Below are 67901 nucleotides of genomic sequence, written 5' to 3' on the forward strand. Positions count from 1 at the left end.
TTTTTTCGATCAGAATACACGCTTCCTTAATCCTAGAGACTTTCTATTTTGTGTGTTCACGGATACCTAATATAAGTCTATAAATACACAACACTATCAAGAATTTGGTTATGGTTCTCGCCTACAACAACAATTCGTCATGACTGCTGCGGGTTATTATTGGTTAATACTGTCTATTTGCTGTTACTTCTTCTACTCATACGCAACACCAACACCAGCCTCTAATGAAGCCAGTCATAAACGCGTAGTTTTCTTTCCACTGGGATCTGAACATCCTCATTATGGCCATGAAGAAAAGTCTAAAGAGTTTTGGAAGCAAAGAAGGGAACAGATAGACCAAGCTATACGTCGTGATTATGCTAGGGCATGCAATCGTAATTTCCAGTTTTACCTACGTAGTTTAAGATCTCAGTATCCTTCAAATCCTCTTGCAGAACTGGTGGATCCAAACTGGGGATACAACGACAACGGCTTCCCTTGTTCAGCACGTAAATATGTAGATCGGTTGCGCGGTCGGCAGGCTTGACGGTCTTCTGGGCTCGTGCCCGTATCAAATTAAACCACATCAATTGTTGTTCGATCTGTCTATGATATTTATTTGTATCTTTTTTCTTTTGTTTGTTTTATTGAATATGATAGAGAAGGGCACGCTTCCTATGAATTTTTCAACGGACAGCATTGCCAATTTGCCACAAGGAAAGGTATTAGTTGGTCTCTTTTTCATCGCCTTGTTGAAGAAGCAAGACAAGATAACATGTCGTAGTGCAAAACTGCAAATAGGTTCTGATCTATAACTGCGCGCAGAGGCGAAATGCGATGCTTTGTAACCAATCACCTTACACATATACTTCGAGTCTTACACTCGGATGAATTTAGTAATGAATTTAACTTTTTGGATTAGTACGATGTATCATACTGATACGACTTTCGGACAATAAATTTGTGCACTATCGTGTGTGTATACGCGCGTGTAACAACTACATATAATAACCAGTCTTACGAAGGAAAGCCTGGCTAGTGTAGCGTCCTGAGAGGGAAACAAGTTGTTCTGCAAAACCCTTCAATGAGACGAGTCTCGTGTATTTGATCCTTTGACCTTTACAATCTTCAGCCATACCAAAGTTTTGGAGTTAACAAAGTCCAAACTGCAACTAGTATAATCTCATAACGAGTTACTTTCCTGTGTTTAAGGAAAAAAAATCAACAAAAAACAGCATTTTCCATAAAGAAGCATTCTGGCTGGAGTCTGGACGTTAATTCTGTAGTAAGCTTCTAACAATCGTAGAGACTTGGTTACCGATCTAATGATGTTGACTTAGTTACAGAGGTTTACTTGAGGCCATTGTTAGTTTACCACTGCCAGTATATTGTCTTCAGAAAATGCCAATGCCACATTGTAACCTGAAATTGCAAGGATGGGCATATGATTAATATAAGAAACAACATATGCATTCAATAATAGCTTTACCAAAGATCAGAGCCTGACAGTATTTTACAAGCAAACCAAATACTAGATAACTGCAAGGCAGTGGGGGCGTGAGCGGAGGTGGAGAAGAGAGAGGGAGAGATGAGTTTGTGGTGGGGAGAGAGAGAGTTGGGTTTGGTTGAGAAGAAGGGAGAGTGAGAGGAAGAGTGAAGGAGGGAGATTGAGGTTGTGTAAATCACTCTTAGATTGTGATAACAGTTTGGAGGAGAGATTGGGAGAGGTTGGAGGCGAAACAGGAAAATGAGAGAAGAGGGGGGTACGGTCAGACACAAAATAAGGGTTATTTAGGGGTACGGACAAACACATGGGAGAGTGACACGTATAAAGTGGTTTTTTGTGAGAGTGTTAAACAGTGACCTCAAGAGTTCGCTCACGCTCACGGATTAGATCAACATAAGAACAATTTGTTAGATCTTATGAAAAGACAATTAATAAATATAAAATCCAAAATCAACTGTTACAAAAGTAGAGCCTATAATACTTCATCACGTGTATATAATTTCCAAAAGAGTAGTTGTCCATCTTCTGGTTAGAGAATTGTCATTAAGGTCTGAGGGCACTTACTTGACTGAATAAGGAAATGGATGGAAGGTCCTTCCTTGCTCCAGTTTCAATAGGCTATGGATAAGTTGTTCCCCATTATGCACTTGAAACGTTCAGAATTCTAAAGAAGTTGTATAAAAGAATTGAGGCTCCCCTTCAAGGCCATCTCTACTTCTGAGGTTGCTACCTGTAAGATTGTTTCATGTGCAGATGTGCTACCCCCAACAACTAAATCAGATCCACCAAGGGACATAGTTTCTCCAGCTTATCTGCACTCAACTGTTGCACATCATGTTCAACAAGGTCACTCGACTCGTTCGTTTGTTCCCACCAGCTACGAAAAATGCTTCTCTTGCACTTCAGCGGAATACCAAGTTGCTGCAGTGGAAAGTCAGCACCTCCAATCCCAGAAAAGAGAACCTAGTGATGCCACTAGGAAACATGTTCTTTAAAAGAGAGAAATGGCAAGCCACTGTCTCAACCTGCGACAGATATATTGGTAGCTAAGTAATGAGAAATAGTAAGAGACGGTAGAAACTGGAAAGAGTACGAGAGTGCAAACCTGATATGAAGTACCAAGGACTTATATCTCTCAGCTCCACTGAATCCCATAGTATGGTTCTCTGGATATACCAGAATCATCTCTATTTCTTCAGGCTCATCAGGTGCTGCTCTATTATTGCCAGTCCACACCAAAATTCCAGATCATACACTCACAAAGGACATAATTCTGAGTCTCTAAAAGGAGGTGTTGGTCCCAAGCATCTACGCATTTTAATCCTCTGTAAAGTTTGCAATACCAATACAAGTATGCACAGTTGAACATATCTCTACTGTCCCATTAAGGCCACTTTTTTGAGTCTCTAAAGGAGGGTCATCGTCAGTGGTAAGGCTCTCTGAATCGTAAATCGAGGAATCAATTTGAGAGGGTATCTGTTGCCGATTGGAAGGTTGTGAAGATAACGTCTTTTCCTTGCAAGCGAGTCAACAGACTCAGGTTTAACTTTGTACACAAAGCGACAAATTGTGCTCTAAACCCTTAATGGAGTACAATCCACTTTTTCAAAGTAACATGTGTCCTGATTGCTGCCTCAGGGAGCTTTCGCTGGAACGTTGGTCTGTGCTCATTCAGAACTCCACCCAATCATAAGATTAGGGATATTAACTCCATCTTCCTCTCGCATAGTCTCTTACAATTTGTTCTAGATTCCTGTTGCCGCTTCCTTCCATATCCAGTTTTCTTCCCAATCTTTCCTCTGCATCAAAGAGTTTTTTCCTCTCCTGAATGTAGGAGGAATCAGAAAGTGTCTATAACAGAGCAGTAAAAAGCAAACGTTATGAATAACAAAATAACTCCATGCATCATTTAGCAGAAAGAATATGAGATTAGGATTGTACTGAGCTTTCAGTTATGAAAGAGAAGCATTTATTCTTATTTCTTAGTTTTTATAAAAAGCAGATACATCATATTATACACAACCACAACTCTAAAAAAAGCAACGCAACAACATCAGGAATCAGATGATGACCTGGAAGGTATAACAGACGAATAAAAAAAAAACTAGAAAATAAAACGTTATGAAGAAGAAAATCCCTGCACCAAGGACGGAAATTATGAATACAGTGAGCTTTCAGTTACGAATGAAAAAGAAAAACTGAAAGATTACTACTAAGTAAGCATGCATATCATGTCATACACAGGCATTGAGTCATAACAACCGCACCTCATCATGACCGGAGCAGGTGAGGTGGCTTTCTAGCCTGTCTAAGAGAAAAATCACCTCTCTTTGGCATTCGAGCAGCATATATAAAATCTACCAGATCTGTAATTAAGGTCTCACAATCTGCAAAACACAAAAAATTGTGACAGTATGAGAAATAGAAAAGAAATCGGCAATATAGCTGCAGTGCTGCACTAGTTACTATTAAAACTTGGTTAAGTGACAGTCAAATAATCAAACTACATCGCACAGTTCACAGATTTGGGAAATATCATAACTATGTTGAGTAGATTTATTCAGTCCAAAACACGGGGAGCTGACAGAAAGAGCATGTCAAAAATGCAATTCATCAAGCTAACATGAACATTCCATGTTTTTAGCAAACTGATTTCACATGAATGCACGGGTGGAGGGGAATGATTATACGGTAGACATGTTATTGATGTGTAAACAATAGGTCTTGATGAATCCTTGTAAGGCTAAATATAATTGCTGTTACTGCTTTTGAGTCCAAATCCAGGACGACTCAAGACTTCTAAAAAGTTTCCATGGAAGAGACTGGATTTGGACCTTAAGAATTAGTTAATACTTGAAACGTAGACACATTGGTCTTTTTGCATCTAAGACAAGGCACGCACAGAAATAATGCTATGACTGAAAAGAGACTTAGCATATCACTTAAAAATGACTGAAAACCAAAAATGTCTATACTGAAAACCAAGAAGGGCCATACCATGAAGATAGTTTGAGTTATTAATTGTGGGAGAAACTAAAAAAAAAAAAAAAAAAAAAGAGTAGATAATTCAAGTACTCCCCGAAAGAACACTTCAAATTCGAACCAGTTTTGAATATGGAAATGACCATCTTAAGATTTGGGTCATGAAAAAGGACAACATAACAAACCATACAAGCAAAGTATATGTGTTTTGGACCTCTAGAAGCCTTTAATGTCAGGAAGCTGGAATCTACATCATCTCAATTAAGTATACATGAGCTCTCACATTTGTCTGGACATAAAAATCATAAATGGCTCATATACAAAATAATAAACTAACAGCATCTAAAATGGCCATTACTATGACATAAGTTCTGGATACACAATGCATCCCAGGCCGTTATACAGTGCAAAACCAAACTTTCCTTTTTCTCCAAGTATGCATAGAGTCAAAGGCGTACGGAGATACATATTACAAAGTATGAGAGTACCTTATATGCACCCACCACAATCACATGCAAAAGCAGCGACCACACGCACAAACACCCACCATATCTACAGACAGTTTAGAACTAATACTTGAAGCTGTTTAATCTTTCGAGATAGCATTTATCAGTACTAGTTCCACAGCTTAAGTACATAAGATTAAACATATTTTACAAAAATATATTAATATAATTAAAATGTTGCCAACTTTTTCAAAATTATGTGCTATATGCCATGCTCTATATTATTTTCATGGAATGCTTTTTGAATATGGTTGTTATATGATTATCATAAAAAAAAAATATATGGCTGTTATCGAAAATGGCATACATAAGGTGGCTTGATTTACCTGGATACAGAATCCAAACCAAAGAAACTATATTAGTCGCAAAGTGGGTGGGGATTGACTGGCCCAGATTGTCCCAAAGTTTAGATCGGCAAGGGGTAAGGGACTAAGGGCAGATTGAACGTTCAGAAGAAACAATCTCTTTTTCGGGGGCAGTTGAACCGAAACGTACAGGAAGTCCGACCCACTTTGTAAGGACAATCTGACCGTGTAGATTGAAACGATTTCCGTATTAACATGTTTCTACATTTTAGAGTTCCCTACTGGTCATTTGCAGGGGACTGCCAACTTTCAGTCTCCAGACTTGTTTTTTTACCTGTATGAATTACACAGCCAACTAGGTGAAAACTGAAAAGCTGGGCCTTGTGCTTTTAGGCACTATGGGCAAGTTCATTACTGCGATCTTGGATATTACTGTTGTATCTCAGCTAAAAGACAAAGGCCACTTATCAAAGTACACCATTAGACCCAAATAGGGTATGCAGGATTGCTTGCACTGGTGCCTGCCTGGGATTCCTGATACTTGGAACGAACTCCTAAGTGCACAACTGTAGGCTATCTAACACCCAGTCTTGCTAGTCCCTGATCAAACAAAAGCACTAAACAATTTAGTCACACCCAACCAATTATTCAATACAGCTTCTAGTCCTTCCAGATTGACAGACAGGAGCCACACCGATATTCTATAATCTCACAGAGGGAAACTTTTTCTCGCAATTTCAACTCTAGAATTTAATAAGATGCATGGAAGATAAACTTGAAGGCAGGGAATTCTCACGTCTTGGATTATGCATTATTTGTTGCTGCCAATCGGTTGTTGCATTCCCCAATCGGTTGTTGCATATCATCTTTAGTGTTCGAGTCCCTCATTGTTGCCCACTGCCTATACCTACTTATATAACAAAAGTAATGATAAGAAACGGATATGCTCTTAGGGATTCAAAGATAGTGTCTACCATTATTGGTTAAACTAACAAATTAGCGAATGGAAGATTGTAGGTTGTAAATATAGAAGCCTATGATTGTATATTCGGTGAAACTAACAAAAGTAGAATGAGGGAGGTTAGCTTTAGGACTCTTATTCTACTTACGCCCTTGTTTATTTCCTATTTTTTAAGATGTTTCCTACTTTATCTGCGATTTTATAGTGTTTTTTTTTAAAGTAAAACAAAAAATTCTTTTTCACTCCTACTTTTTCGTAATTAGTTATCACACGTGACACTCTAGAACGCTTCCTCAATTGGAGAGGGGAGATTTGGTAATAATATATGAGGCCAGATCTTCTCCGCCCGGGTGGAAAAGATCACATTTTACACCTTACAAAGAATTATTGACACCTGTACACTCATTTAACCCCAAAAGTTTACCCAACTAACAGTGTTAGATAAAATCCAAAAACAAAATAAAAAAAAAAAAAAAAAAAAAAAAAACGGCTACAAACTAGAGAGATTCTGTGCGTGGTTTGGTTTATCACTTTATCTCCACATTCTCGCCCTCTCTCTCTCTACTTCAAAGGAAAATGGAGAAACAAAAAGAAAAGAAGGTGTGGTAACCTCCACAAAAAATGCTTCCAGATTTGATACATTCATTTTTTCCTCACTACTCATCACAAATTTTAGATAAAAATAATTGTAGAAGAAGGTTCAAATGACACATAAATTTTACAACTTAGTACATTGTAACTTTGTAAGGCCTAACTTCAGCAATGAAATTAAGAACATTGTTTTCCTTAAATTATTTGGTTTTACATGGATTTGAAGCAAAAATAGGCTAAACTAGCTTGCTTGACAGAAACTTTTGCCTTGCATATATCCCACAACAGGGATGATTTTATGCATGTCTCATTGAGTGTTATTTGTAGCTTGAGTGTATGGCATGACTGATAACACCCATGGGCTTCACCAAAGTGCTGATGACTAATAGTGCTGATCTATTACTCATTCAATTCACTTTGTCTTCACCAAAGTACTGACTAATAGTGTTGATCTATTACTGCATTCACTTTGTCTGTAACAAGCTAGGCATGTAAAGGAGTGATAATAATCATTCAAACTAGTCAGCTCGTTACCACTCTTGGTTGAGTGATACCTGAGCAATTCAGCAAGCTTGGTTCTATTTTAGGAGCCCTCATGGATACCAAGTTTTAGGTTCTTTTTGAAAGCCTCATAGAACTTGTTATAGTCTTCTTTGTTCTCAGCAATCTCAAAGAAGAGCTCGAATCTTGTTTTGGATATTTGGCAACATCTTTCCTTATTTTTAGTGATTTGTAGCGTTTTTTTTTTTTTAGCTTTATCTAACACCGTTACTTCCTTTTGTTTTGGGTGTGAAATATGTGGACAGGTGTCAATTTACTTTTGTAAGGTGTAAAATGTGATCTTTTACACCCGGGTGGAGAAGATCCGGCCTCATAATATATATAGAGACAATTAAGACTCCTAATCTAATCTAATTAAGTAATGGACTAATCTCTCGATCTCACACTGTGGTCGAGGCGTTACAGACCCTTGATTTATCGACCGTTAGATTGAATCCTAGCCAGGAGATCCATATTTAGAAACAGACTCGAATCCAAGACCTTATTGGAGACGGGCTGGACTCCTATAACGCATTGTATTTGGTCTACGACTTGTCTATATATATTCTGGACTCTGGAGATCTGTCATTATTCACTAACATCTGTCTTTATCTGCGCTCAGGAAGAATATATTAATAAGAAGTCCTTTGGAAAGAAGAAAAGAAGAGACAAGGAATCAACAATGATACATATATTCGTGAGGAGCCTAGAACCGAAAACCATTACTCTCCAAGTCGAGAGCAGTGACACCATTTACGAAGTCAAGGTTAAGATTGAAACCGAGAGAGGTATTCCCCCTTCTATCCAAAAACTGATTTTTGTTGATGAACAATTGGAAGATGGGCGTAAACTATTAGAAGATTGGCGTACCCTTGCAGAGTGCAACATTCAAAACGGGTCGACGGTTTACATGGTTTTGAATTTTGGACAGGGCTCAATTTTGGACAGGACTCAGCGACAGGGAATTGAAATTGATAGAAGAATAATCGGTGTGAGGGCCAAGGAATCAACGATGATACAGATATTCGTGAGGAGCCTAGAACGGAAAACCACTACTCTCCAAGTCGAGAGCAGTGACACCATTTACGAAGTCAAGGCTAAAATTGAAACCGAGAGAGGTATTCCCCCTTCTATGCAAAAACTGATTTTTGTTGATGAACAATTGGAAGATGGGCGTAAACTATTAGAAGATGGGCGTACCCTTGCAGAGTGCAACATTCAAAACGGGTCGACCGTTCACCTGGTTTTGAATCTTGGACAGGACTCAATTTGGAACAGGACTCAGCGACAGGGAACTGAAATTGATAGAAGAGTAATCGGTGTGAGGGTGGATGAGTACTCTGCCAAGGAATGCAACAGTGACGGGTGCTTCTGTTCTCCATCTTGAGAGGTGGTCTTTGAATATTACTTAGTGTTCTGAACGCTTAATTTTCGCATCGTTTTGTTTCTTTGGAATTCAAGTTTGGACGAAGTGTGGTGTCATATGTTCAAGTTTGGTTTTGTTTCTTTTCTTTTTTTGCTTTATTAGAAATCCTTTTATTTGCCTAATTGCCTTCATATATATTCTTATTCATGTTGTTGTCCTCTTTTAGTTGGTTGTTGCTTCATGTGAATCTATACACATGTAATTTAAAACAAGGCCCAAAATATCGATATCGATGAATATATTGGTGTCCCCAAAAACCGATATATATTGGATATATCTATTTTTTTGTGACCAGTCCAAACTATTTAAAATATTAGAAATATAATATCGGAAATATATTGAAAATATCGAATTTATATTAAAAAATATCAAAAAGTCAACCAATATATATATCATAAATATCAGATATATCAATTATATCAGTGATATAAAATTTTATATTTTTTCCAATATACATCAGAAAAAAAAATCTATAATCGGTAGATATATATCAAAAATATCGATATTAATATATTAAAATACCAATATATATCAACAATATATCAAATATATCGGTGATATTTTGGTCCATGCTATATACCAACCTTACTAAACTACAATATCTCTATCGGGAAATTCATATTGATAGCGATAGTGATAATGGTATGGAACTCGTCTATATTCAAATTCGATCCATCGACACCATTGTAAATTTGTAAGTGAAAACAGGGCAGCAATAGCCCGTACCCGCACAAGAGCAAACACCAATTATTACAAAAATGCATGTGCTATGGTGTACCATGTGAATGATCATTAATATGTTCCAAACTCGGTGGTCCTTCACAGACAAGCAGTAATAGAATTTTAGACAATGCCACATGCTTCCTAGATCTAAAGTAGGGGGTGAGCCACAAGCAGAGTGTAGTGTAACTGTGTAAGTTTGCAAGTGGTTGAACACAATTTCAATTATAGTTCATGGGATGCAGAATCACTCCTAACGCTACAATAGTTAAATGTTTAATCCTCTTACTACCCTGTTACTAACACCGTCCGCCCCCTCTTTTACTGGTTCATATATATTTATTTTTCCTGAAAATAGACCGTTAATTTTCTGAAGGAGTAAGAACAAACAGAGCGTTAGTACTGTTACAAAGACGAGCTGTAATCCTCAATTAACCCTGATGCTAAGTGCCTAAGCCAACATCGAAAATTTAAACTGTGTTGTTTTCACATATAAAGAATATACAATACCAGCGCCACCAACCTTAATTACCGAACTTCCCAACTCAGAGGCGCTCAAAAGTACTCCGGATCCAACTTTGTAATGCTGACAAATAACTTAATCAATCTCGCTCTGGGGCATCTCCACTATCTCTTCTAGCACTCAAGTTTCCAGCATAAGACCACATCCTCTCCACTTCAGCAGAAATCAATTTTTTACCATCCTGCATGCCCAGATGACTGATCTTCTTTTGCGACGGATGTGTTCTTCTGGGGCTTCCACCTACTGGTGTAGACGAACAGAAGGTAGGAGTCGCAAATGGCGACGCATAAGGAGTATGACGTATTGAGAAGGGGCTAGGTGAAATCTTTTTCTGTATGGGAAATCCTCCTCTCCCAAACATGGACATCGACTCTGCTGCCACGCATTGCCTAATTGCGTCATCCACATAGAGTAGATCATCAATCCTTGCCATTATATTGAATGCCAAACTCTCCATCACCCTTGAGTAACTCTCAAGGATAGACTGCCCTACATCCTGGGAAGGGGAAGAGCAAAATTAAAATTTATAGATTATATTCATGAACAAATTATTAAAGTAGTGTAGAAACAAACAAGCTATTATAACGATAATTTACCAAGGCTGGCAAAGGACCTTCTTTAGGTAAGTTAACAGTGTTGTCTAACACCTTTAACCTTGTGTTTAACATGGAGAAATTTTCGCACAAAGTAATTTCACCATTGCGGTGGGATCCACCAACTTTCTGACTGTAAAAGATGGCATTTGAAAACACCTTTTCGTGAAATATGAACAATTTACATTCGGCTAGAGAGTGGAAATAACAAGAACAAATAAATTAGCAAAATAAGAATTAGTATGACTTTTTTTATCCTGGTGGCTGGGGTCTTCTCAATGGCCTGATTCTGGACAACGTATAAGCAAAAAAGATGTGATGAGTTCAGCATCCCAGTTTAAGGTTAGCATGTTTGAACCCTGAGACCTCACGCACCAGAATGTTTGAGTAACATTATACCACTACAACATGCCTAGTAGTTCAAATTAACTATCAACTATAAGAACTACACTTTCTTCAATATTTTATAGATGTTAAAAAGAAAACCATACCTTGTTGTATTGTATCTTGTTCATGTCCAGAGCAGTCTGCGGGAGACCAGGGAACCGGAGCCTTAGGCTGTGTAAGAGAGTTTCTGTCCTATCTGCTAAAACTGACTCTTTTTCTACATCACCTACTAGACCCTTAACCTTGCCGCCCCAAGATGACCGCAGATAGTTTTTGTGTGATTTGAGCGCTTTTTCTGGTCTTTTCGCTTCCAAACATGCACAGCAGCCTCAATCCTGTTTGCTATTTCCAATGTGTGGTGCTCTGAAGACAAATCTAAGCAATCAAGGAGACATTCTGGCGAGAATTTCTCAGCAGTGACGTAGCGGTAGATAATGTCACCCAAACAAGCTTTTCCTGTCTGCAAAAACAAAATAAATGAAAAAATAAATCAACATGGAATTACCAATGAGATAAACATATACGACGAATTGTAAGGTAGTCAAGACAATTATATAGTACGTGGTAAAATAGTCAGAATAGCAAATAATTTCACATCCAGACAAAATTTCAATTAACCATCATACTCCTATTCAAAACCACAATTCGGTATGCACTCAAATCTTTTTAGAAAGTTCAGTGTCAGACTTGATCCATAAAATTAGGTTTCCAGTATGATTTTGATGATTCCCATCAAGAAAAAAACCATTAGAGTCCAGAAAACATTCGTTTTTATTGTTTTTATTCTTTAAAACAAGAAATTTCATTAATAAAGCGAGTAGCACATTCAGTCCCCAAGCTATTATCCACACATTTCCTTAAATACCTAGCCACAGTCGTCCAGGTGGTGCTACATCTCGAGAGTTATGAAGGAGGACAACAAACAAGTGATTCCTAGTTAAAATTACTAATGACTCAGTTCCACGAGAAGCAATCACCTGTTCCTAAACCTATAATGGTTAACTTCAAATGAAAATTTATATTAGACTGATCTCTTCTCTACTATACTGAATGGCTAAAATTCACATCAAAACAGAGCAATATTTGAATGCAAGACACTAATGTTCGTGGCATAGTAATTTTAAGATGTTTATGCTCCTCGATTATAACCAGTGGAACACAATATACAGATAACCATTAACTAAAAGGAACAGATGATTACCTTTGGCAAAGTCTCAAGAAAAGCACTCGGTATCTCCATCTCCGCAAGCACATTACTATTAATAGCCATAGCCGCTTTAAGAATCTGATTTGTACAATCCCTACATTGCTGCAATCTCTTCCTGGCATCTTCCGATAACCCATTAGGAGGTACTCTAGGACAAGGAAGCCACCACTTCTCTTCCTGTCTAACCGAAGGCCTACCGTTGGACGAAGGCGAAGGATACACATCACCATCTTCACCATCACCCATAACTATCCCCCTATCGACATACCAAAACTCCGTATCACGAAACCCATCAAGCATACTTAACAACATAGCATCTAGCTTCTTAAGTGCTGGTAAATTCATGTAAAGATCCGAACGAGGTCGAGGTACCATAACCTCAAATGTCCCTCCACCTGGAAACTCTTGAACAGATGGAATAAGTTCTACTATCGAATCGCTTACACATAATAACCATTCCATTTCTCTACACCACATTGACTTCTTCTGTATTGCTAATGGCTCTAACCTCCATAACTCCCCAAACACAGTTGCTGCCATTTTTTTTCCCCAAATACATAAATAAATCAAAAAATGTCACATTAAAAAATAATAGAGACAAAAAAATATATAACTAACCAGATAAATTAGTAATGGCATTAGAAACAGCAAGGGCAGTACAAACACCCTTCCCTCCACCTGACATATCTTCTCCAAGTAAAAGTTTAGCAAATCTCTCCTTCATCATTTCCAGCTCTGTACCCAAAACTCAAAATATAATTAGTTTAATTACTCAAATTAAAACAAAGCAGTAAAAAAATAATAGATAATATTATTACCAGATAAATCAGAGTCGAGTTTTTCACTCTTTTCTTCCCAAATAACAACATCTTTACCACCAATAACAGGTAACATAAACGGTTGAACCGGGAAACTGGAAGTACCAGTAGTAGTAGTAACAACTAATGGGGAAGAAGTTAAAGAGCTTGAACAAGCCCCTTCATGCTCATTATTATATCTTGTACAATAAAAACTACTTGAACTTTCTGACTCACTCACATCTGCACTTAAATTATAACTCTCTCCAAATCTCTCACTCTCTTCAGATGAAGATGATACACTCGCCATTGTAAAAAACAAAAACCAAAAACAAGTCAAGTCTAGTGATGAAATATGACTAAAATGAGATCTCAACCGTTCATTTTTCTTTTGATGAAACGGTGATAATGACCCACGTGATCCAAGAAGTGCAGTGAAGAGAGAGAGAATGAATGAGATAGAGGACAATAATAAAGCATAAAAATAAAGCACGCCTCAAAACCTCAGCTTACACTTCTGCTCTACTGATTACTGCCGCAAAAGTAAAACTATAAAAAAAAAAAAACAAAGTCACGTCCGTTTGTAACGACGTTTAATTAAAACAACGGTACATTGAAAACGACAAATTTTATCAGCTAACCTACTCCACGTTAGCTGACACGTCTCATGGGCCTATCATCAGTCTATGCCGTAATAACCGAGTGGGACCTGTGTTCGAATTTGATGTGATTTCTATGGATAATGGACGCTCTTGATTTCGGGAGAGTTTTGTACGTTGTAAAAGAGCCGAAATTAGCGGTTTGTTGTTTGATTTTTAGTGAGTGTAGGCGGTGTAGCAAGCTGTGTAGATGAAATGACTGTTATGGACTTCGGTCGTGTGTGTGTTTTGTTGGCATTTGGCAAAATATTCGGTCTTCGATACGGTTACGTAGAATGTTGGTACTCAAAACTGCACTTTATGGCTGTTGGATTGGGGAAAGCGGAGAGTGGGGGTGTGATTTTCATGTATAGAAGTTGTACAGTCAGAAAATGTGTATGGGTTTACGTGTAAGAAAATTATTTAGTGCATCATTAACGAGATAGATATCTTGCGTCAAGAAATCAATTCATTTTGGTGATTCTGACCATCTGATCCATATGGTAGATCTTATGTAGATGGACCTCTATATTTTAGCAGTCACTTATTATCTCGTAAGAGCCAGTCCAATAGGGATTATACGGGCTGTTAAAGACAAATATAACACCCCAATCATAAAAATATCATTTTAATGGGACTGCTAAAATGGTCTTAAATTTAGAACGAGTCAAAACCCTAGCCAAAGTTAAAACCTTTGCTAACAGCTGCCATAATAAATTATGGGAGACATACGACATAGTTTCTGCTGTCTGTTGGTTATTTATGTACAGACGACAGAAATTATATTGTCTGTCTTCTATTTTAATTAAATTGACGGACGGCAAACACTATACCGTCCATACCTTCCAGACACTCAACCTGATTTAGACTTAGCCAAATTCAACCAATTTTTCACTCATATACATTTACTTGTCATCAAAGCTTCAACCCTTAACTCCTAAATCATCAACTCTTCAATCACCAACCTCATTTCTTATGTCAACTTTATAGGCTACAAATTTCTCAATTTTACTTTCACTCACACTTTTCACATTCATCCTCAACTTTACAACCTTTTTTCTCACATTCAAAATAATTTCTTTTTCTCGCTATGGGCTTTTTTCACATTCATTCTCAACTTTGCAACCTTTTTTCTCACATTCAAAATAACTTCTTCTTCTCGCTATGTTGAATCAAACTCATCATCCGAAAATGAGAACATGATGAATGACGATGAGAACATGTTCGCATCTATTTTCTCATTATTGCAAGACATGTACGAAGCAACTCGTGATCATCGAGGCTCGGTCCCCAGTAGAAAGTACATTTATCGTAATCGAATCGACGCTCATAATAATATTATGAGGGATTATTTTATGCAATACTCGAAGTATCCTCTTGATATCTTTCGTATGAGGTTTAGGATTCACCTCCACCTCCACCTCCACTTTTATCCCCAACTTGTGTAGGAAATGAATCAATTGGAACGTCACCAAGAGTTGTCGACGGCGTTGTGGGCGTTGAAGGCATGACTTCGTCATCTACATCGAGAATGACATTGGTTCATCTCCTTGATGTAGTTATCACTACACCAAAACTAGAAATCAGTAACGCTTACTTTTTTTAATTAGTAACAGTTTTTTACCGTGAGAGAGTTCCTCACACTTTATTACCGTGTGGAATGATGATAAACTGTTACAATGATATTTTATTAAAATTGAATTAATTTGTAACGGTCTTCAGTTATTTTCTTACAAAATATATGCGCTGCTAAAGTGTGAACGATTTAAAAAAAAAAAAAAAAAAAAAAAAAAGGAGAAATTTGGGAATTTAGGAAACTGGAAAAAACTCGCGCTCTAGTGAAGTTTTTAGCTAATTCACAACACTCCTTAAGGAAAGAAACTCTCTTTCATTGATTCTCTCTCGAATAAATCTCCATCAAAGGCCTCTCAAATCTCTTTCAATCTCTCACTGATGTTTGCTGCCGCCGTTGTAAGTACGCCTTCCTCTTCCGTTCAATTACCTAGGGTTTTCTAATTGGTCAGTCACACTTACTTCTCTCTCGCGATTTTAATCCACTATGATGTAGGGTTTGCTTGGTCTGATTCAGTCCAAGTTCGGTTCGAGTTGCTACAAAAGGTACGATTTTTACTTTTGGTTTGTGTTTTTCGACTGAAGCTACCATCTTATGGTCTGATTATTGTTCTTGTTTGTACATGTTTTTTATTGATTAATGACTTGTACCTGTGTTCATGTCTGAAATTCTCAACATGCTTCTCTGAAAACTTTGTTTTTTCATTAAAAGCTTAATGACTTATAATTGTGTTCTTGTTTGCACATGCTTTTAATTAATTAACTATCAGTATTCAGTCATAGTCACGCCTTAATCCTAAAGTAATGAGAAATTAATTCTTTGAACCAAACAACCCCAACATTGAAACCAGTTTTAGATTCCCTTGAATCTTTACATGCTACAGTTAGTCAGACTTGTTAATCAATGAGATTGGTGCAATAGCCTTTCTCATTTGTCGGAAAACAATACGTTCAGAATGTTCATCAGACCAAACTGCCATGAAGTGTCCTTTACATGATCTACGACGATGAGGCCATGTTGCTAAGAGGTCTTTCACCTTTAGGGTGTGATGAGATAGAAAGCTCCTTTTATCCTTTCTATTTTAAACTAGACGAACACATCAAAGTTGTGTATCTAGTATTGTTTTGTCAAGTATGTATTATTGTTTAACGGGTGGCGTTTCTATTTAACAAAGCAAACAATCGCTTTTGGCGTCCTTTTGAACCATCCAAAGTTCATTTGCATTATCGGCTATCAATCTTTTTAGTATCTAGTATTGTTTTGTCAAGTATGTATTATTGTTTAACGGGTGGCGTTTCATGAAGTGTTCCAAGAAAAATGGATTGGCACGGCGTCTACAGAACGAGGGATTGGCATTGATTTACCAAATTTTAACATGTAATGGGATGGTGGCAGTCTGCTAGAGAAGCTCTAAGGCGTGCTTGATGTGTGACTTATCCACTAATATGAAATCAAGCATGGACCATTCAGTAAATACAGGAGATGACCTGAGACTTTGAAGGACAACAAAAACTGTACTGTGTTTACTTTTTACCCTATCTTGAATGTTCCTGACTTTCATGCCTGTCCCAGATTTAGCATTAATTTCTTGTATATAAATCAGTGAAGACTGACTGCAGTCACAACTCACAAACCTCTGCACCAAAAGCGCACAAACTTTCTCACGATTATACTGTTTTTCTCGTTCCAGTCTTGCAGATTCCAGATTCTATAACAAGATCTTCTATATTTCCTCTTCTCTTTTATGCGCTAATTACTTTCTTCAACAGTCCTTAAGATTGTTCCCATCCCGTGAAACCAGGTATTTCCTTACTTTGTTCAGAAGACTATTATATTACTACTATCTTCAACTACTTTATTTACCAGGACTCTAATATGTATATTTCAAATTCTTAGTTCGATTTGTGTAAACACTTGAATAGCAATGAAGAATTCAGTTTCGGATCAGAAGTTTTACATAGAAAGTGAAGAAGATGAAGAGAAAGTGTCGTCGGATAAAGGAGACGATGTGAATGGATACAATTCTGATTCATCTTCTACGGTTTCTTCGATTGAAAGCGAACAACATAATAGACCTGGTTCTTACAACACTTCATGGCCACAGAGTTACAGGTCTTTTATCTCTCTTCTTTGTTATGTTTTTGGTTCTTCTTAACTGTTTGTATGGTCCATGATTTACTGTTTATTCTCTAGGCTTATTGTCGTTGCATGTGGCTGGATAACTCACTGCCCATGTTCTGATCACTTGTTCCAACCTCTCCAAGGATGATATCATTACTTCTTTAGATGATGTTACCTGAAAATAAATTAAATGAGAGCTTTTTATTTGGAGGAAAAAAAAAAAAAGTATTACTAAGATTATAAATTGTTTTTGAGAGCCATTACATTATAAAATTTTAAAAAGAGACGGATGGGGAAAATGGAAAAGATTTTGACAAGCTTTCATTTTCGTCATATTCTTCTTATGTGTTCTTTTGCAATGAATGCATTGATTATCCTAAAACAATCCCCACACTATGAAGTATGAAAGCATTGTTTTCTTTCATCATTTGTTCCTATGTGGTGGCCCTAGTAGTGTCTAGAGATGACATGAATTCGAGAGTCGAGACAACAGATGTCCTCCGCCCAGTTGGACGAAAATCAGATCTACTCCTTCAACAAAACAATCGCCTAGCTAACTCAGCGAAATGGCGAGATACAATGTTGGGTCGCTTGTTTTTTGTGTGGCGAGTGTGTCTAAATTTTAGACCATTCTTTGCAACACTGACCACGTAAAATTAGCTATAATACAAAATTGATCAAGCATGTGGGGTATGGTGTTTATTCAAAGGACAGATCCAAAACATCAGACATCTAATCCAATTAATGTAATTGACATGTCCATCTTGTCACCATTCATTATGTATGCCCAAATAGGGTGCATTCTGATATTTCAAAAATTCAAAGTATTGGGTGCTATCTGTAGTCCTGTAGATCCATCGATTATATATTTATATGACAGCTTATCAGAAAAATGCTAGTAAGTAAGTTTCTGATGTAGGTGCTTATATTGTACAAGTATATCCCCTTTTTTATGAGAATCCGTCTTCGTGAAGCAATAAGTCTTATGTTGGGCTAGCTGTTGGATCTCCATATGATTGCATATTTGCATGACATTAGTCTGACTTAATGTTTAATGAACTCTTGATCCAGTGTAAATCTAAGCCAAAAATGTGTTTCTTAACTTTCTATATTACATCTAAACAGAAAGTTTAAAAACCGTGTAGCCTGTTAATTTTTCAGGCAGTCTATAGATATGTATAGTAGCGTACAATCTCCGAGTATTGGGTTTTTGGGCAGTCCGTCCCTGTCCAAAATCAGCAGTTCTTTCCTCTCTTCTTCCCTGACAAGGCGGCATACCCCTGAAATACTGTCATCCTTGATTAAGCCATTGTTACCAGTAAGCAATGAGCAACAAGAAGAGCAACAACATCAACGTCGCAGTTCTCATTCTTTGCTTCCACCACTTCCAACAAAAAGGTCTTTCATTAAGAAGGCAGGCCCTGAGCAGCAGACTCATTCCAAGGTCACGACGAGGTAGCAGGTCCTCGCCAGTGCTCTTATGGACAAAGCGGTTTTAAATGGTAAGTAAACTTCCTAACCTAGCTAATTACTAACTGAATAGATTTCTGCTCACCAACATTTTACTGCAAGCAAAAAAAAAACATTTAACTGCAAGCGCTTGCGTTGGGCTGTGAGTGATTGGATACAATGTGTAGGATCTCAAAACCTACAACATGGTAGTGGGCAGTGGCCTAGTTTTATTGAGAATTAAACATTTAAACCTGCATATATATATCCAACCACTTACTAATTAACACCATGAGCGCTGAGCAGAACTGGGGACCAGTATTCCACAAGTCCCCAATGACATAATGCATTACTAATATAATGGAGCAGGGAATAGTGAAATGAAAGTTGTTGCGAATACATATCATCTACTAATGTGCTAAAATCGACAAAAATGTTATTGTGGCGTGTATTATTTCAGTAAAATACATGAGAGTCCGAGTTCCAATACTTATTACCATCGGTGGACATCACACAAGAACCCAATAATTGCAAATCCAAATGTTAAAAGGGCATGATTTGAAATGTGCTAATATTCACCTTTCTAAGACAAAATGCATTGTCAATTTAGTACATCAAGACTTTCACGGCCTCAACGCACAAAAAAATAGTAAATTATATTGGAAGGCCATGGAAAACAAAAACTTATCCAACTGAAAAAAAAACTTATATTTCCTTGAAAGTCCAGACGACACATATATTTCCCATAAAGATATTCTAATGGTGTCAAATATCAACTTACCTTTGTTTATCGTATTCTTCAAATATCGAGGCCGCTATTGATTTATATGGATGTCACAAAAATGGATTTTGGCTTATGTTTTTTGTCATTCTCAAGAACTTCATTTATCCGAGGTGGTCCAACTTCATCGGATAGTGGTGTTCACTTTACCCCGCAGTTATTATAGCCTACTTCTCTTCCAATTCGTTATCAACTCAATTACATTCATCTTTAATTGCAAAAACACAATCCTTTCATTTTTTATTTTTTTTCTCCTTGTCTCTGTCCATGTTGTCACAGTATCATCTTTCTTCCAGAATGCTAGGTGTTCCATTGACATAATATGGTTGCTGGGCATTATTAAGATAGGTTCTTTCTTTTAAATTCTCCACAAATGTATTGTGACAATGAAACTGGTGGCGTGTGGAAAATCGTTAGGTATGAATATGTTACTTTAACTCGCCTAGGAGATGCCAAGGCAAATGAATGAAAAAAAAGGTTGGGAAAGGAATGACCATCGGTCAAGCTATGTATGAAAACATAAAAATCGTTGAAACCTAAGTAAGATGGACATTTCATATCTAAAAAAATCTTCTCCACTCCGCTCATGCCCCCATTGCAATGTAGTATACTAGTGTATTTGAGTTACGATGCCGCAAAACAATCTACTCAAAACTAACACTGCTACAATTTTCTTTCTTATTTTCTTTCATGCCTTTGTCTAGTGGAACATGGAAAGTAGAATCTACTCTTTTTGTTGGGCATGCCGGAAGTGTTGAGGATCTCCAGGTACACTCTAACTTAATTAACGAAACTTCTTCGTTTTTTTGTGTGGGTGTTTTAATGCGGTAAACCTTCAATTTGTAGTCTATTCTGTTCTAAAAGTTGTCTAAATTCCTTCATATTGTCTATTAATGAGTTTTGTTTTGGAAGATAGGTTCTTACATGTGAGTAGTGTGAATGTATGGTGTGTATATATTCGAAGTGTTGTATCTCGGGTTGGAACTAATAGAAGTGTATAACACTGATATAAGTGGAAGTGATGTATACGTTGTTTTCATTTTAATTTTGGTATATAATTTATAGTGTTCTTTTGATTCGAGGATTGGTTATTTGACTTAACTGGCATTAGTCGAGATGGTTAAGTAGCTGGTTCTACGAATCAATATATATTTGAGTAGCTAGTTCTACAAATTAATATATTATTTGATTTTCAGTTATGACAGATTTATGTATATGAAATGTTGAAAATCTGAGATGAGACTCTAGAAATTTACGTCTTTCGTCAAGGTGTCCGACAAGGTTATAGGGTTTTGGAAGTTATATAAACTTTCATGTCTATACTATGCTTCTATTGCTACTAGCCTGTGAATTACGTAGTTTGAGTATAAGGAGCTACTACTTAAAAATAGGATATAAGTATATATCTATACATATTTGTTTTCTACTGCCTGACTCATTTTTATATATTTCTATTGGTGTATAGGATGAAAGGGACTTTTCTGATGATACCATCCCAAAATCATTCCCTGATGCTTCCAACTACTGAAGGTGCTAGTTCTATACAAATGACGTGAGAGTTTGAGTTTAAAGACAAGTCCCATTGATTTGGAAAACAGTGTGTATTTCATTCGTGACAAGTCCTATTTATGAAAGATGTTTTGGTGATGTTATTTTAATAAAAGATTATATGATTGGATGTACTTGTGAGATTAATTTCTTGTTTATGTTATAGACGATTGTAGAATACCCAATAAGTGGGGGCATCTTTATGCAGGTTCAGTAGTCTCCCAAAAAGGGTGGTTTTGGGAGAAATTATTTTTTTTACATATGAAATAATTTTGTAATGGTGGAAAACCGTAACTAAGCTTTGAAATGAGTAACACTTTACGGCAAACAAAACCGTTACCAAAAGAAAATTAATCGTTATAAATTTTATAAATCAAGAAACAAAAAAAGCGTTCATCGAGGTTAGAAAAGAGTAACACAAAAAAGCGTTACTAATTTTATAAAACCGTTACTAATGTTAGAAAAGAGTAACACAAAAAAAACGTTACTAACTTTATAAAACCGTTACTAAAGAGTAATACAATTGAGCAAAAAAAACCGTTAGCAAATATTTTAAGTTACGGAAAAAACCGTTAGCAAAATAATACTTTGTAACGCTTTTAAACCGTTACAAATATTTGTAACAGATTACCCACGCCCAAACTGTTACGGATAAAAAGCGTTACAAATATTTTTTGTAACGGTTTTTGACTGTTAGTAATAGCCTATTATGGTATAGTGTATGGACCGACTATCCAATTCTTCATTCCATTTTGGGCTATCTTTGGGGATGACCCAACAATACTCAAATTGAAAGTGTGTGTTATGAGCCAACATATATGTTGTTTTTGTCTTGGCCAACCGATCTTTGATCGTTGTGCCACTTCTTGCGGTCCTCTCTGAAGATGAGATAATTCCTACCCACCAGTTACAAGCTTTTTGGATATGTCCAAATTGAGTGGACACCAAATTCTTGTTTCTCTTGTTGTTTTTGTCAACTTTCTCTTAAAATTTATCTAATATTCTCTCCCAATAGTGTGTAACTCATTGCCCTGCACCAACAATTGGATCTTCATTAACATATATCTACGCTTTGTAAAGAACTTCGTCTTTTTGAATTGAAAAATTGACGAGCCTTGTAGATTTATTTTCTTTTGATGTAGTTGCATGTTCATTTGGATCCATTGTTGTACTTGGAGTAGTGATTGTTGTAGTTGGAGTAAATAGAAATTGTATGAGAATTGGGAGCAAATGGTGGGAGAGTTGTGTAAAGTAGTTGCTATAAATTTGCAATTTCAGAAAAACTAACCGTTTCTAGCCGTTCGGATGTCTGGACTAGACAGACATCAGAGTTTATGTTGTCCATTGCAATTTAATGTACATACGGTAGAAACTTTGTCGTCTGTATCCCGAACTTAACAGCTGCTTAAAAGTATCCATTGGACTGATTTTTCGAATTTGGGGTGCCAAATTTAATGGGGCTACTAAAGGGCATATGTGGCACCGTTTTAGCAACCCATTATAGCTGCTCCCCATTGGACTTGCTCTCATGAAGCAAAAAAAAAGGTATTTGTTATTGACAGACCCCATATTGTGTTGGGCAGACTCCAACAAAAAAAACAATTATTACAAGTGTGTCATTGGTCTCAAAAAATCCAAAAAATAAATAAATATTACAAGTGTGCCATTAGTCCCAAAAAATTGAATTCGAAAACCCCAAGCTTAAACGGCCCGGCTAAGCCGTTCATTGTGCAAACCCAACGATGTGGTCACACCGTTTGGATTGAGTCCCCAACGTTGTGGCCACACCTTAGCTATAAAGTTATGTTTTGAAAGTTGGGGACTTAGTCTAAACGGTGTAGTCACATCGTTGGAGACTCAGTCCAAACGGTGTGGCCACATCGTTGGGTTTGCACAACGAATGACCTAGCCGGGTCGTTTAAACTTGGAGTTTTCGAATTCAATTTTTTGAGACCAATGGCACACTTGTAATATATATATATATATATATATATATATATATATATATATATATATATTTTATTTTATTTTTTGGACTTTTTAAGACCAATGGCAGACTTGTAATAATTGTTTTTTTTTAGAGTATGCCGAACACAATATGGGTCGTCATTAATATGACTCAAAAAAAATCATATGTAGATGTGCATCTAGTTTTTAACAGTCACTTACTATCTCATGACGCACCAGAATTCAAAGTCTTGACCTAGCCCAAGGGTCAAAGGTTGTTGAATGTTTGCGCGTACTTTGGTCTACCAAGGTTTTCAAAGTTGAAATTTGAATGCATTTGTTGATTTTTATTTTTTCCCAAAAATATATAGTAACCAGCTAACGGCAAATATGTATGCTGGAATCAGCCCTCCATCTGGGTGGACAAATGAGCTTGTAGAACCTCTGTTTAAAATTTAAATAAAGAGAAAAGTTTCTAATAAAGCTCCTTTTATATTAATTAAACCAAACCTTAGCTACAAACACTCGCAGCGTCTATACAAAGTAGATTACATATTAAAGATAGAGGTGTGGTCGTGTGGACTGTGGTATGTGGAGAACCAAAGTTTTTTTTTTTTTTTTTTTTTTGGTCAAAGAACCAAAGCTCAATATTAACACGAAGAATGGGAAAATCTTTATTGTGATGCTGCCTGAAGTAAATTTTGTAGAGATGACGACCAATTTGTTCAATGGAGCGGGACATGCATCTTGCCATATGTGAAGCGGGTCTAGTAGCAATACCGATATGGCTGAAATGGAAAGTAATGTGGAACACCGTCAACATGTAAAATTGGGATTTAAACCTTGAGTACTCTTAAACCCTGGTGTTTAAAAAATCAGAATTCCAACCAGAATTTGGATAGATTCTGACTAAATCTTGATATTTACAATGCCATTTTTTATATTATTTTGATTTTTTTTTAAACCCGAAATATTAGGTAGAATTATGAGATTCCATTTGAAATCACAAATGTGTTTGGCATTGAAAATAGAAACTATTTAAGAATATAATAGAGTTGGAATCTATTAAAATGGAATCTACTATAATGGAATTTGATTCCAACTTATAAAATGTGTGTTTGGTAAACTTTCATAAATTATTAGAATTCAATTCATATTTTATTTTTTGTATTTGATAGTTACGTAGTCTATGTACAATTTTGTTGGATTAACAAGAGTCTCTCAAACAGTGTCGGAATTTATTCCAGGGTGAGCCGATTAGCACTACAAGTTTTCAACTCAATTCAATTAGAGTGTACATGTATTTATTACTTTTCTATTTACTTTTCTATTTGTCAATCTATCGTATTTTTTTATGCAAACATACAATTGTTAGTTTAGTTTGCAAAAAAATTCAAAATCAAAACATATTCAAGTTTATGTAACGAATTTTTTTAATTTGAAAGAACAATTAACTTACTGAGGAGTAAACAAAGTCATTAATTGCATAGGTTAGTTAATTAAACTGTTTGTTTTCTTAATTGATAATTGGGAGGGATTCTAATAACATATTTTATCTTGACACGTAAACAAACTCAAAATCTTTAGGACATTTGTAAATTTTGGATTAGGCAAATTTTTTTGTAGATATGATCTCCTAACTATTATAAACATTGTCACAAATAATCAAAAAAATTAAAAAATTTCAAACTTGTCAAATGTAGTTAACAATTTATAAAATTTGACTATTTGAAGACCGTTCATTTTCACAATTTTTTATATTATATTTGGCGAGTTTAGATATTTTTTATTTTTTTGATTATTTGTGACAATGTTTATAATATTTATGAGATTTTATATACGAATAATTAGCCTAATCCAAAACTTATAAATGTCCTGACGATTTTGAATTTGTTTACGTGTCAATATAAAATATGTCCCTAAAACCCCTCCCTTGATAATTTAATTTATATAGAAAAGATGCATTTAAATGTCTATACTCTTTTACTTTTTTGTTGCTCTCATTTTTTGTTTTTCTTTTGTCAAACTATGGATTGTTATGGATTGATGGTTAGAAGAGCACACAAACATTCATGTGACAAACTTATAGTAGGTTCAGTAGCACTACCATATTTATCTTTTCAGTTGAAGTGTACGTGGAAGCCATGTGCAATTGTTGTTTCAAATGCAGTCGTGTTCAAGTCAAACCAACTAATAAATTCCAAAATTACTTTCAGAACCTTGGCAAATCTAACTAGATGTAGGAAATTTATTCCCAAAATATACTTATTGTTAAGTAAACAATAAATCAATTTGATATGAACAAACTTTTAATATCAACAAACAAACAAATCTTTTAGTTCAACTAATGAACTTAATTTACCAATAATTAAATCTGAGCCTAGTGAATATTCACTATGTCTTTAAGATAGATTTTCCCCCTCATAGTGCTTGAAGGTTGATGGGAAACTGTCTCTCAAGATAGAACGGATTTCCTTCTATAGAAAGATATCACTTCAATTCTATAGAATCAGTAAACACAACATAGTATTTGACTAAGAACATAGGGAGAAGAGAAAGATCATAACTCTGTGTGATATGATGTATTTTTTTCTCTCAAAATTTATCCACTATTTATAGGTGAGTTGTGCCTCTTTGAAATAATACAGTGACTCTTGGAAAAAAGTAAATAACTTTTTGAAAAGTCACATGTTTCAAAAAGACACACCATTTCAGCATAAATCACTGTTTCGAACCAGTGCCTATTTCTAAATGTCACACCTTTTTCGGCATGATGCATTGTTTCGAACTAGTGCACATTTCGAAAGGTCGCACATTTTCGGCATAATGCACTGTTTCGAACCAGTGCACTATTTTGAAAAGGTTTTTCTCACTTTATATACTGTTTCAAGAGAAATTCATTTCATCTCAATGTAGGATAACTTGGAAGACAAATTACTCATTCATATCTTAATGGATATGTGCAAATCCATTTTTCTAACACTAGAGACACTTGCTTGGTCTTTAATTTTTATAGCAGTTCTAGAGTACACCCTCAATATGGGATGCGCTGGCATCTCATCCCTTGGTTATAAATTTTGCCATGCAATACACCCTCACCTCTTGCTTATTAGAGGGCCCATATGTGATAGCGCAAGTACAACCTGCGTACTCTAGATTTTAGGTAATTTTTATAGACATAATTGACAATTCAAAGCATAATGGGTATGCTGAAGACCTTAAGGAAAGTGAAATTTATAGTTTTACCAAGACTAAATGATTTTTATAACAACACCCATGTGAGCCAGTCAGCCAGGCGGGCATCCCTTGTCACTCCGCCAATGCTGTTAAAGACGTTGGAGTATGTTTAGAATTCAATTCTATTGGTCCCAATTAGGCCAAAAGTGAGTGGTTCACTAAGAATCCTATTTAATTCTATTCCTAAAATCCTTATTCCTGATAAACAAACACATCATACATATACTCAATATGTTGGACTTGTATTCTTTGGTCGTGAAAATGATAAACGTTATCCTTTTTGTGAAAGTTCAATTATTTAATCTAAAAAATAAATAATCGTGTTCGATTATTGCAAAAATATATTTTTATATTTTATATATTTCATACCAGGTGTTGACTACTAAAATTGGTAAAACTTTTAGGTGATGATATAAGAGGTTTGAGTTCGAACCCGCCAACATCAAAGAGTTATTGATCTTATTTAAAATAGACTTGCCAATCATATATATATATATACCCTGGCTCACCCTGAGTTTTGGTACAAAAAGAAATTAGTCAGTACTCACACACTCTTGAATAACTAACCAATTGTTGGACAACAAGTGACAATAAATGACAATACAAGAAATTGAATAACCACACCCTTCCCACTCGACTCTTGGTAAAACTGAAAATTTTCCCATTCCCTGAGGGCTTAAGCATATCATTATTTTTTGTATTGTCAATTTTGCCTATAAAAAGAAAAATAGAGCAAATGTCTCTCTTCTCTAGTTAGATTTGCTAAGGGTCAAAAAGTAATTTTGTACTTTAATTTATTAGTTAGCTTTGAAAACACAAGTGCACATGGGGTTATGATTGCACACACGTGCGCTTCACCTGAGAACATGATGTAATTCTGTAAGTTTGTTCAGAATATGGTCTATAGCTGACAAAAGAAAAACAAAAATGATAAAAAAATATAAAGAGTTTAGACAATTAGATGCACCTTAACTACGAAAATTATCAATTAACAAAACAAACAAATTAATGAACTAACCTTTGCAATTTATGATCTTGTTTACTCCTATGAATTACAAATAGGTGTGAGTTATATATGATCGTTCTTTCAAATTAAAAAAATTTCGTTACCTAAACTATAATATGATTTGATTTTAAAAATTGACAAAATAAACTAGCAATTGTTTGTTTGCATTTAAAAAAAGCGAGAGACTATCAAATATTAAACTAAAGAGAAAAACAAGAAAAACACGTGTACCCTCTAATTGAGCTGCGTTGAAAATTTATAGTGTTAATCGGCTCACCTTGAAATAAATTCCTTACTCCACCACTGTATATATATATACACACGCACAGGGTTCTAGGTGGTTTCTTAAACGTCATACCTAAACTTAAGCTTGAAGCTGAAAGCTTCTGGGTGGTTTCTTAAACTTCATACCCAAGCAAGCAACGTGGTGGGAAAATGCGACAAAATCCAAAAGTAGAGTCAAATAATACAATGGTCGAATTGTGATTCTGATATTGTGTGCCAACTGCCAAATGAAAGTTTAGGTATGAAGTTTAAGAAACCACTTCAGCTTCAAGTTTCAAACCGATGTGTATTCCCAAACGATTGTGTATACTTCGTAAGAAAATAAGTTACATGGGTGCAACTCTTTATGTGTGGTTTATAAAAAGGTCCTAATAACCCGAAAACGATAATACCTTGAGAAAGTGAAAGAAGTATCAAATGTAGAGAGCATGGCGACATTCTGAATCTAAATGTTATCACTTTTACCACTAAAATCCTCTAATCTTTCCCGCTATATTGTCTCAAAATCGTCCAACCATAGAACTCGCCCAACCATGTCCACATTCACCCGCCATGCGCGATATATAGTGACCCCTCGAATTAGCCTTAAATCTTGCTTCTTGCCTACTAAACTTTACCGCCCACCACAACAGCACACCTTCTTCCCTCTTAATATAAAAAAAACAAATACCAAAACACTTATTCCCTCACCTAGTTTTCTCTCCAACTTTTCTTCTCATTCCTCAAAATCTAAAACCATGGGCTCTCTCTCCGTCGCAGATGAATCTCGACTACAGTATCCATTACCCCGAAGAGATGAATCTGTGGTTGAGGATTACCACGGTGTCAAAATCTCTGACCCCTATCGCTGGTAAGAGAATGATTTTTTTTTTTTTTTTTTTTTTGGAAAATTTAGCAGCAGAAATTTGATTTATTTGTTTTATGTAAGGCTTGAAGACCCTGATGCGGAAGAAGTTAAAGAGTTTGTTGAAAAGCAAGTGAATTTAACTGCATCCGTACTTGAAACTTGTGATACAAGAGGGAAGCTTAGAGAACAGATTACTAAATTATTTGATCACCCTCGATTCGATACTCCGTTTAAACGAGGGGATAAGTATTTTTATTTCCATAACACTGGGCTTCAAGCACAGGATATTCTATTTGTGCAGGTAAAAAATTATGAAATTTGTGAATTGAGAGAAATTTTGGTTTTCTGAGAGGTATAATGGCGTATTGTTATTGTGGTTTTATTATTATAGGATAGTTTGGATGCGAAAGCAGAAGTTTTGCTTGATCCAAATGGGCTTAGTGAGGATGGAACCGTTGCTTTGAACATTGCTTCAATAAGTGAAGATGGGAAGTACTTTGCGTATGGACTTAGTTCGAGCGGAAGTGATTGGGTGAAGATTAATGTAATGCGCGTTGAGGATAAAGTTGTTGAGCCTGATATGTTGTCTTGGGTAAGTTCATTTTGAGCTTTATACTTGTACTAATAGTTTTTGAGAAGAACCATAATTTTTTTTTGAGGTATTGCTTTTTTTTTTACTGATATTATTGTATGAGATTGTGCTTATATCTACTATATTGTGGCAGGTTAAATTTTCTTCAATCAGTTGGACTCACGATAGTAAAGGTTTCTTTTATGGTCGCTATCCTGCTCCCAAGTTAGTACCCGATTCTAGTAATATTGCGCTTGATGTATTTGGGCTGAATTGACTTCTATAATATTTTGAGTTCATTATGATTGGTGTGTTTTTATAGGGAAGGAGAGCAACTAGACGCAGGGACAGAGACAAATTCTAACCTTAATCATGAGCTGTACTATCATTTCCTGGGTACGGATCAAAGCCAAGACATATTGTGCTGGAAAGACCGAACAATCCTAAATACATGTTCGGAGCTCAAGTAATGGATGATGGAAAGGTAATCGATACTCTCCTCACCACTTTAACTACAATAATTACATGGACTGATGAGCACGCATTAGATCATTTGCTTAGACTTTCACATAGAATTATCAGTTAACTAATACACCTCATGGCTTACATATTTTTTTTCCTCCCAATGTTGTCATCGTGACTTGTGTTTGGTTTATTTCTCTTCCTTATATGTACAGTATGTTCTTCTTTACATCGGGGAGGGTTGTGATCCAGTTAACAAGCTGTACTACTGTGACTTATCAGAACTTCCACATGGGATTGAAGGTTTTAGTGGGAAAGAAGACATGCTTCCTTTTACTAAGCTCATTGACAATTTTGATGCAAGTTATCAAGCTATTGCAAATGATGGTACAGAATTCACCTTTTTAACTAATAAAGATGCTCCAAAATATAAGGTGGTGCATGTAGATCTCAAGGAGCCGACTGTTTGGACTGATGTTATCCGAGAAGCGGAAAAAGACGTTCTTGAATCAGCTGATGCTGTGAACAGTAACCAAATTCTGGTCAGTTATTTGAGTGATGTTAAGTATGTTCTTCAATTAAGGGACTTAAAGACGGGTATCTTGCTACATGTTTTGCCTGTGGACATCGGCACAGTCAATGGGATTTCTGGAAGGCGCAAAGACAGTGAGATTTTTATTGGGTTCACTGGGTTTCTCACTCCTGGTATTATCTATCAGTGCAATTTAAAAACTGAGAATCCACAATTGAAAATATTCAAAGAAATTGTTGTTCCTGGATTTGATCGCAGCGAGTTCCAAGTTGATCAGGTAAACTGTGTACTTTTCTGACATACTTAATACTTCTGTTTTACTTTGGGGGGGGATTCAAACATTTCTTACACTTCTTACAACATTTTAATGAATTCTACAATATAATAAATTTGTTTAAAAAAAAAAATTGCGCCCCCTTGACACGCAGATCCCGTGAAATTAATTTTTATGATTGATTTGTGACCAAGTCAACAAATTTTTATGATTGAGTGGGGACTTCCTGGGTGAGGCGCCTGACTGTTATGGATTGTAATCCTAAAAATACATTCTCAAGCTTCAGTGAGCAGTATCCTGATCCTTGTGTTCCTTGTTCATTATGCTCGGAATTCTGCAAATACAAAGCAACACATTTTGTCTTTTACCCTTTCAATAAGTTCCATAAGTTGAACACTTTGTTGTGGTCCTATATATTTATTCTAATTTTCCCCCCTTATGATTGGACTTTTTTGTCTACAGGTTTTTGTACCTAGCAAAGATGGAACCAAAGTACCTATGTTCATTGTTTCAAAGAAGAATATACTTTTGGATGGATCACATCCATGCTTATTATATGGTTATGGGGGTTTTAACATTAGCCTCACACCTTCTTTTAGCATCAGCCGCATTACTCTCACGAGGAATTTAGGTGCCGTTGTCTGCATAGCGAACATTCGTGGTGGTGGTGAATATGGAGAAGAATGGCATAAAGCTGGATCACTTGCAAAAAAGCAGAATTGTTTTGATGACTTCATTTCCGCTGGGGAATATCTTGTTTCTTCTGGTTATACGCAACCAAAAAAGCTGTGCATTGAAGGTGGAAGTAATGGTGGACTTCTTGTTGCAGCTTGCGTAAATCAGGTGTGTAATTTAGAGATACGGCTATTTCTTCTTCTCTAGCCTCCCTGTTCTAATGAATAGTCTGTAACGAACTTGTTTTTTTGCGAGTAGCGACCTGATCTTTTTGGCTGTGCATTGGCTCACGTTGGGGTCATGGACATGCTGCGTTTCCACAAATTTACTATAGGTAAGCCTCAACCATTTGTCTGATCAGGTTGGATAATTTCATGTACAGCTTAGTGATTGAACCATACTTTTCCAGGCCATGCATGGGCGTCGGATTATGGGTGCTCAGACAAAGAGGAAGAGTTCCACTGGCTTATCAAGTAAGAAAGTTTTTTGGTTTTTGAGATAATTTTATTGCTCAGATAGAACATGACTTTGAGAGAGAGAGCAGGTATTTTGTGGCAATTTTAAATAAACACTGCTTTGGTCAATCTAGTGATATGGAAGCTGTATATTTTTTTTCTTTTCAGTAATAAATGGAGATGAAATTAGTTTCATTCTTATATGTATATATGGCCTCTAGCTTCTTTACTATGGCCTCTATCATCTTTACTATGGCTCTACTTTCTTTGTACCTAGTTGCTACATCTGTTCCCCCGAAGTCCTGAAGGATAAATTTGACACCTATTACTGTAACATGTATATGAATGGGAATTGAATTCACGTTTTTGAGTTATTGACATGGGTATGAGCACCCAGCAGAATTGCTCAAGCAGCTTTACTTTAAAAGAATATAAAACAGTAAAAATCTAATGATACTTCATATATTGGTTTGGTCCTTGAATTGCAAATTGTGATTTGGTATTTACCTTGAATATGTTCCTTGAATTGTAAGTCGAGATCAAGGAAGTACTTTTCAAGTTTCCACAGCTACTTTTTGGGGGCCAGGTTCTTAATTCGTCCCTGGTACAAAGAGAAGGTGTATTGCCTGAAAAATGAAACCTATAATTCTCTATAGCGTCAAACAAATGATTGTTTCTAATTCTGTTATGGTGTAATTGCCTCATTACCAGCTTCATGCTTTTGGGATGTGAAATTTGATGTAATTGTTCGTGTTTCCAGGTATTCGCCACTTCATAATGTGAAAAGACCGTGGGATAAACAACATGACAAACAATGCCAGTACCCCTCCACTATGCTGTTAACTGCTGATCATGACGACAGGGTTGTGCCATTACACTCACTGAAGTTATTGGCGGTATGTTATATTATCATTCTTCGTAAATGTAGTTTGTACAATTTTACATGCTGAAAAGACTTCTATGCTACTTTCATTATGATCAGTGTTTGAATCATGATCATAGCTCGTTTTGTTTCTTGAAATCTAATGTTTTGTTATATTGTTTTTTGAACACGATTCTTTCGTTCTTCCTCAGACTATGCAGTATGTTCTGTGTACGAGTTTGGATAATAGTCCACAAACCAATCCAATTATCGGTCGCATTGACCGAAAAGCTGGACATGGAGCTGGCCGTCCTACGCAGAAGTTGGTAAGTGTCTTTTTGTTACAGGCAATCAGTAGACTTGTAGTCTTGTATAGTGTTGGTATCTGATTTTGCTGCCCCTTGTCACAGATTGATGAAGCTGCTGATAGGTACAGTTTCATGGCTAAGAGCTTGGATGTTTGCTGGACCAACTAACCTAGTGCTATTGTTTTTGCTTGTTCCGAAGGTAATTTATCTTAGGTATGAAGGCATATCCTTGGGCACGTTAAAGATCGAGCTGGGAAACAATATAGGGTCATTAGGAACTTGCCCCCAAATTCTTTTTGTCTTGTTACCGTCCTCATTTATATAAAATGAAAGTTTTTTTAATTTATTTTTTTGAGGGAAAGTTCAGCCTGAGAAAGGAACAAAAGGAAGAATAATTTAAGCACCTCTTCATAACTCTGATTATTGTGGTTTGGTACATGTTATGATGCAGACAGGAAATGCACATAACAAATAAAGATTTAAGTTTGATGAAAATGTGCATTATAAATTGTTAAAAACAGCTGACGTTCCTGTATATGTGCATATTTTTACACTTGAAACTTCGCCTGTGAACTGTGATAGACTGATACTAGAATGGTCATTGTGATGCTCCTCTACATGCTCAATCTTTGATTTCCATCTGTTGTGTACAAGTGTACTGCAGGTTGTATTTTGCAGTGTAATTCGTTGTGTCATAAATCATAATTACTTGGCTTATAAGTACACAACTTCGTGTAATGTTTGTTGGCGGATCATGGATGTGATGGACTTCTGAACTAGCAGCATGATTGAATTGGCTTTTACGGGAATTGAAGGGGCAATTTTACAAGTACATTAGCATTCAAAGTTAGAATTATGCAAGAATAGTTGAGAGCTCATAAGTTTGCATGTCAACGCCTCAAGCGGATATTGTCACTTTGTCAGATCCTCTTTAGACTCGAGTGAAATTCTCCAGTTCGAGGTTCCAATTATCTGGGTGGATATGTCTTAAATTCTCCAGTGGCATTTTACCAAGTTAATTGGGGCACCTCAGTTTGTGTTGGAAAGGGGAAGGGGATGCTTTTGCAGAGATGAGCTCGTACAAGGAACACTTGAACCCCCTTAGAATAGCATGAATTAGGAATTGGGAATTCAGATATTGAACTTTATTTGTGACAATCTGAAGCTGTAAGCCAGTAATGCACTTAATGTAATGCGTGTGTAGTTTTGCAAATTTGAGAGGAGCTTCATATTTAGCTTGAAGGGTGCTATATTCCTAATTTCCTATTTCTTGGGTTCTTATTATGACAAAATTTTAATTACCATTGAAATGGGGCATCATCAAAAAGTTCAAATCATTCAGACACCTTTCAGCAGTGAGTGCAAGTGAGGTGAACTCGTGAAGATACCACCTTCGGTCCAAAACGCCAATGCAACAATTGACGCAGTATATAGGAAATAACAAGGTGCCAAAATTTATAACAAATACTTTCCCAAATTTAGGCACCAATAATCGTGGCAACATGCCTTTGGAATTTCGGTCATCTCTCGGCTTCATAAAATTCGGTTACAATTTACCAGCGACTCTGTATGTACTGGTGACTGGATGCAGCAGTCCCCCGGTCTCTATTTCATAGACAGTATTTTTTATCTTTTCTACTGTTTTAGTGAAAAGTAATGTGAGGCTGCCCAATGCAAAGGTGAAAAATAATCTCTGACGGAATGTTGGATTCCATCTAAATGTAAAAATCGAAAAAACGCGCCGGACAAAATGAAACATCCCGTCTGAAGTTAAAAAAAAAAACCGAAAAAAGTCGAAAACACGATAGACAGCTAACATTCCGTCCGAAAAAAAAACCGATTTTTTTTAAAAAAAACACACGAGACGAAATCCAACGTCCTATCCGAAGTTCACAACTCAACCACTATCTCGGTTGAAGATTTCACTCTCGCTTTCACTTGGAAAAATAGTCACCAATATATTCACTTTTGCATTTGTCAAATGTTTTCAACGATAAATAAGTGAATAAAGTCACGTTCCCACCTTATCTACCTGCATGGGAAATGCTTTGATTGTTTCTTTCATTCCCGCTTAAATACCGCACTAATTTTCTCACAAATGGCAAAACCAGTAGACCTCGCTGCACCATGTACTAACTTCACATTCTCTCCCATCCCCTTTAAATTCGCCACTTGCCTCATCTCATTCTTCCTTCTTACTTACTATTATAATAATATAAACCAAAACTCACAAACCGTTTTCTCTCCAACTGTTATTCTTCTTCAAACAAAACATGACCCGTTTACAGTACCCGTCCGTCCGAAGAGACGAATCCGTTGTTGATGATTTTCACGGTGTTAAAGTACCTGATCCTTACCGCTGGTAAAAAAATAAAATAAAAATCCTTCATTAGTGTCGTGATTTGATTGAAATTTAAGTTTTGACTTGTTTGTTGTTATATTAGGCTTGAAAATCCTGATGCAGAAGAAGTGAAAGAGTTTGTTGACAAACAAGTGGATTTGACTGAATCTGTACTTAAAACATGTGACACGAGAGACAAACTCCGTGAACATATTAGTAAGCTTTGGGATTACCCACGGTCTTATGCACCCTTCAAACGAGGTGATAAATATTACTATTTCCATAACACTGGCCTCCAAGCTCAATGTGTTGTTTACATGCAGGTTTTGGACCCTTAACTAACTAATTCGATGATTACGTAGATTTTTTTTTTTTTTTTGTTTTGATGGAGTGTTGGTGTTGGTTTTATTATTATTACAGACTAGTTTGGATGCAGAAGCAGAGGTGTTGATTGATCCAAATGGGCTAAGTGAAGATGGAACAATTGCTTTGGGTGATATTGTGTTTAGTGAGGATGGTAAGTACTTATCGTATGGACTTAGTTCAAGCGGAAGTGATTGGGAAACAATTAAAGTTATGCGCGTCGAGGGTAAAGTTGTTCAGCCTGATACTGTTCGATGGGTAAGCCAACAACAACAAAAGGTGCAAAAGCAATTATGTGATTGGTTTTTTGCTAATTATTTTGGTTGTTTGCAGGTGAAGGGGTCAAACGTCAGTTGGACACATGACGGCAAAGGTTTCTTCTATAGTCGCTATCCTGCTCCAAAGTTAGTATTAATTTTGTAGGAGAAATTTTTACATTTTAGTTTCCATTGGATTAGAATGTTGATTGATTAGGATGGTGTTTTGTTTTCATAGGGAAGGGGAACAACTAGATGCAGGGACTGAGACAGCTCTTAACCTAAACAGTGAGCTCTGCTATCATTTTCTGGGTACGGAGCAACATCAAGATATTTTGTGCTGGAAAGATTCGAACAATCCGAAATACTCGTTTGGATCTCAAGTAACAGATGATGGGAAGGTATTAGACATGCTACATATATCTGTAACAGCAATTTTGAAATGCACATGACTTGTATTTTTTAATTAGAGTTTCATGTTTATACTTTTCTGTCTTCAAAACAAAGCTTTCTATCAAAAGTATACCAGTTTTTTAAGAAGTCAACATTACTATCAACCTTTTCCACATTTTACGTTTCAGTGTAGTAGTGTACTAGCCTCTGGAACACGTAAGTGTTGTGTTGGGGTTGGGTAAGCAATTCGTCTATATCTATGTGTTCAAGTGCATATTTTAGGCATCAGCTCATTGCTTCTTTCTAGTTGGTTTTCAAATTGAAGTTTTAAACTAACAAAATGTCTTTCGAATCTTCTTTTTTCTTTCCAAGTTTGGCATTTTGACTCTTGGTCCGTTTTTTTGTTCCTTATATGTACAGTATCTTCTTCTTTACATCTACGAGAGTTGTGATCCAGTTAAAAAGCTTTACTACTGTGACTTATCAGAACTTCCACATGGGCTTGAAGGTTTTAGTGGGAAAGAAGATGTGCTTCCTTTTACTAAGCTCATTGACAATTTTGATGCAAGTTATCAAGCTATTGCAAATGATGGTACAGAATTCACCTTTTTAACTAATAAAGATGCTCCAAAATATAAGGTGGTGCATGTAGATCTCAAGGAGCCGACTGTTTGGACTGATGTCATCCGAGAAGCGGAAAAAGACGTTCTTGAATCAGCTCATGCTGTGAACAGTAACCAAATTCTGGTCAGTTATTTGAGTGATGTTAAGTATGTTCTTCAATTAAGGGACTTGAAGACGGGTGTCTTGCTACATGATTTGCCTCTTGACCTTGGCACAGTCAGAGAGATTTCTGGGAGGCGCAAAGACAGTGAGGTTTATGTTGAATTCGCTGGCTTTCTCACTCCAGGTATCATCTATCAGTGCAATTTAAAAGCTGAGGTTCCACAACTGAAGATATTTAAAGAGAGTGTTGTTCGTGGATTTGACCGCACTGAGTTCGAAGTTAATCAGGTAATCATACTAACTACTTTTCACTCTACTCACCTACTGAATAAATCCCTTTAACTTAGTTTTTGAAAATATAGACTCATACAAATGTGTGACTGTAGTGATTAGGAATCATCTAATTCTACAAGTTCTCTCTATTCAGTTGGCACACATACATATGCTCTGAACTGTTTCCATATTTGCATTGTTGAATAATCAAGGGTTGGGGAATGCGGATGTGTAGATACTTCATGTTATTTGGGTTTAGCTTTTTGATTCTTTTGAGTGAGACATCCTGGATGGGATGCTGAATCCTGACGATATGGGTTGGACACCGAAAATGTTATCATTGTTAAGGTTCCATGAATACTACTATTTATTGTTAATTTGTTATTGCTTCAATGCACCCAACTTCTGCAAATACACTACAACAACATTTTTATTTTTGAACTTGACGAAAGTGATATACTTTCTAGATGTTGTTACTAGCCTTAATCTCTTTCTTCTGACTGAACTATTATTTTCAGGTTTTTGTACCTTGCAAAGATGGGATCAAAGTACCAATGTTCATTGTTTCAAAGAAGAATATACTTTTGGATGGATCTCATCCGTGTTTGTTATATGGTTATGGAGCTTTTAACATTAGCTCGACACCTTACTTTAGCACCAGCCGCATTGTTTTGATGAGGCATTTAGGTGTGGTCTACTGCATGGCAAACATTCGCGGTGGTGGTGAATATGGAGAAGATTGGCATAAAGCTGCATCACTTGACAAAAGGCAAATTTCTCATGATGACTTCATATCTTCTGCGGAGTTTCTTGTTTCCTCTGGTTATACCCAGCCCAAAAAGCTGTGCATTGAAGGTGCAAGTGCTGGTGGGCTTCTTGTTGCTGCTTGCATAAATCAGGTTTGGAACTTGGACATGCCGTTATATCTTCTTAGTTTGCTCTTAATTATTGAGTATATTTATGAATAACCTTCAAACATGGCATGCAGCGGCCTGATCTTTATGGATGTGCTTTGGCTCATGTTGGTGTCATGGACATGCTGCGGTTCCATTTGTTTACTGTTGGTAATTCTCTGCGATTTGTGTTCAGTTTGGATAAGTTCAATATAGTTTATTGATGTAAGCGTATGTTTCCAGGCCATTCATGGACATCGGACTATGGCTGCTCAGATAAGGAGGAAGAGTTCCACTGGCTTATCAAGTAACAAAATAACTATGGTTTCTTATTGATTTGGGGTTTTCGGTTAGTTAAGTGCGTAGATATACTTCAATCTACCTTCCGGAGTCATGCCCACTCTCTTGTGACAAACACAAATAAGACTTTGGTGGTGACATGATTGAAATGGAATCTTTAAGTTCTTTTTTCATTTCAATCATAATTAGAAATGGAATTTCATTATTTTCTGTGTACATCATCTTCACTATGACCACTAGATTCTCTGTTTCTCAGATATCCATTATACTCCTAAACTGTTTAAGACACTTGATGGTTGATACGTATAGGGTATATACTGTAAACATATATGTTGTAAGACAATTTATTTATTTTTAAAAAATGCAAATTTCTTGAGACTTCATAATTAGTTCTGAGTAATCGAGTATGATTATATATTCTTCAATAGCAAACGGTTATTAATAAATACTTACATATTCAAGTTATGCAGCTGCTTGCTGTAGTTCATGTTCATATTGCATCCACATGACAAATTTTTGGCGTATATCCCGAAATAATGATCCTGTAATTCTAATTTGGGTCAAACAAATAACTGTTTCTAATATGTATCTGTCTAAGCACGTCATAACTAGTTTTATTACTTTTGGGATGTGAAATTGGGTTTAATTGTTTTATTTCCAGGTACTCGCCACTTCATAATGTGAAAAGACCATGGGAACAAAATCATGACAATCAATGCCAGTACCCGTCTACCATGCTGTTGACAGCTGATCACGATGACAGGGTTGTGCCATTACACACTCTGAAGTTATTGGCGGTACACCCTTTTATCCTTTGATGACTTCCAAATAGTCAAAAAAGTTCTTTTGTTTTCATTCGGCATCCCATTCTGATTTATCATCTGATGCTGAAAAAACTTGTAAATGAATTGTTCAAACCAAATGATAAAAATTTATACTTATTTGCTTTGGCTACTTCGTCAGTATATACAGCTCTGAGAGGAAAACAACTGGTGATGCGCTATATGTTAGTTTTAACCGTACTATATTTGTTGACAACATGAATCATATATCTAATGAATGATGGCTAGATAATAGGAAAGCAAACACACCGATTCAGTGAACTGCAGAACTTGTTAATGAGTAATGTCGACTTCCTTTTATTCTAGGAACTTGTAGAACCTGAATATCAATACAAAGAGGATATAATATAAATTGTCATAAAGAGATGGACAAGATTAATAGTGTACATATCTGATTTGTTGTATTATAATTTGATAGTCTTAATTGCACTAAAATATATTTTTTTCAAGTTAGGCTTTCAGTGATTCTTAAATAAGAAGAGTGGGAGGTGGAAAAAAATAACATATGAAATGGGGAAGAATCCTTTTTGTCACCAAAGTTGGGGAAATGAGTTTTAGATCTGTGCTAAGCTGCGTCACTGCTGAGCCAGCTGTTTCTTAAGGTTCTTAGGTGTGTCAACTTATTTCACGGCCTTTTCTGATAAAACAGGTTCTTAGGTATGAATTACAATTTTAGCTGGTTGGGTTTTGCAATGTGGGTGATAATAATGATACTTTTAGCTAATTAAGCAATGCATACGACATTACCTTTGTCAATCGGGGCTTCTGCGTTCATTGAAGGCCCTGATGTTCTGACAACATTATCTCTCACGAATCAAACAATTAATTGCTTAGTTGTGTCTCTTGTAATTTATTGTTTATTATATATGATAAGGTGGCTGGAATCATATCATTGTATGGTTTATCGAGCTACGTTACATAATTCTTAGGAATATTTGGTTACCAATATAAGGTGGGGTTAGTTAGGGATGAAGAATTACCGTTGGATGTTGCAACTGGGGGTGGGTGGGGAGGTATCCCTTTTGAAAATGGGGGGTCATCCCTAGCTAACCCTATATAGTTTCAATACTGTGTTTAGTGTAGTTGACAACCCAATGGTTTGTCTTTTTGGTGAGTCTGAGATGTCTATTGATATTATGGAAGTATTCTGGAAATATAATGTTTTGCTGTGTTGTTCTCTGAACACTGATTCTTTTGTTCTCCCTCAGACAATGCAATATGTACTCTGTACAAGTTTGAAGAACAGCCCGCAGACCAATCCAATTGTTGGTCGCATTGAACGAAATGCTGGACATGGAGCGGGCCGTCCTACCCAGAAAGTGGTGAGTGTCTTGGTTAGAGAAAACAGTAGACTTATATGAGTTACCTGATGGTTGGTCTTTGTCATCTTCATTGCAGATTGATGGGGAAGCTGATGCGTACAGTTTCATGTCTAAGGTGCTGGGTGTTTGCTGGATCAACTAACCAAATGCTACTAGTGAAGAATGTAGGTAAGTATGAATATAGACAAAATGTTGAGTTTCTACCACACATCAAGGATATGATTTTGTTGACCTTGCCCTGCAGCTAAGTCAATTCTGTCGATGCTCCAAATCAAGGTCAGCAAGGCATTATAGTTGGGCAGGCTGCATGAATGAGAGGTGGGCAACATCAAGGTGCCTAAAGACTGATTCCAAGCGGTAGAAGTGGCCTCTGAATACTTTTGTCTTTTTACCTTTCTCAGTAGTTTAAGTTTTTCTTGGTCAGTGATTCATAGCAATTCCGCGTGTCACATAAAGGTAAAAAGTTTGATGGAACAAGTGCATATCAAAATATGATGAAGCAGCAACATGCTGGCTTATGTGCATACCTTCTTGAACGCCACCTGTGATAGTAAAAATATCAGAAGTTCAAAACGATGGACCTGTACAATAGATATACCATGTGTAATGAACACAAGACTGGTTTGTTTTTTTGTTTTTTTTTGGTTGTAATAACTTGTCCCCGCCCTATGTACATCATCGGCTCATTGTTGTGTATGCAGTGGATTTGACGGACCTCTGGACTAGCAGCATGGATATGAATGGCTAACAACAGCCTAACAGGGAAGGAGCAAGCAATAAGTTTTTTAGTGTTAAGAGTCACGATTCATACGTTACAAGAAATATAAGTACACATGCGGACATTACAAGAAATATAAGTATACATGCGGACATTACGAGATACCGTTCAGATTTGAAGTGTAGTAACCGTAACTCCTGTCAATTGTGGTAGGCATCTACATCAGCTTTCAGAGTTTTGATGGGCGAATATCATCTCTTTATTTCAATAAATTTTTAGGAGTCACGTAACACTTTATTAGTTTATCCCTTTTCTAGTGAAGCAGTAATCTCTATCCCATTTTTGGAGTGTGTTTTAGCTTAATGGTAAGCAGTGGCTTGTCGGTTCTCATCTTCCATTGTTGGAATATTTCCAGACATGCAAATTTTATATATGAAGTATTTTAGCAGTAGATCACTATAACGAAGTGGGTAAATTCTTCTATGGCGTTACTTGAATTCTCTTCTACTCCTTTAGCCAAGAAAATTGAAAGTAACTTCTGTGATGCGTCACATACAACCCTAAGGCTTAACTACAAGTTGTGGTTACCACAAAAGCCACCAAAGCGAAAAACCTACTCGACTGACTTGATTACTCAACTACTATATCGGTTGCAGTACTTGATGAGGAGCTTGTCCGTTGCAGCTTGGTCCCCATGAGGAATGTTCAGGGTGACACTTACGAAGTGGACAACTTAAATTGGGTTGAAGGATGGAGGTTAAAAGCACTGCTGAAAGGTCCATCCAATCACCAAAGGAGGTAGATCCACGGTGAAAACCGTGAGAGTATGACGAAGGTACATTTCACCGTGAGAGTATGACGAAGGTACACCTAAACGGCTGCCCAATTGCCAATGCAACAATTGACAGAACATAAAGCAAAAAACTACTGAAACATGTCTCACACTAATGGAGTAATGGTGCTGAAAAACAAGTTCATATATACTGGGAGCTTAGGTTATTAGTTATTACCTAGTGTAGGCCATCCAAGTTTTATGGTAGCTAGGTACCATAAATTTACAGAACGAATTAGCAATGTCGTTCTTACCTGCATTTTTGCTAGCACTAATTGTATAAACTATAGACTACAAAGACATAAATAGCTGCTGTATGAAACTGGGACCGCAACTTGTCTGATCAGGAATTAATAAAAAAGACTTGTCGGTTTTAAGATGGGAGAAAGGAACGGATCTATGAATCATAAAAGATGTGAAATCACGTTCAATCTTGTTTGCAATGGAATGGTGTCTAAGTATCAAAACTCAACCAGGTTATGATGTTTGGAAGTTGGAGACTGCTCCAAACCCCGTCAATTCTAGGGAAAAAGTCTGTAAAGAAGAAGCGAAAGATCATTGTTGGCCTCAAAAACGACAACTTCAGTAGAGAGACGCTGCTGCGGCTACTTACCTTGGTTGTTGCCTCGGGTGATCAGGTACTAGCCGTTCATGTAGAAGAATCGACCGACAGTTTTGACCTAAACACCTTTCACATCCATGAAGATATCTGCAAATCCAAGCAGGTTCGAGAAAATAATACATCAAAACTGGCAGATGTAGAAGTCTTTCATTTATTTATTTTCTCTTTTCGTCCTGGTATTTGTCTCTGCAGGTGGATTTTCAAGTCAAGGTCTGTACAGGGGACACCTTTGTCACTGTTCTAATCCATCAAGTGCGACTCCACCATGCAACAATACTTGTGATTGGATGCCACAGTCCCCGGTACCAAAACTGAACTGACATAACCATCTCTCTCTCTCTCTCTCTCTCTCTCTCTCTCTCTCTCTCTCTCTCTCTCTCTCTCTCTCTCTCTCTCTCTCTCTCTCATGTGTATCTGTTTTGCAGACCTAAAGAATCCGTGGTTGCTTCTTGCTTGAAAGGACTCCCTCCTACTTGCTCATTTATGGTGATGGACCCCAGAGGAAGACTCCTACTTCAAAAGCAGGGTACTTCGCAACAAGGCTCGTCATGCCAAACCCTTAAACCACCAAACAAGTCATCTCTATTGAACGACAAGTTTTGGTTTGAACAACCAGAATTTGGCAAGCCTTTGAATGCAAAATATACAGGAACCAAATCATCACAATCACCACCAAGACATTGTGGCACTATAGAAGACAATGTCAAGAATGTCCTCCAGCTTCCTGAATCCATGTTACAGAAACAATTCAAAAAATTAGCACTCCTAGAAGTCAAGGGATCTAGTAGGCGCCTCACCCCACAAGAGGTCCACTCAGCAACTGAAAACTTTAGCCCTCACATGATGATAACTACGGGTATCTACAGCATGGTGTACAGAGCCAACCTTGGAAGTGACCAACCTGCAGCTGTGAAGGTTCTCAAAATCACAGAGCGGTCTAGAGAGGACCTTCTACAGGAGGTTGAGATATTGAGTGCGTTGAACCATGAGAACATAGTAAGCCTTATTGGCTACTGCTACAGCACAGAAATGCACGCAGTGGCATACAACCTATTCGAGAAGAACTTGATGCAGCACTTGACACAGCTCAGATGGAGTGAGAGAAAGAGAGTTGCAGTTGGTGTAGCAAAAGCATTGGAATATCTCCACCATTCTTGCTTCCCACCTGTCATCCACAGAGATGTTAGGTCTTCTAACATCCTTCTCTCTTGCCACTGCGAGCCTCAGGCAAGTTTTCTATGAATTCATTTTCAATCTCTGTCTACGGATGCATGACTGCTTATCGCAGTGATGTGGTGGTAGTATGCCTTATGCAGTATCCTATACCCACAAAACTTGTGGTCAGTTTACCAGGCTACTCTGCCCTCTGTGGGTGGGAGGGGGTGGAATAAATCTATGAACCAAAACATATTCCAGATTTATGCAAAGCTTCATGATTTTTTCATACAATTGACTGAGAGTTCAGTAGAAATAATAAGACGAGAAGGGCTCTCAAAAATGTGCAGATCAACATTTACCACAAAAGTACATATATTTTCATGGTATTGTTCAACGTCTTATATTGATTTAGAATAGCGATTTCCTTCCACATTCTACCAAGTAAACCTTTTACTTCTCAGTTGTCAGACTTTGGAGCTGCCATAGTACATCATCAAAATCAGTCACGTCCGAAAATTAAGAAGCCGAGCCATGTGGTTGAGATCTCTGCATATGTGGCCCCTGAGTACATGATGTTTGGCAAAGTAGATGAGAAGATAGATGTCTATTCCTATGGGATAGTGCTTCTGGAACTTATAACTGGGAACGAAGCCACCAAAGATACGGTAGCAAATCATGAAAGCCTGGTAATTCAGGTAACTAAAAACATAACCACCTTAACATTCTATTCTGAAGGGAACTCACAATGCGGAAGCACTAAATCCACTATGGTTGCAGGCAAAGTCTTTACTCAGCTGTGGGCTATGTGAAAATCTAATAGATCCCCACTTGAATGAAGATTATGACAAAGAGGAGATGGAAAGGATGATTATGGCCGCACGCCTCTGCCTCATGCATTCATCTTCTAGAAGGCCAACAATGAAAACAGTATGTAACTTTTCTGTTTACACAAGTTTTTGCTGCACAAAGTTCCAACTCAAGGTACCATCATCGTTTCCAACATCCTTTTGAGATTACCATTGACCAGAAATCTGGTTAATCAGTATGTCCTTAACTTGTAACAGCCTTTATCATATATACCTCGCTCTAACTAAACAAACCTAACAATCTGATTTGTGCATCATTTAGGATAATTCATTTTCTCCACACAAACATGCTATCTAAAAGATTGATGAATCTGTTTAGTTTTCTCTCTTTTTCATGCAATTTACATCCTCAATGCTCAAACAATGAGATCTGTAATCAATTTCATTATTTGTAAGTATAACTAACGTGTACATTTAGTTTTTTTGAAAGGCATGCTAAATCACGAAAGTCAGGTAATAACAAAGTCTGACCCAATTTTTTTTCAGATTCTGCAGTTGTTGGAGGATCAAGAGTATTGGCTAAAAATTCAAAAGGAAAGAGAAGAGTTCATAAACGAGATCAGTTTCAAAGTTGAACCAGAGAAGCTGAGAGAAGACATGGCTACTCATGTATTTCCAACTGTGGAGAACACGTAGAAGTCTATGCACAAGGAATAACAGTATGAACCTGAATACCAAAGTTGTCGTGAAAGATTTTGATGTTGAAGAAAAAAATGTGCAGTATCATCCCTGTAAAGGTAGAATTATTATATGTAAATATGACACGATATGATTAAACATTTTTTTAAAATAAAAAAACTAGTTTAAATCATCTACAATTTCGGTTTCTGGGCAGTGACATATTTCACAAGCGCATCAGCAGATTGTTGAGCAAAATATTTTTGCCTGTGTTGAACATATGGGTAACCGATGATTGACAACAAGTGAGCAGGCTTTGAGAAGGAAAGGATTTCATACCAAACTTGATTGTTCTCATCCAACTCGATGGAAAAGCGTTCTTCCCCAGACTGCATTAAGCGAAGCATCACATCATCAGTTCGGCTCAAGACACTCATTCATTATTTCAATTTCCATGCCTCAACCAATTCTAACAATCAGACAATCATATTATATAATTAAAACAGCAATCGTGAACAAAAAGCAATATCTAGATATTATGAAGAAAACTAACCAATAAGTGCCCTTGGAGAGTTCCGCTTCCGAACTGAAAAGACGCATTGAGCTTCTTCTTCGAGTCTTGTTTAATGTCGTTAACGTACTCCACCTGAAGAGGCATCATCATCCATGGGAGAAATTCTTTGACACAAACACAGAATTTAGTTCCAGTCTCAATACGAGTCTTTGGGTCCACAAATGTCCAATCCAACCCAAAATGCCTGCAAAAAAAATCTAATTAATTATTAGGAGTTTGGAAAAAAAAAAAGGTAAATATATTGGAGAAGCTCACTGACTTCCAGGATTGAAGGGCGGATTTGGCATTGGTGTAGGTGTGGGAACCGGAGCCGAGTAATACGCGCATTTGGTTGAGGAAGAAACCGTCTTTGGAGAGAGAATTATCAGTTTGGAGAGAAGAAAAAGATTTAGAAGTGGCTGCTCTGTATTTGGAGTCATAGTTGAATGTTCCGCACCTGAAAATAAAGCAAGTTAGACTGTTAGAGAAAAGTAGTTTGAGTGAAGTAGAGTTGAGAGTGGTTACTTACTTGTCAATGCAGGCCTTCTGCTCCAGTTCAGAAGGCCGTTTCCAGCACAGGAATACCATCTTCTAAAGTCTAAACTAATTTGTTTTTCCTGTGACTGTAGCATCGATGGCTTCCAAGATCATTAATGATAAAATAAGATTTGAAATCAATACTAACAATGAGTTTACCTTTTTGTTTCTTTGCTCCTCCAACGATCTAGCCTGACACAAATTCAACTATCAGATTTAGCCACTGATTTTATCACACATGACAATATTACTTTTCTATCGTAATATATATGACTAGGGTATGCCGTGCCCCCGCGAGACCTCGACACGCCTGCGCGCTACCCCGCAAGGTGCCAAAACCCGCCAGCCCAATTGCCCATGCCCTTCGCACAAGGTGTACGCACATAAAACGGATGGCCCTTTGGGCCCCTACCTACCCCAACTATTAACATTTTTTTTAATTGAGTCTATGCTCATGTTTCCAAGCTCATAAAAAATTCAACCCATAAAAATTTTGTCCAATATTGACTTTTTTGTGTGGTGTGGGTGAGGTGAGAAAAATTATTTAACTCACCCCATAAAAACTTTTTAATTCACCCTTCATAATTTTTTAGTGGCTATGGTTAGAGGGTATATCAACCACGTCTCACCTTATAACGTGGAATTTGTCCTCCCACTCCTTTCTTACTTGAAGTAGGAATCTCGAAGGCGGTGAAGTTGTGAGGATGAGGACAACGGTTTTTTTGTAATGGGATTCAGCCAATGGAGATGATTTGTAAGTCAAACAAGTGGGTCGGTGTAGCATATTACTCATTAATATGAGAGATAGGTGGGACACTTTACTTTAAGTGGGAAGCAATCAAGTGGGCATGGGAAGTTTCAACCAAGGAGTAAGCATTAAACTCTAGATTGGTCAATTTTGTGTTAACTGAAATGTAATTATGTTTTCATCTCTGAAACCATTTAGAAGTATTCATTAAACATTGGTAGGTACTTTGGCAGAGAGTTGTTTTACATATAAACTTTAGGAAGGCGTTTGATAAAGATACAAAACTGATAAGTAATAGCATCATCAAGCTGATACGATGTCTATAGATGGATATAGAGGGATGCGTGTGGGGGCGGTCGCACTCTCTGAGATTAGAAAAACTCCATTACCACATAACTAATTGTCTAGAAAAATCTTCATACTATAAAAACTCGCACCCTCCAATTATTTTAGCAAACTTCTACTATCGTACCTTAAAAAATTTAACAACTATAGTGAGAATATAATCAACAAAAAAATAGTATGAAAAAAAAACTAATAAAAAACATTCCAATAAACCAACGTTTTTTGTTTACTTTTCTTTTTGCTTTTACAAAATTATAATTTATCATTTATTTTGAGTCCAAAACCATTGAAGAGGGACAAATGTGTCTTTGAATGTTTGATGAGTTAATAGACTAAAAACAAAGCCAAAGGCCTAAAGTCCAATCGGTGAGTTTGTATAATTATAATCACTCATAACAAACCTAAGCTTAAACTCCTTTCTTTCCCTCTCAATTTTTATTGAGACCTCAACCACAAAAAACAAAAAAACAAAAAAACAAAAAACAAAAAACAAAAAACAAATTTAGAAATAACTTATGGAGCAGCTTGTTGTAGGCTTGTCCTAATTATTTGTAAAACTCATTATCATTATCAATAAAATTTTCATGTGTTTAAAAAAAAAAAAAAACAACAAAAACAAAAACAAAAAAAAAAACAAAACAAAACAAGATAAGTTTTTACTTTTAATGTTAATATTTTATAGTTTTCTCCACATAATAGTAGGATTATATAGACTTGTAATATTATAGGAAGTTAACAATTTGTTAAATTGTTGTAGACTAGATTATGTAGATATATATAGACATAGTAGTATCAATTAATGTCTTAAGTGCTTAAATAGTTAACTTAATCAGTCCAAATTCAATTTGCATTCTAATTTTGTGAATTGAAATAAATATATAATTTTATTAATCTTTATTTGTTTAGATCTTCTGGCAAAAAAAAAAAAAAAAAAAATTGCATATTTTTTTAGGGTGGGTGGGGTGTGCACATAAATCTCACACCCTAGCTTAGAATCCTAGCTCCATCCCTGGCTCAGAAACCCAAATTACCACTTCTTTTAGCACTTCTTTCACTGAAACAATTACGCCTGTACCAATCTTAGTAAAATGAAAATAACTTGTGAGATAGGAATGCGCTCATTTCACTAGTTTCACTTTCAGGTTCGCTCTACCATCTGAGGGATTGTGGATTAGGCGTGATGAGGTGAGCGAGATGTAAATTTCTTATTAGATATATCTGTGCTAGCTACACATTTATCTTCTGTTTTTCCTCTTACAGATTGTTTTATCTAGCTATAGTCTTCCTTACGGACGAATACATATTTATAGCTTATTCCCTGGAAAATTCACACATATGAGCCTCATGTGGATGTGGGTTGTATTTCCATCTACCTAATACCTTGTCACTCTTAGATGTTGGATAGTCTTCACACCACATGCTATACCTGTAGGGAGGTTCAGAGCCAGGGAGGATATGTATAACAATAAAAACTGTCGTGTTAAAATATTGTACTTTCTACTATTATATGTTTCTATTTTATAATAGCTTCCTTGCGTGTGCATTTAGTGCCCAACCAGCATTTGCCTCCTCATGGACTGATCACCATATTAGAATTTTGTTTGATGTTGAATGTTCTCGGAAAGGATATAATCATTTGAGGCTCTGTATTTTCATATCAGGTAGGTGTCCCTGTGGAGCGTATAAAGAGGATGGGTGAGGATGACAACCACGGACCAGTGGTGTTACTTGGTCCATGTGGTCCGTGCTCGAGATTTATTATGACTTTCGTCCTGAGAGGGATAATTTTGATGTTGTATGTAAGCCTCAACCATTTGTCTGATCAGATTGGATAATTTCATGTACAGCTTAGTGATTGAACCATACTTTTCCAGGCCATGCATGGATGTCGAATTTTGGGTGCTCAGACAAACAGGAAGAGTTCCACTGGCATAATTCTGATGCTGTATGTACTATTTCCTTGAAGTTTTAATTTTTGTGTGTATGCATGTGGTGCCGTGTATGTGTGTTGATGCAATTGCCAGCGCTTTTTTTTGTTACTTCAGATTTTTCTAATTTCATCCTCAACACTTTTACAGGATCTAGATGACGATAGCAGGTTTATAGAGTTCTACAATCTGGTCTTTATGCAGTACAACAAGATGGATGATGGCTCCCTTGAACCTTTGAAGCAGAAGAATATAGATACTGGACTTCAAGTCACATATCCTACTTCTCTGGAAGCAGACTCAGAATAATAATAAATCAATAAATTACAAAAGGACACACTTTTCGCTCATTTAAAGACTTAACCTAACAAGTCACAGGAGACCAGATGTTTTCTAATATGTGCTCGGATCGGACACACACAGATACATATTGTGTGTGATATACTTTAGTTTTTGATATTTCTCCGTGTTAGACACTCTCCATATCCGTATCGGATATGGACACACGCAGGGCCGTCCCTGAGTTTTCAATGGCCTTGTGCAAACAACAAAATGTGGCTCTCTTCCAGTCTTCCATCAATACAAAATAGATCATCGAAATATTGCTCTTCTCGCATTTTTAGTTGCAAAATTATCAATGAAGCTTTTTAGTCTTTTTTGTGATATAGTCGATCTAAGATATGATTTTAATCATTTTAATTTTGAAAAACTTATTTCTGCAAACGCGACAGTAACAAGAACAGTCAACAAAATTCTATAAGCTATGCTTACTTGAAGATAAATCAAAAGTTAGGTGAATAAGTAATTGAGATTGATCAAAGTGAAAACTAATACAAATCTACACTTGTAAATAAATAAATTTTGAGAACGAGAGGATACTAGATGATCAGAAGGTAAATGAGGAGTTTTTTTTTTTTTTTTTTTTTTAATTGAGTAATTGACTCAAGCAACAAGTAATTGGAGTGATTTTCCAAAAAAAAAACGTTATTAATTAGGGAGAGAGAGATATCTGGCCGTTGAGAAGATCTCCTCATTTATTATATCTCTTATTTTATTTTTTTTACGAAAATAATTAATGAGGAAAGAGAATATGAGAGGACATTTCGGTTGTTTATTGTGAAATTTCCGATTGTTTGGGCTTTTGGTTGGTTTGGGATTTTAATTTGCCAAATAGACATTTTCACCTAAACATATATTTTTAGGGCCTTACATATTCGGGCCTGTGCGGTCGCCCACATGGCACCTGCTCAGGGCCGAGCCTGCACAAACGTGTCCTCCGTGTTAATGTAACTTAGCCTAAAAGCAAACATAATTACTTTTTTTTTTCCTTTTTAATTAGTAGTACAATCTGGAGAAAACTATGTGTTCATTAGAAACCTTACACATTTCCCTAAAATTTCCAGTTCCCACAAAAGACGAGTTTCATGATAAACCCTTAGTCAGGTTTAGATCACTGAAACTTGAATGTGGGCAACACCTCCCGCCCAACGGCTAGGCAAGCCTCAAAACTGCCAACCCGAATGAGCAGCGGTAATTGAATCATTTTTTACCAAAGCCTTCGAAAAGTTGAGCCTGATTCAGATGCAAAGTAACATAGCTTCTTGGAATCCCTATACGGAAACCTCATAAATTGAAGTATCAGATTCTCAATTTAGTATTAGGGTGTTACTTAAAAGTTCATGCTGCCTAAGGCGAGGTTAGTAGTTTTATCAATTATATATTTATTTTTATCGAACAAATAACAACCGTAATTGGGTGGGTGTTTTAATTTTTTTGGACTCAACAAGCCCATCTTTCCTGTTTTATCTCCAACTTCCTTGTAATTAGCCAAAAAAAAAACCGATGCATCGTAGAAAGTATGATTACCACGCCTCTATATATACGTGTAAACAGAAAGAGAAATATCCTTGCAAATCATAAACTTGCAAGTGATTCCTTGTGGTCTTGATTCTCCTTTTCCTGGGCAGCAAGCTTGGTCCTTCTAATCTTTGGACTATTGCAAGGTTTGTCATCTTCAATATTCTGATATTGATTTACTTGTTTATTGATTTTTCTCTATTGTTCCTAATAGTTATTAGTCTCGCGTATAGGATGTAGAAGTTTAGGACAGTATAGAACACAAGGACCGAGCATCCAATCTTCAATATGGAGTCTGAGAACCAAATCTAATTAAGTACAACGTACACCTCCCTATGGAGCTTAGAGCCATTGAAGTTGGCCTTCCAAGCTTGCATCAGTCTCAGAAAAAATATTGAAGTCATCTAAGATGCACTGACAGCAGTACATGCAGGTCATCAATGAAAGAGGCCCCGCGCGCGCAATGATGTCTCAATGTTTTTGCTTCTATTTCTGGATTCGTATCCCAGAGAGTGGTGAACAACTTTAGGGAATGAAACATTTTAATGTCAGACAATTCTGATTTCTGAGTTAGTTATAAGGGATACTAATTCTAAGGAGATCTATTAGCCTTCTAAGGACATACTAGATGTCTACATTTTCTCTTTCTGAAACCTACCCTTCGTATTTTTTCATTATTATTCAGAATTCTCCCAGGCCACTTTATATTTTGCACTCCCGTAGATAGTTAGATTGCAACGTATGCTACTTTGTACTACATAACTTTCAATGTTATTGTACGGTTATGTTTATCACTCTGGTCTATATCTTTGAGGTCTACACAAAAGTGGCATTCTGGACCTGCATGTCTGAATTGTTTTTATCTCACTGATTTTAATTATACATAGGTATCATGGTGGAAAAAGTAGCAAACAAGCAAAGCAGTCTTCTTCCACCTACTCCTGAACCAGTACCTTGGATTATATTCCCTTGTGGAAAGGGTCAAAAGTCACAAACCTTCACCAACATATTAGATCCACTGAGGAGTTATGTCATGGGCTTCCGCGAGATTCGGGGAAAAATATGTTTGTTATCAATGCATGGTTGGCTGGTAATGACAGATTATCTCAGAGAGGACCAGTGCGGAAAGGAACAATTCTTGTGGAACCCCAATACACGAGAAGTAATTAACCTACCATTGATGGATTCACAGGATGCTAGCGACTGTTGTTTATATATCCTATCATGTGTACCTACAAATCCAGATTGTATGATTTTGCTCGTGGGAGAGAAAGAGAAATTCTTTTTGTTCTGCACACCAGGAGATGAGAAATGGACTAGGCAATCCTACAACCTAGCAAGAGATGACAATGCTTTAAATGATGAATACATTAACATGGGCGTTGCTTGTACAAATGGAACCATCTACGCCATTACTTCTCATCAAGCCGTGGTTGTTATTGAACGGAATCATTGTGGCACATTGTCGGTAAGATTGTTGGCCTTTGAGAAGCCTCAAATGTATTTTGGATCAATGATTTATCTACCTTATATGGTGGAATCCGATGAGGAACTATATTATGTAGCCATACATGATCACTTAGGAGTTAATAATCGTAAGGCCACCTGCCATATCGAGATTTTCAAAATGGATTTCACAAAAAAAGTTTGGGAGAAAGTGGAATCCCTAGGTGGACGCAATTTCATTTTGTCTAATCAATGTTGTATGTCTTTCTCCGCTACAAAGTCAGGAACGGAAGGAAATATAATTTATCACACTTCATATGAAGACAATGGTTGCTTGTATGCATTTGGTGTGGAAGATGGGAGTCTATCAGTTTATCGGCCTTGTCCCAATCTAAAAACACCGTTCTTCGAACCATTTTGGTTAATGCTCAGTGATAGTAACAGGTATGCTATGCATCTTACTCTAACTTTTTCATAGTTTTTTTTTTTTTTAATCAAGTGAAAATTTTATTGATAATGAGTGTTACAAATAATTAAGACAAGCGTGCAACAAATATAGTTTTTATTGAAGCTAATATAGTGTTTACTTTTATTGTATTAATTAGGCTGGTGCAAGTCCTCAAAGGAAAGGCAAATACCTTGGAGAAGTCTCTAGGGGTGAAGATTAACGACACACTTGGCATTGTAAAGGAAAATGTCGAGAAACCAAATTCGCCTAACTGGATTGACCTCCCCTTGGATATACTACTTTCAATAACAATGAAGCTCCCTTTACCCGGTGATTACATAAATTCTCGTCTTGTTTGTAAAACATGGGCATCATCCCTTCCTCCAACTATCCGATGGACTGTCAATCCGATTTGCTCTGCAACTCAATGTCCTTGGCTCATGTTTTCTAATAGAGGGAGTAGGACATGCAGTTTCGTTGATCTAACGTCCAATGCTACACATAGCTTTGATATGCCGGAATTATTGGGTGCTCAAATTTGCTTCTCAAGTGATGGTTGGTTGCTAATGTCAAAAGGTGAGTATTCGATGTTCTTTTTCAATCCCTTTACTACAGTCACGATTGAACTTCCAGACTTGCCACAGAGTTTTCTATTTAGTGGCTTATCCTTTTCATCCTTGCCCACTTCGGCCGAGTGTGTTGTATTTGGTATCATGCCCATAACATACAACTTCACGGATGTATGCTATTTGCGTTTAGGAGAAAAGGCTTGGACTTGGATACAATGTGACCATGAAATCCGAATCACCCTTTCTTATACCAATCCAGTATTCTATGATGGGGCATTCTACTGCTTAAGTCAAGAAAGGCACATAGGAATCTTTGATATAAAGGATGGCAAAAGTGATTGGACTATTCTTGGTGAGCCCCAACCTTATAAATCTATTATCGAAGAAAAAAATAAACCTTATAAATCCATGAACGAAAATTATTTAGTTGGGTGTGATGGAGAATTGTTCTCAGTTTATGTCGGTCCCAAGGGAAAATGGGTGGATGTTCGCAAGTGGGATTATTCGAAATCGAAATGGATGGTAGTACACAGTTTGAAAGATAAAATGTTATTTGTGAGTCGTTCTACGTGTGTTTCATTAAAGGCGACAAAAGAAGGAATGCAGAACAAGATATATTTTCCCATTACATTCCATGACAAGAACAATTATGTGTACTATTCTCTTGACAGCCGCAGTTGGCACTCCTCATTTGGCGACTACCATAGCGAGAATAATTACGAGACAAAAGCGCAATTGCATTCCACTTGGATACAACCTAGTTTGAGCTGGAAGACAGATTATTTTTGAGTGTGTAAGTAATGTAGGATGAGAAGATCCACTTTACAATCTAGTTTGAGCTGGAAGACATTGTTTTTGAGTAAGTAAAGTAGGATGAGAGTTATGATCTACATAAAAAAACATTATGATCTACATAATTTCTGTATTTTTGCTGATTGATCATAGGATTCTGATAATTGTAATTAATTATCATAAAAATTACTTCTTCTTTTCAACACAGCGATGCATATGACTGAGTTTGGACCAATAATCATACATTTTTTAATATCCTGTTTGTTTCAGCAAAATTTGCCTAAACACACCAGTTGGGTCGGAAGTGGTCTTTTTCGGAGGAAATTGTGAAAGAGATGGTTGTTGGGGAGAGTTGGGACTGGATTTCAGTTTTAAAGTTGCCTACGTACCCAAAGATATTGTTTGGGATCAAGTCTCGATTGCGTAGTTCTGGAAAAATGACGAAGGTTGGATTTTATAGATAAGATTGGTGATAGTTACTTCCTCATTCTCCAATATTCCAATCGTGTGATGAAGTTGGAGAATTGGCGAGAGAACTGTCCAATCATGGGATGAAGTTTGAGAACTGGCGGGAGAACTGTTCAATCATGGGATGAAGTTGGAGAACTGGCAGGACAACTGTCCAATCATGGGATGAAGTTGGAGAATTGGCGGGACAACTGTCAGCTCGTGCCTCGTGGGATGAAGTTGGTGGAAGTTGTTTCTTGAATGTGGACGAAGTGTGGACGAAGTGTGGACGAAGTTGTGTAGGTATGTAGGCTTTGAGCATGGACTCTGAGCGTGGATTTTATTGTAGATAAGCTCCGAGTATGGGCTTTATCAGATAAGCTCGAGCATGGCTCGAAACAGTGAGTTTTGGTAGATAAGCTCTGAGCACGGGCTCTAAGTATGGGCTTTTTTGTAGATATGCTCTAAGCATAGACTCTGAGCGTGGGCTTTTTGGTAGATAAGCTCTGAGCGTGAATTTTTTGGTAGATAAGTTCTGAGCATGGACTTTGAGTGTGAGTTTGTATTGAATTGGACTTTTATTGGGCCCCATTAGTAGGGGCCGGAACACTGATTTTTGTCCATATACATATACAAAATTTCCAAAGAAACTTCCTAGTCGGAATAATCTGCCTACACAAGACCTAAGAAACTGCTAACATTACTAACTTGCAATGCATACCAGAGAGTCATTCTACATTTCTACCACACTTCTAGGTTTATTAAAAGCTCAGAATGCACAAAAGACTTGTAAAGGTCATCGGGAAGTTTGGAGCATTGCCCAAAATATCGCCGAGATATCCGATATCTCGCCGATATATCTCAGTAAATTGGTACACCGATATCGATATTTTCGACATATATCCACTGAATATTGAACTCCTTTTTTTCCGAGATGAAACTTTATATCGCCAATATAATCGATATTTCCGATATAATCGATATATATCAATTGATTTTTTGACCATTTTTAAATATAAATCCGATATTTTCAATATATTTCCGATATATTTATGATATTTCCGATAGTTTGGACTGGTTATAAAAAAACCGATATATTTATGATATTTATGATATTTCCGATATTTTCAATATATATCGGTTTTTGGATACACCGATATATTAACCGATATCGATATTTTGGGCCTTGGTTTGGAGATGCTTGGCTTGTGTGGTCGGATATTAGAGGGTCATTATAAGATGGCGGAAGTACAGATGATGATGCTTTGGTAATAGGATAAACGAACACTCATTAAGTATGACGAGTACTTCTATGCCTTGCAAGATTTTCAGTATGGTTGACCGATCACACTATGGGACCTTTTGCAGGTGTCACAGACCAAATTGTCAGAGGCTGGTACCTGTATTTAATGCGGTAAAAAATACCATTATTCTTAAACATCTGGAAGCAACTGACTATTGACCTCATGATATTATTCTTTGTTGTTTGTTTACTGTTTGATTACAGATGATCCCTTCATCTGAGGAACTTCATCCAGCCCATCATGAGTATTTTACTTGACAAAACTGTGTATGCACAAGAAAAAGCTTGCAGAACTGCTACTCTGTAGGAAGTCCGTTCTGTCTCCAAGCAGAATACCCACCAGCTATTCAACTCCACTGAAACCCTGAGGAAGAAACAAGTAATCCAATCAACCCTAGAGCTAAGTTCCCCTAGATTGGTTCAAAATAAATAACAGTAAACATTTTTCAGAGTAATTCAAAGTTTAGAACATATGAGAAAAATGCCACTGCCAGAAACCATTATAATTCTATAAAGCACTGTAAAGAGGAAAAAGTCAGTTTAATGATGCAAAACAAGTGTTTCTAGAATGATAGTAGTATGAGGGAGTCCCATAATGGAGACCTGTCTTTTCATTCCAACTTTACTTTTAATTCTCCGAACCATTTTCTAATCTATCCATCCATTATTCTGTTTTTAGTTTTTTTGTTGTAGCAATGACATGGCATACGCACATCATCTCATTGCATCCAGCTTCACCATTGCATTTCATCTGTCCAAACTGTATTCTATGCACGATGAACATTTTTTCAATTAAAATAACGATTAATGGTGGATATATTTATTGTCTGTTCGCAGCAAAGTAGTGAAGTACGCAAAAAAAACACAGAAGAAGTAGTGAAGTATCAAGAGCACATACAGCTGACGAAAGATCAGTTGCAGCCATAAGAGACCTTTTTCCAGTTTGACAACCCTGTAACAAATTAAGAGAATCATAAGCTAAACCTATTGAAGGTGGTGACATTTCAAGCCAAACAAAATAAATTATTTAGGAAGTGGACGCACAACAATTATTTCGGTAACCATTCCAAAGTGGTTAGATACTTCTTCCAAGAAATTAGGATTCTTCGTCATCCCTGAACAAAAGGACGAGACCAATTGTGTCAGAAGGACATGTTAGCACTGAGCACTTTAGATAACAGTAGAAGAAAATGTCATTGCAGCATTCAATAGAAGAGATTGAAGTAAAGAAAATAATTCTTTTAACATTACAAAACTCCTAGTGATGATATATCTTGGATCTCCTCTTCAACACAAAACATAACACGTCATCTTTGCATCTCAACAAGGGATTATCTTGGTCCGATCTCATTGTTGAGTGGTGAATATGGAGATAAGTTTGACCAAAATGCAGATTCATCTTCCCTAATTAAAACGCTTTCAGTTTGCAACTTTTGATTGAGATAAGACCCTAGGAGTAGACCCTACTTCTTCCTCAAGTGAGTAAGAATTCAATGCAAAATCCTAAACCTACTTGAACAACATGGGTTCCTACTTATTCCGCATCCTTGAAATCACACACCGATTCAAAATTCAAATTAATTGTTTGTGTCTATAGCCGCATGCGCCTACCAAATTTAATCGGATTAAATCAACCAATGCAGATTAACACCATGCAGGGACCAATAATGATGCAAACATCATTAATATTCTGTTTTCCGGAAAAACGTAATCTTCATCAACACTAAAATAGAATAACTGCAAAGCATAAAGTTAAAAATACGATAGCTCAGACACTGATCCATACCTTCTCCAGCTTTGAACATGTAAGGAATATTCACAGCTCCTAACGGACATCCAACACTAAATTCTTCTGCAGTCCTTCAAACACGTGTAGTCCACGGTTTGAATCTGTCTAAACCAATCATGACATCTCAAACCTAAAAGCCAGTTGCTACATTTGCAACCCTGTTAGTCCACGGTGATAAGCTCACTTTTTATCAAAACAAGGAAAGAAGATGAACCACCACCCACATATATGCCCCAAAATCAGCACCACAGAGGAAGAAGAAGTTGTTGGCTTAATACTTTCTCATCCAAGGTTGGCAATTTTCTGCTGTTTATATTGTTTCTTCTGTTATCACAGATCTAGAATTCCCTTGAGGAAGTCTTTTTCTTCTCTAATATGCATCCAGAGGAAGCATAACTTGTTTGCTTTATACTTTCTCATCCAAGGTATGTAATTTTCTTTTGATAATTGGTTCAAGTTTCGATATTTTTTGCTGTTTATATTGTTTCTTCTCTTCTCACAGATCTAGAATCCCCTTGGGAGGCCTTTTTCTTCTCCAATATGCATCCAACTTGTTATCTTTCTTCTTTTTCATCAAGGTGAGATCTTAATATCAGATAATTGGCATCAAGTTTTGAAATTTTTATCGTTTCTTGTTGTTTATCCTTTAATTTGATTTGTTCAACAGACTTTTGGTTGTTTTCGTATATGTTTTTCGTATTTATTTCCAAGTTTTCATTAATTTTGGTGTGTTTATCTTTCTGGTAACTTGCTTGACCAGATCAATGGACTACATCTATACGAACCGAGTTGGTGGTAACTTGCTCCAGCTCCACATGCAGCACCAGCAGCGCCTGCTCCACCAGCTCGGGCAGCTGCAGCGCCTGCTCCACCAACTCAGACAGCTGCAGCTGCTGGTGCTGCCTGAGCTGGTGGAGCAGGCGCTGTAACTGCTGGTGCAGGCGCTGCAGCTGCCTGAGCTGGAGCTGGTGGAGCAGGCGCTGCAGCTGCTGGTGCTGCCTGTGGTAATTTTTTTTGTTACACATATTTACTTTGAGAAAGTATTCCTGCCGTTAATTTGTGTCTAGTTGATTGATTATTTCCCATTTCTTTTCTCGAGTCTTAATAATGTTTTTCTATTTGTTTGTAGGACAAGATTTTACAATCAACAGGCAGAGGGCACAACATCTCTGTTACAAATAATGGGGTCACTATCTCGAAGTCTCTTCACATTTGACAACCCTGCTGCCAAAGTTCTTGTTGGTATCCTTTTGGCTTAGTTTGTATTTCATGGTTTTGGATTTAGAGTCAACACCTAACAAGTGTATGAAGAGTGAGACATGCTGACCCTCATAATCTATACGAAAAATATGGCAATGCCCTAAAATGTATATTTAAGTTCGTAGTGAATGGGGCATCCTTGATAAGTTACTGTATAATTTCATTAGAACACTGAAATCTTGTTTTTTGTTTACTATTGTAATATTGTTGAGTAAAGAGCACAACCTTCTGTTCTGACGGGTCCAGTAGACAAATGTTCTTTTTGTGTCTGCAACTCTCCTAGTCATCTGTAGTTGTATAAGTGACAAAATCAGGAGTTCACTTAAATTGTCATGTTGAGAATGTGTCCTGCGTTACTGTATGCTTGCTAGACATTTCCAAGGTTCAGGATGATTAAGTTGGTGACGGGACTACTTCGGTTGTCTTTTTGGCCGGAGAGCTCCTGAGGGAAGCAGAAAAGTTGGTCGCTATGAAGATCCATCTGATGAAAATAATTTCAGGTTTGCCAAGTTTGTTATCTATGCTCTGAAGCTCCTCCTCTGCTGAATGTCACCAAAGTTAGGGAAAGGAGTTTTCGATCTGTGTTAAGCTACCTCACTGCTGAGGCAGCTGTTTCTTAAGGTTCTTAGGTGTGTCAACTTATTTCACGGCCTTCATTTTAGCTGGTAGGGTTTTGCAATGAGGGTGATAATAATGATACTTTTAGTTAATTAAGCAGTGCATACGGCATTAACTTTGTGAATCAGGGCTTCTGCGGTCATTGAAGGCCCCGATGTTCTGACAACATTATCTCTCACGACCCAAACATTTAAGTGCTTAGTTGTGTCTCTTGTAATTTATTGTTTATCATATATGATAAGGTGGCTGGAATCATAATTGTATGGTTTATTGAATAACAGGAAATAGATGGACTCTCTCCTCCATTTCTACTTGGTCTTATCTTTAATTGGTGTGCGTTAACATTTTCAGCTGTAATTGGTTTTGTTGTTTAATTTTTTGTATGCAGGTCCAAAAGACCGTTTGCGACAAGTATTACACAGAATTCTACCCAAGATATAAAAAGTGGTGTGATGATTATCTTTTTGGGTTGGTTAGACTTACCCCCCATTACTAGTTCCAATTAAGGATACCCCCCCATTTTAACGTGCCGTCCAAGTCAACAAGTGTTGACCGTTATCTTGAAAGTCAACTGTAGTGAAAAGACCAAACTACCCTTTTTTGTGTCATTACTCATGGCTAAGGGTAGTTTGGTCTTTTCACTACAGTTGACTTTCAAGATAACAGTCAACACTTGTTGACTTGGACGGCATGTTAAAATGGGGTGACCCTAATATTTTTGAAAATGGGGGGTATCCCTAATTGGAACTAGTAATGGGGGGTAAGTCTAACTAACCCTATCTTTTTTTATTAAGGCATGCCTCTATTAAACTTTCCATTTCTTAATGCTGCATGTTTGTGATATACTGGTGATTATGCATCGTCTTAATTAGGTTCTAATAGTTCGATTACTGTCACATCATTCTGAATTAACCTTTGTCCTAAAAGTTCTTTCGAGAGAATTACTCAAAGTTATGTAACCATCTTTGAAGTGAGTAGTCCTGACTGTTGCTGCCTGCAGCATCATGGTGAAAGGTGTGGGCTCAGGGTAATATTTTCTGATGACCTAAATTGCTATGATAAGGAGATGCTTCTTGTGTTTGCTACAGGTGAAAACCTGTATATTATTACCCTTTTTCTTTCTATGGTCTGTCAGATGTAAGTTCTATCACATTACATTCTTTTTTTTTCATCTGCATCTTTCTTACAACAGATTATCAATCGGAAAAATTACAAAAGTTGTGTGTGTGTGTATGTTCGTGTGAACACTTGCATGAAATTTACCTTACATCGTCTTGTAGAGTGTGCAAGTTCTGTATTTCTTGCATATATGCCCATCATAGAGAGACGGAAAAATATGCCATTTACTAAGCAACAGAAGTTGTGGCAGGACATACGACGGGGACGCTACGTAGAATTCAATTTGGTAGAATCTCTCTCTCTCTCTCTCGCTCTATGTGTGTGATGGCTCGATATTCTATACATGTGAAGGTTTATGATCATGGCACTAAATTTGGACTGGAGATAGGAGGTCGAATTGAAAGTATTTTTGTCTCTCCCACGGGCGGATTGGAAATATGACTATGTAAGCTTCTATCAGTGACTGATGTTTATATATGCCCTGATAGATGATTCATGATAAGATGGTTGTGCTTTTGCAGTAACCAATGGAGAGAAGCGAAGAATGGAAGTTGTTAGATGCATGCATCAACCCAAAAGAGTGGATTTGATATGATTCTAACTACCATTTGATTTCTTAATTTAAGGTAAATAGTGGAAATGATATTCATTAATTTAACTGTTACCAACAAAATACTTGTATGACTTCATTCTTTTAGCAAATCCTGCGTGCGTTGCAGATCTTCCTTTAGTGGTGCTCCTACTTAAACTGATGTATTTCTTTCGTTATTTCGATAAATTGTAGGTACTAGGGCAGGTTGGCAAGTAAAGTTCGAATGAACCTGGACCTGCACCTGCACGTTGGATGGATGGATCAGGATTTTTTTTGTTTCTACCATGAAGAGATTGGAAACTGTACAGTAATTTTGATGAGCAAATTGGGGAGTGAGATTTTACAAATAGAGGTCCTTAGGAATCTCTTGTAAGCTCAAACGAGCGTGCTGGGGATGTTACAATTGTAATGGGATTGGCAAGGAAAGGATCGCGTAAAAGGATATTACCAAGTGTGTGCTTTTATTCACTTGGAATAAAGTTCAATCTGGAATAAAGTTGCATTTGATGGTACATTCAAAATCTACAGACATCGCATTGGTACAAATGTTTTACCACACGTTCAGGCAGATGATGGAATAATGACAATTTAACTAGCAAGTAATGCACGATTCGGGAAAACAATGGAAGTGTGTATTGTTTGGGATGCCTGACGCTACTAAGAACTTAATAGAAGCTCCTAAAAGGGTATGAGACCAAAGTAAGCAAGTACCATTCATCTTCACTTCCCCGTTTATTTACTTAAACTGAGAAAGTCTTCAATAATGAATAACCATCGTAAATGTTAGTCACCAACTATATGCGTCATGCTAAATTGCTAAAATGAGTCTTACACATTCCAGCAGTAATAGTTTATCAAAAATGATCTTATTTTCTTGAAACAAATGATCTTATGCCATAGCCTTCGATTTGTCAAATAACTATATTAGTAACAAGTATAGACAAGATCACAAGAATATGTCTATCCTCTTGTCTATAGACAAGAATATATTTTATCGAAGAAAAACGAAAAAAAAAAACTATAGACAAGAATACGACTAATTGTTGGGACTGGGACTGGGACTGCGGGTGTTACGCAGAGAAAATGGTTGTTGTGTGAAAGTGAGGCACAGGTACGAGTTATTGACTATTGGCGCTTGCGCATGTTACCATTTGCAGTTATATCTAACCTCAATCTTGTCTACCATTACAATTCTGTAAAAGACATTGAGATTGTGCTTGGTCTCGAGTCTCATGGTGCGAAGAGACCTGAATTATTTGTATACTCCATCAAAATTTGACTATATACACCTATATATGAGTGTAGTTTCTTTTTGCCAAAGACCAGCTTCAGTACGACTAAAATCCTTACCTTCCGAGCTAATTAAGAACTTGGGTTCGTCACAGACCAATTCAAAATTGTGTAACTAACGATCTTCTCAGTTACATTCCCTGTTACAAAGGATCATGGTTGAAGAAGTAAACCAAACAATTATCTTCAAAATTATGGAATGAGTTTGTAAAAAACCCTCATTTCAAAAAAATAAAAAAATATATTATAAATGAAAGAGTTACAAAAAATGTAGTGAGTAGTACTGTAGTGTGTTGGGCATTTCTCAACATTATAGTTTCCTCATGTTGCATGGTCATGGAAGTTAAACTACACTTTGAGCTAATAGAAAACAACTTCCCTTTAATTAAAGCAGTCCATCTTCACATCTGTAACATCAAGTAGCAGTATCTCAGCTCTACAGCCTAAAATTGAGCCAATGCTGCAAAAATGGAAGATATCAAGTTGAAAAATATGAGAAAAAACAGAGATCCAAAAAGTCTGATCTCAGTCAAACTCTCAAGGTGAATCATAACATTGGACTATTCCAAGATTAGATCATGGCTGCATTTTTTACGAAACAATATCAAGTTAAATACTTCTATTTATAACAAATATTACCAAGATTCAACTGCTATGGAAATCCACAAATGAATATTAATGGCTGTGATACCATTATTTTACCTTGGCTGGGTGCGCCCAAGATCTCCATGAACAAACTCCTTTATATATGTCCCAGCCTGCACACGGAATACCTTTTAGTTTTATAGCAGCAGGTAGATTTCATGCAAGACTAGTGTCATTAGTAGTTGCATCATTTTCTTGATTTTGTACAAAAACACTGTAAACAAGCTTCAGACCTCCGTCAATATCAGTTTGTTTACGTTAAAGCGATATGATTTAAGACCGTCTATTGATATATTGTGATGCAGAGCATGAAGACGTTGAAGTTGTTGCAGCCAAGACATGGGTGTGCACCCTTGTTTTCTTCTGATATTATGGGCATGTGCCCATAGTTCGAGTCCAAGCCCAATGGGTCAAGAGTCCACTAGTTTAATTGTTTCAAGTTATTATTTGACACACGTCGTGTTACTATTGGTTTACTGTTTTTAGGTTTAGTATAAATAAGGGCTTATGGTTAGGGTTTGAGGGAGTTGTGTGTTTAGGTTGTTGTAGTTTATGATTTGAGAGATTCAATAAAAGAGTTGTGTTTTGTTTGTTTAATTCAATTGTAGATTGCTAAACTGAAGCTTCCGCCAGTAAAATCTACATCATATAGAGTGCAAAATGGAATGTCCATGTTGTCTAGAGATGTCTCTTGTGATAATAGATTAATAGGTCCAAGGTTAAAATGTCTTCTTGTAAACACAAATTGATGCAAATGTAAATATCGAAGAGACAAGATGGTCAACCTGAGTACATAAATGCAACAGAAAATACTGAGTGCTTCCGACAATCTTTTCAACTTTCATCCTGCAGTTAGAAACAAGTTGTGGTTTTTGTCTCAGTACATATATCTGGTAAAGCCAAAGCAAATACATGCAGAGAATACTAAAATTACTCCTACCAATGTATAATCTTTTCACGGTCCAATGGGCTTCTGCGATGGAGCACTCTAACTGGGGTTCTCTGCACGATTTGCTAAACAAGAATAGATATGGATTCATCAGGAGAAAAACCTAGAAAATTACTTAACTTGGTCACACGCAAACACCGTTGGAGAGAGAGAGAGAGTAGGAACTCTTGTTTGAAGCTTATTTAACAAAGAGAGGGGTATGTGTGCTCATGTCCAACACCCCACACAATGACAAAAGAGTATAGTTTTAAAGAAAATAAAAATATATGAACATGAAGTACCATACTACGCAATGAGCAAGTACAAAAACAGATAAGAAATGGAAACATTGTATCACTCTAGGAAAGACACCTCACCATGTCCTTGAGAGAAGATAGAGTATTCAGGTCTTCATCTCCGAGTGAGCGCGAAATCCACACCAGTGCAGCATATTGTTTCTGCACAAAAAAAACACTTGTTTATTATGCTACACTTGAGCTGTCCTATTAGAAGTTTAAAACTCAAAATTTGAAAATGATTTATAACCCAAATTATAATAGTATTTGATATAAAGATACTGCCAGTGCTGTCATTAAAACTCAAGATTGAAACTTAAGAATTAGAAAATTACCATGGGGTATGTTTAGGTGCAGAAATTGATTGTTCTGCTTGTATATTCCAAACTAATTATTAATGCAACAAGAAGGAGATCTAATGGAAATGTCTAATACATAATTGGTAAAAATGTTTAAAGATAAAGCTAATAAAATAAAAATAGCATGTGAATAAGAAATCCATAACCTAACCTGTTTCTCGGCTTCACCTTCACGCATAAGAGTCCACCCTTGATTCCCCACTACCTTTAGGTTTTTCACTCTTACCTGCCAGTTTTAGGATTTTTTACAGTCAGACAAAAAAGGACCTTCATTGATGAGTGATGACTGATGAGCATAAAATTATTATTAGAACTTATAGTTTTTGCAGAACTTATTGTTGAGCTTACCAGTTTGATCTCTGAGTTATTTATTTTCTCTTCGATGTCTGTCATCTCTACCTTGGATGGATCATGCCGTGCATTTTGTACTTCAACAAGGAAAGGCCGACCAGAACCCAACATACGAACCTAAGCAAGGAAGTTGATCCATTTATCAAAGAACATTAATCAAATCCATTAACATAGAAAAAACAAGTTACTGCAGTACATTAAAAAAACAAAAAAAAAATCTGGTACATCAATATCTTCTCTACCGGCAGCATGGAACTTGTACTTGTCACCTCGACAAATAGGAATTATGGTGTTTCCTATTATCTCCTACAAAATAAGAAACAGACAAATGTCAGTACGCTCACTAAGAACACTTAAACATGCTTGATTTGGTGATGGTAACTTCGAAATGAGATAGAGAGTACCTCAACAGATGCTTCTCCCATTCTCTCATCGTCGATTATCCACTGTGTTTGACTCACATTTCTAGAATACTGCAGTAGAATAGTAACAGCATTATCTTGCATGACAACCAAGTAAACATTCCCACAGTAGACCTTTACCCAATAACTCAAGTATTCTTATTGAGCCACAAGATACTCAAATAGACACTGTCAATGTATAACCCACCCACCCCCCAGGTCACTGATACAGTGATACATCATGAGAACACTACCTATTCTGCTAAAGCCAAATACCCCAGAAAATGCAAAAAGGGAGCAGACTCCAAAGCACATTACCTAATGAAGGGAATGAACCTGGACCCAAACAAGTGAGTCAGCTCAACAAATACACACCCAAAATACATTAGGATCCATGCGAAAAGTAAACCACATACTTTAAGAGACAGGACAAGTAACAACACATGATATATTCCACACCCCTGTTACCTAACTGACAAAATTGACAATGATAATCTTACCCTCCCTAGAATACGCACTCCAAAGTACCGCACCAACATATTCTCGCACAGCACTTATTATGGTCATCATCATAGTTACACATCATCATCATCTCTGAAGTTAACATGAACTAGTGAACACATCTTATTCCTTCACCCAAGGTTATGGATTAACCATCTAGATTCCTTATTAATCTACTTATTTAAGTCGCTCAGTCGTTGATGGTTCAGCTCCTCCACTTTTAAAGCCTTATCCTAGTTAAAACACTTTTAGCACAAAGACTCAAAATGGATAAGGCGACTTTGCAATATAAATGCGTGCTTCTGATTACTTTCAGCATTTTCATTTTATGATGTGAATTTTCATCTGTATGATCATATCTCTTCATTGGGTATCTGTGTATCGTTAACAGAAGAAAACATAAATCAAGGAAACTTCAGTTTAACATTTTTCTATTTCTTTTGGATTTCTTGCTTTTAGTTTTAAGACAATCCTCATAGTTGTGTGTTTCTAGTTTTACAAACCATAGCCTACACATTCTGTTGTCAACTGATCAACAGGCATTCTTAACCTTTAGATTCCTTGACAAGGCACACAAACAACAAATATGTGGCTAACGAATGAGAAGTGAAATACCTTCAAGTATCTCCCACCTACATAAATAGGCGTTCTATAGCAATGACACGTCAAGCAGCACGGTTCTTTGACCTGGAACAGATACAAACCAAAATAAGAGGGGATGCGAAATTGTTGAAGGACCATAAATTAGAGCGTATTCCAACGCGTAACATGGATGCAGTCCAGAGGATTTGAATCATGGTGATCTTATAAAAACTAATGTTCATTTTCTATGTTGGCAAAGTTACACCGACAAGTGACAGCACTATCCACAGAGATACTATAGGAGCAAGAAGGAATACCTTCTCTGGTGCTGAATTGAAGCTCTCACTGACTTGCAAACCATTAAGCGATGTGTCCATTGCTGAACCTACTTCACCACTAGCATCCTCAGAACATTCCAGCCCTTGTACACTGTCTACTGTCTCTGTAGAAGAATCATTATTGTGTTTCAAGCTGTTTCTAATAGGCCCAGAAGGTAAACAATTAACAATACCAACTGTTGATGGATCAGACATACAAAAAGACTTGTTTTTGCCTACCCCCCCCCAAAAAAAAAAAAAAAAAAAAACAGTAATAGTAATAATGATAATAATAATTATAATAAACCTCTTTATGATTTCATGATTGATACATTGTATATGAACAATGTTTATCTGGTTTATAAAAATCATGGGGCCAAGAGATATTACTAGAGTACATTCATCAGGTTGTATACAAGCTTCTTTTGGCAATCAAAGCAGAAACTATATGCAGCACGAGTAATACAGCAAAGAACGAAAGTACCAGCAAAACTACAACTGAGAAGTAAAAGTGAAAAGAAAAGTAATTCGCATTTCATTTAGAAAGTAAGGCAAGCAAACATGCCTGTTTTTCTTCTCTTGAAATCCTGGTTCCTGTCCTGACAACCCAGAAGCCATGATGATGCTTTAGTCTGAGTGTATGTCAGACAAATATGGAAAGAGCCAAGTGCATATTTACCAGCCTGGAAATTGTCAAATTTAAAGGGATAAATATGATAGTTATGCACATCCCTTCTTGATCAAGTAAATAAATTCTTCTC

At 36.7% G+C, this 67901-nt stretch overlaps 9 protein-coding genes, 2 long non-coding RNA genes and 2 pseudogenes across 85 annotated transcripts in view; 8 read left to right on the forward strand and 5 right to left on the reverse strand.

Moving 5' to 3' along the window:
• Window positions 1-110: 110 nt before the first annotated feature.
• On the reverse strand, window positions 111-5359 carry LOC147520235 (uncharacterized). 3 transcript variants are annotated; one of them, XR_015212533.1, is made up of 5 exons: window positions 5301-5359; window positions 3754-3873; window positions 2592-3337; window positions 2051-2511; window positions 111-1401 (listed from the first exon to the last, which is right to left on the reverse strand). It is a non-coding gene; the product is annotated as an uncharacterized LOC147520235 (long non-coding RNA). The 3 variants fall into 3 exon arrangements; XR_015212534.1 differs by having other exon boundaries at window positions 2592-3310; window positions 5301-5358; XR_015212535.1 differs by lacking the exon at window positions 5301-5359 and adding an exon at window positions 4957-5240.
• Window positions 5360-8053: 2694 nt separating this feature from the next.
• Window positions 8054-8758, forward strand: LOC147520236 (polyubiquitin pseudogene; annotated as a pseudogene).
• Window positions 8759-9855: 1097 nt separating this feature from the next.
• Window positions 9856-13478, reverse strand: LOC147520237 (rop guanine nucleotide exchange factor 1-like). Its single transcript, XM_086591766.1, is given in 6 exon segments — window positions 9856-10536; window positions 11125-11286; window positions 11289-11480; window positions 12222-12760; window positions 12846-12962; window positions 13046-13478. Coding segments are annotated over 6 exon segments (1716 nt in total). The 5' UTR covers window positions 13335-13478; the 3' UTR covers window positions 9856-10119.
• A 1962-nt stretch (window positions 13479-15440) lies between these two features.
• Window positions 15441-18830, forward strand: LOC147520238 (amino acid transporter AVT1C-like). Of its 8 annotated transcripts, none has more exons than XR_015212542.1 (6): window positions 15441-15637; window positions 15731-15780; window positions 16540-16749; window positions 16926-17036; window positions 17158-17347; window positions 18518-18826. XR_015212542.1 is itself a non-coding variant. In XM_086591767.1 (2 exons), the coding sequence occupies exons 1-2, from the start codon at window positions 17160-17162 to the stop codon at window positions 18813-18815; spliced, it is 486 nt and encodes a 161-aa protein (XP_086447893.1). In that variant the 5' UTR covers window positions 17144-17159; the 3' UTR covers window positions 18816-18830. The 8 variants fall into 8 exon arrangements, 1 of the variants encoding a protein (XP_086447893.1); XR_015212539.1 differs by having other exon boundaries at window positions 15441-15633; window positions 15731-15798; XR_015212537.1 differs by having other exon boundaries at window positions 15441-15633.
• A 1335-nt stretch (window positions 18831-20165) lies between these two features.
• On the forward strand, window positions 20166-21281 carry LOC147520239 (uncharacterized). The gene is made up of 2 exons (XR_015214393.1): window positions 20166-20354; window positions 21052-21281. It is a non-coding gene; the product is annotated as an uncharacterized LOC147520239 (long non-coding RNA).
• Window positions 21282-27997: 6716 nt separating this feature from the next.
• On the forward strand, window positions 27998-33090 carry LOC147520240 (uncharacterized). Its single transcript, XM_086591769.1, is given in 13 exon segments — window positions 27998-28459; window positions 28538-28757; window positions 28848-29048; window positions 29182-29252; window positions 29350-29459; window positions 29462-29511; window positions 29705-30298; window positions 30758-31138; window positions 31229-31304; window positions 31380-31443; window positions 32186-32321; window positions 32500-32613; window positions 32698-33090. Coding segments are annotated over 13 exon segments (2484 nt in total). The 5' UTR covers window positions 27998-28058; the 3' UTR covers window positions 32764-33090.
• Window positions 33091-34736: 1646 nt separating this feature from the next.
• LOC147520241 (uncharacterized) lies at window positions 34737-41410 on the forward strand. Of its 18 annotated transcripts, XR_015212550.1 has the most exons (15): window positions 34738-34957; window positions 35040-35259; window positions 35357-35557; window positions 35633-35703; window positions 35795-35957; window positions 36370-36963; window positions 37467-37847; window positions 37937-38012; window positions 38085-38148; window positions 38803-38938; window positions 40192-40305; window positions 40382-40473; window positions 40550-40638; window positions 40762-40926; window positions 41007-41410. XR_015212550.1 is itself a non-coding variant. In XM_086591774.1 (13 exons), exons 1-12 carry the CDS (start codon window positions 34869-34871, stop codon window positions 40445-40447), a joined length of 2175 nt encoding a protein of 724 aa, XP_086447900.1. In that variant the 5' UTR covers window positions 34737-34868; the 3' UTR covers window positions 40448-40469; window positions 40550-41410. The 18 variants fall into 18 exon arrangements, 2 of the variants coding, with proteins under 2 accessions (XP_086447900.1, XP_086447898.1); XR_015212548.1 differs by having other exon boundaries at window positions 34737-34957; window positions 40550-40623; window positions 40730-41410; XR_015212549.1 differs by having other exon boundaries at window positions 34737-34957; window positions 40550-40623; window positions 40762-41410.
• A 1449-nt stretch (window positions 41411-42859) lies between these two features.
• On the forward strand, window positions 42860-45314 carry LOC147520242 (protein CYTOSOLIC ABA RECEPTOR KINASE 9-like). The gene is made up of 4 exons (XM_086591781.1): window positions 42860-43704; window positions 44097-44330; window positions 44413-44616; window positions 44988-45314. The coding sequence occupies exons 1-4, from the start codon at window positions 42961-42963 to the stop codon at window positions 45135-45137; spliced, it is 1332 nt and encodes a 443-aa protein (XP_086447907.1). The 5' UTR covers window positions 42860-42960; the 3' UTR covers window positions 45138-45314.
• LOC147520243 (outer envelope protein) lies at window positions 45182-46608 on the reverse strand. Its single transcript, XM_086591784.1, has 5 exons — window positions 46369-46608; window positions 46202-46295; window positions 45953-46129; window positions 45673-45877; window positions 45182-45508 (listed from the first exon to the last, which is right to left on the reverse strand). Exons 2-5 carry the CDS (start codon window positions 46258-46260, stop codon window positions 45314-45316), a joined length of 636 nt encoding a protein of 211 aa, XP_086447910.1. The 5' UTR covers window positions 46261-46295; window positions 46369-46608; the 3' UTR covers window positions 45182-45313.
• A 3950-nt stretch (window positions 46609-50558) lies between these two features.
• LOC147520244 (uncharacterized) lies at window positions 50559-55448 on the forward strand. 2 transcript variants are annotated; one of them, XM_086591771.1, is made up of 3 exons: window positions 50559-51233; window positions 51975-52977; window positions 53139-55448. In XM_086591771.1, the coding sequence occupies exons 2-3, from the start codon at window positions 51980-51982 to the stop codon at window positions 54337-54339; spliced, it is 2199 nt and encodes a 732-aa protein (XP_086447897.1). In that variant the 5' UTR covers window positions 50559-51233; window positions 51975-51979; the 3' UTR covers window positions 54340-55448. The 2 variants fall into 2 exon arrangements, with proteins under 2 accessions (XP_086447897.1, XP_086447896.1); XM_086591770.1 differs by having other exon boundaries at window positions 50559-50926.
• Window positions 55449-56167: 719 nt separating this feature from the next.
• On the reverse strand, window positions 56168-58018 carry LOC147520245 (thiosulfate sulfurtransferase 16, chloroplastic-like; annotated as a pseudogene). Its single transcript, XR_015212560.1, has 4 exons — window positions 57879-58018; window positions 57137-57207; window positions 56991-57044; window positions 56168-56456 (listed from the first exon to the last, which is right to left on the reverse strand). The product of XR_015212560.1 is annotated as a thiosulfate sulfurtransferase 16, chloroplastic-like (transcript).
• Window positions 57936-61982, forward strand: LOC147520246 (uncharacterized). Of its 43 annotated transcripts, none has more exons than XM_086591806.1 (10): window positions 57936-58172; window positions 58218-58306; window positions 58384-58459; window positions 58642-58885; window positions 59011-60227; window positions 60760-60896; window positions 61129-61164; window positions 61230-61323; window positions 61400-61504; window positions 61663-61982. In XM_086591806.1, the coding sequence occupies exons 1-4, from the start codon at window positions 58090-58092 to the stop codon at window positions 58808-58810; spliced, it is 417 nt and encodes a 138-aa protein (XP_086447932.1). In that variant the 5' UTR covers window positions 57936-58089; the 3' UTR covers window positions 58811-58885; window positions 59011-60227; window positions 60760-60896; window positions 61129-61164; window positions 61230-61323; window positions 61400-61504; window positions 61663-61982. The 43 variants fall into 43 exon arrangements, 42 of the variants coding, with proteins under 42 accessions (XP_086447932.1, XP_086447934.1, XP_086447942.1 ...); XM_086591808.1 differs by having other exon boundaries at window positions 60760-60847; XM_086591816.1 differs by lacking the exon at window positions 60760-60896 and having other exon boundaries at window positions 59011-59641; window positions 60148-60206.
• An 885-nt stretch (window positions 61983-62867) lies between these two features.
• Window positions 62868-67901, reverse strand: part of LOC147520247 (Pseudouridine synthase family protein) — a 6160-nt gene continuing 1126 nt past the window's right edge. For 2 of the 5 annotated variants that reach the window (XM_086591776.1, XM_086591780.1), the window contains exons 4-15: window positions 67706-67823; window positions 67141-67265; window positions 66857-66928; window positions 65744-65812; window positions 65565-65645; window positions 65337-65456; window positions 65140-65214; window positions 64711-64791; window positions 64346-64419; window positions 64191-64251; window positions 63463-63518; window positions 62929-63220 (exon numbers count right to left, since the gene is read on the reverse strand). In XM_086591776.1, coding sequence (XP_086447902.1) covers window positions 63142-63220; window positions 63463-63518; window positions 64191-64251; window positions 64346-64419; window positions 64711-64791; window positions 65140-65214; window positions 65337-65456; window positions 65565-65645; window positions 65744-65812; window positions 66857-66928; window positions 67141-67265; window positions 67706-67823 — 1011 coding nt within the window. In that variant the 3' untranslated portion in view covers window positions 62929-63141. Of the gene's footprint in view, window positions 63221-63462; window positions 63519-64190; window positions 64252-64345; window positions 64420-64710; window positions 64792-65139; window positions 65215-65336; window positions 65457-65564; window positions 65646-65743; window positions 65813-66856; window positions 66929-67140; window positions 67266-67705; window positions 67824-67901 lie in introns of all 5 variants that reach the window. The other 3 variants (XM_086591779.1, XM_086591777.1, XM_086591778.1) reach the window with 3 other exon arrangements.

This window comes from Coptis chinensis, chromosome 2, assembly GCF_015680905.1.
Source record: "Coptis chinensis isolate HL-2020 chromosome 2, ASM1568090v1, whole genome shotgun sequence".
NCBI lineage: Eukaryota > Viridiplantae > Streptophyta > Magnoliopsida > Ranunculales > Ranunculaceae > Coptis > Coptis chinensis.

Bases quoted from the DNA above. Each gene is read 5' to 3' on its own strand.
- LOC147520246 (XM_086591785.1), top strand. From the start codon at position 58,090: ATGAACCACCACCCACATATATGCCCCAAAATCAGCACCACAGAGGAA. The intron at 58,460-59,010 runs GTGAGATCTTAA...ATTTGTTTGTAG, and splicing joins CTTTCTTCTTTTTCATCAAG to GACAAGATTTTACAATCAAC. The intron at 61,165-61,229 runs GTAGAATCTCTC...ATACATGTGAAG, and splicing joins GCTACGTAGAATTCAATTTG to GTTTATGATCATGGCACTAA.
- LOC147520238 (XM_086591767.1), top strand. From the start codon at position 17,160: ATGAAGAATTCAGTTTCGGATCAGAAGTTTTACATAGAAAGTGAAGAA. The intron at 17,348-18,517 runs GTCTTTTATCTC...TTAATTTTTCAG, and splicing joins TCATGGCCACAGAGTTACAG to GCAGTCTATAGATATGTATA.
- LOC147520241 (XM_086591774.1), top strand. From the start codon at position 34,869: ATGACCCGTTTACAGTACCCGTCCGTCCGAAGAGACGAATCCGTTGTT. The intron at 37,848-37,936 runs GTTTGGAACTTG...CATGGCATGCAG, and splicing joins TTGCTGCTTGCATAAATCAG to CGGCCTGATCTTTATGGATG. The intron at 38,939-40,191 runs GTACACCCTTTT...GTTCTCCCTCAG, and splicing joins ACACTCTGAAGTTATTGGCG to ACAATGCAATATGTACTCTG.
- LOC147520243 (XM_086591784.1), bottom strand. From the start codon at position 46,260: ATGGTATTCCTGTGCTGGAAACGGCCTTCTGAACTGGAGCAGAAGGCC. The intron at 46,130-46,201 runs GTAAGTAACCAC...CTTTATTTTCAG, and splicing joins CAGAAGGCCTGCATTGACAA to GTGCGGAACATTCAACTATG. The intron at 45,878-45,952 runs GTCAGTGAGCTT...TTTTTTTTGCAG, and splicing joins TCCGCCCTTCAATCCTGGAA to GCATTTTGGGTTGGATTGGA.
- LOC147520242 (XM_086591781.1), top strand. From the start codon at position 42,961: ATGGTGATGGACCCCAGAGGAAGACTCCTACTTCAAAAGCAGGGTACT. The intron at 43,705-44,096 runs GCAAGTTTTCTA...TTTACTTCTCAG, and splicing joins CTTGCCACTGCGAGCCTCAG to TTGTCAGACTTTGGAGCTGC. The intron at 44,617-44,987 runs GTACCATCATCG...ATTTTTTTTCAG, and splicing joins GCACAAAGTTCCAACTCAAG to ATTCTGCAGTTGTTGGAGGA.
- LOC147520244 (XM_086591771.1), top strand. From the start codon at position 51,980: ATGGTGGAAAAAGTAGCAAACAAGCAAAGCAGTCTTCTTCCACCTACT. The intron at 52,978-53,138 runs GTATGCTATGCA...TGTATTAATTAG, and splicing joins ATGCTCAGTGATAGTAACAG to GCTGGTGCAAGTCCTCAAAG.